This window comes from Manihot esculenta, chromosome 8 (assembly GCF_001659605.2).
Source record: "Manihot esculenta cultivar AM560-2 chromosome 8, M.esculenta_v8, whole genome shotgun sequence".
In the NCBI taxonomy this organism is placed as follows: domain Eukaryota; kingdom Viridiplantae; phylum Streptophyta; class Magnoliopsida; order Malpighiales; family Euphorbiaceae; genus Manihot; species Manihot esculenta.
The window spans coordinates 40798639-40869657 of NC_035168.2; the positions used below are offsets into that span (position 1 = coordinate 40798639).

The following is a 71019-nucleotide window of genomic DNA, read 5'->3' on the forward strand; positions in this document are numbered from 1 at the left end:
TATTCTTCTTACCCTTGGGTTTACCCCATCTCTTACTGCCTGAAGCTGCTGCACTCAAGGTAGAGGGATCTAACCTTCCCCCTCCCGGAGTTTTAGAACCAGAAGCTTGTGCCACTGTCTGCTTAACTGTCCCCTGAACGATGGCACTAGCCTCCATTCTCCTAGCCATGTCTACTATGGCGTGAAAACTCTCTCTATCTGCTGACTGTACCAAGGAGGAATACCTGGGATGGAGCTTCATGATATACCTCCTCGACTTCTTCTGGTCTGTGCTAAGGTCTTGCCCTGCAAATGGCAGCAACTCCATAAACCTGTCGGTATATTCGTCTACACTCATGTCATCAGTCTGCCTCAACTGCTCGAATTCTATCATCTTCAATTCCCTTGAACTATCAGGAAAAGCCCACCCTGCAAACTCGTTTGCAAACTCTTCCCAAGTCATGTTGTCCACTCTCGGGTTCACATAGTTCTTGAACCACTCCCGTGCCTTCTTGCACTTAAGCGTGAACCCGGCCATCTGAATGGCTCTACTGTCATCCGCCCCTATCTCATCTGTAATTGCCTTGACCCGCTCCAAGTACACGAACGAATCATCACCGGTTTCAAACTGGGGAGCACCCAGCTTCATATAGTCGGTCATCTTGACCTTGCTCCCACTGGCTGAGCTAGGTCTAGGAGGTTGAGCAACTGGGGCTGCAGGTTCTGCAGGTGGTGGAGGTGGTGCAACATTTTCTGAGGTAGGGTTTGCTAGATTTGGATAGTAGGGTGGAGGTGGATACATTGGATACTGAGAGTATGGTGGGTAGTATGGTGGGTATGGCATCTGTGTGGGATAAGGGGTGAAACTAGGGTAATCCGATGTACCTCCCATCGAATACCCGGGATGTTGTGAGAAATGTGGGTAGTGAGGTGGCTGTACAAATCCCGAGGCCTGAGTGCCTCCTTGGGACTCTCCCATCCCTTCTTCTGACATACTGACTCCCAAACTGCCATCCCTCCTCTGTTCTACGTCCATATCATCCCCCATATCCTCTGACGCTCCTCCCTGAACTGTTCCTCTGACTGACCTGCTTCTACCAAGATCCAAAGACCTTCTAGGGTCTCGTGCTACTCTGTCCCTGTTGGACCTGCTAGACATTGCCCTAGGCAATGCTGGAGGACGGGCGCTCATGCCCTCATCCTCAGGTGGTACTCCAGTCAATCTTGCTGATCGACGAGTTCCTCTCATCCTGTTTTCTGAAAACAGTGCACATCACAAGCAACATTAGCATCATATGGTTCATGTGGGCACACATGAACCCTCATCACATACATCACATATCATAGCATATCATTAATGCACATGCATAAAATCATGGCATTTCACATCATCATGCAAGACAGGACTCCACATCCTATCCTAGTGGACATGATCTTTTCCTATTGTGCTTGACCTTCTATAACCTCTATGAGCCCGACACTCTAGGTCCGACCATATGAACCTAGGGCTCTGATACCATTCTGTAACGACCCGAAAATCGGACCGCTACCGGCGCTAGGATCCGGGTCGACTTAAGGCCGCCGGGACCCGTAGCAAGCCTAACATAAAACCTGTAAACCTGTATAATCCCGTACATGATCAACAACATGCATAAAAATTAAAACTTTTCTTTCCATTGAACATCGACCAAACTCAACCTGTGCATAACATTAACATAACTTTGATCCCTCTGTGGGATCTCATCTGTGCCCTCAATGGGTAACATACATCTGTTGAGTTGGTTTACATAAACAACAACAAAATCTCTAAGATCATGTATAAAAGGGATACAACAATCTATGGTCAAGCACATACTAACATCCATAAAACTCATTACATAACAATACTGTACTTTTACATTACAATTTGATCATGTCCATTTCTATCTATTACATAAGCATAACTCCTTCACTCTATCCGAACTCCCGCACTATATCCTGTACCTGTAAGCCTGGAGGAAAAGGGAGAGGGGTGAGCTAAAAGCCCAGTGAGTAGAGCTAGTAAAAACACATTAACACTATGCTCACATGGAATGCATCATAACACAGACAATTCACATAAGGGTTGGGTGAACTTGTCACCAAATAGTCCAAGTTAACTCTGTGCCAGGCCGTAGCATGGGGTCCTGGTCTTCCTGTCATACATACACTACTTTACCATTTTCCAGGGCCTCCTCTGGGCTCCTGGTCTTCGAGTCCCATAACCGTGCCTTACTCTGTGCCAGGCCTGTAGACTGGGGCCTGGACTTGCTTACTCTGTGCCAGGCCGTAGCATGGGGTCCTGGTCTTCCTGTCTTGGACTAATTGGGTCATCCAACATTCACCCACAACAACAACAATTTATGCAATGCGGCATATTCGTGAAAACTAATGCAATCATCCTATTGCATAATCATGATGCATGAAACATGATAAAACATTTAATTTAAAAGATTAAGTTTAGTTCCACTCACCTCTGGCTGACTCTGACAACACCGAAGCAGCTGAACTCACTGCTGGGGTCCTCGGTTCCTCGGGTCCGAACCTACACAGGTGGACTCAAATGAGGGACCAAACATATATAAACATGACTCTAATATATCCCCCAAAAACCCCCTAAAACATCATGAAAACATCACAGAAAATATGCATGAAATGGCTGAACAGGGCACTTTCGGCGGCACCTTCGGCGGCCGAAAGTGCCAGACAGAGACGAAAGTCTCTTTTCGGGGGCAACTTCGGCAGCCGAAAGGCCTGCCTCCCCAGCCATGTTCGGCGGCCGAAAGTACCTTCGGCTGCCGAACCTGGTTTCTGCCAAAGGGCAGAAACTTGGCTCCCTTTGCCCATTTCGCCTCCAAACCTACCCATCATGCATATTTTTCAACCCAAAGCATGCATACAAGTTCCTAGGGGCCTCAAACATGCATATACCCCATCTACAACAATTCAAACATACTCAAACAACACACATTGTTCAAAACATCAATATATACCCATAACTCAACATATACCCTAGCATGCATTTCTACCCTTAGATCTTGCATAAAACTCATTTAGAACACATAAGGAGCTTAAGGTCGGCTCTTACCTCTTGAAGATCGAAAGGGAGACGACCTAAACTTGGAGATCCACGAAAATGAGCTCCTGAGTTCCCAAAGCTCCAAAACTTGTTTCAAAAGCTTAAATCTTCCAAACCAAGTGAAAACAAGTGAAAATCTCGAAAGATTTAGAGGAAGAACATCAGAAATGGGTGAGAGACGGCGGAGAGCTCACCTTGTCCGAAAATGGGGAAAAGCTCGCCCGTTTTCGGCTAAGGGACCCTTTTATAGTGGCTGGCCAGACCACGTTCGGGGGCCGAATGTGCCTCCGCATCCATGCAAATGTTCGGCGGCCGAACTTCACTTTCGGCGGCCGAACCTGAACTTCCCTCACTCATGCTTTCGGGGGCCTAACGTGCCTCCAAAACGCATGCATGTTCGGCGGCCGAACTTGACTTTCGGCTGCCGAACCTGGGTTTTCCTCCAAGGACTTTTCATGTAAAAACTCATTTAATTTCATACTTAAAATCATAAAACACCTTAAAACATTTTTATAAAACATGATTCTACCCTTCTAGAGGTCTCCGACATCCGAGATTCCACCGGACGGTAGGAATTCCGATACCGGAGTCTAGCCGGGTATTACATCGACAATCCTCGGACAGTTAATGCATTGAAAGATTTGGTTACTAGTTACAAGCCGGACATTTTATTTTTTATGAAAACAAAAACTCTTAGTTCTCATATGGAATTTTTTAATAATTTTTTACATTTTGATAGTTGCTTCTCCGTCAAGAGACAAGAATTGGGAGGAGACCTTTCGTTAATATGAAAGAGTCGTGTGTCTGTTTTTATGGTTGGCTTTTCTTTAAATTTTATTAATTCGGTTGTTTCGGAAGATATTGTTCAATGGAGGTTTACTAGTTATTATGGGTTTTCGGAATCGCAATGACAACGTCTATAATACCCGGCTAGACTCCGGTATCAGAATTCCTACCGTCCGGTGGAATCTCGGATGTCGGAAACCTCTAGAAGGGTAAAATCATGTTTTCATAAATGTTTTAATGTATTTTACGGTTTTAAGCAAAAAGGAAATTGAGTTTTAAATGAAAAAGACCAAGGAGACATTTCCAGCTTCGGCCGCCGAACATTGGATGGTTTAGGGGGGCAAGTTAGGCTTCCGAAAATCTCAAAGGTTCGGCCGCCGAACCTCATGTTCGGCCGCCGAACTTGCATGAGATGTGGGGGCACGTTCGGCTGCCGAAAGGTGGTCTGCCAGCCCTATATAAGAGCTCCATGGCCGAAACGGGCGAGTTTTCTCCCCATTTTCGGCCACGGTGAGTTCATGCTCTCCTATGGTTTGTTTTTGATGTTTTTCCTCCGATCTTTCATGTTTTAACAAGCTTTATGTTGATTTGAAGAGATTTGAGCAAAAAGAGCAAGTTTTGGAAACTTGGAGACCAAAGAGCGAATCTCTCCCATCTCCGAGTTGGATCGTCTCTCCTCTCGTTCTACAAGAGGTAAGAGTAGATCCATAGTTCCTTACATGTTTTAAGTAAGTTTTATGAGGTTTTATGGGGTAGAAATGCATGTGTAGGTTTATGTGAAGTTTATGGGTTTACTGTACGTTTATGAACAATGTATATTGGTTATGCATGTTTGATGTGTTGTAGATGAGGTTTAGGATAGTTTGAAGCCCCTAGGAGCTTGTATGCTTGAGTATGCATGTGGTAGAATAGGAAAATGCATGATTGTATGAGTTGGGAACGTTTGTGCATGTTGGAACCGAGTTTCTGCCCTTTGGGAGAAACCAGGTTCGGCAGCCGAAGGCTCTTTCGGCCGCCGAACCTGCCTTTGGTAGCATGTATCGGCTGCCGAACCCTGCCCCCAAAAGTGGACTTTCGGCTCTAGAAGGGAGTTTCGGCCGCCAAAGGTGCTGCCGAACATGCATGAGTTTCGTCTCTGGAGGGAACCTTCGGCCGCCGAAGGTGCATGAGTTTCGGCTCTGGAGGGCTTTTCGGCCGCCGAACCTGCCGCCAAAAGTGCCCTGTTCAGCCCTCCTTTGCATGATTTCCATGATTGTTTTAAGGTGTTTTAGGGGGTTTTTTGGGGGGTATTTCAGAGTCATGTTTATGTATGTTAGGTCCCTCATTTGAGTCCACCTGTGTAGGTTCGGACCCGAGGAACCGAGGACCTCAGCAGTGAGATAGCTGCTTCAGAGTCATTAGAGCTTCAACCAGAGGTGAGTGGAATAACTTCTTATGTTTTAAAATAAAAAAATAAATCAGTTTTAGCATGATTCACGCATCATGAATGCCATGAGATATAATAGGATGTTTGCATTAGAATTCACGAATATGTTGCATTGCATATTATGTTGATGATGTGGATGAATGTTGAATGATCCTTTAGTCCTCGTATGGTATGACTTGATGTGATATGGTATGGTATGGAAGTCCAGGTCGAGGCCCATTCTACGCCCCTGGCACTATAGTAAGAGAAAGACCAGGTCGAGGCCCATTCTACGCCCCTGGCATTATTGGAATGTTATGTATGTTATGATAAGAGAAAGACCAGGTCGAGGCCCATTCTACGCCCCTGGCACTATTGGAATGTGTTGAGGACTATTGGTGATAAATTCATCCTTGATGTGATTAGTTGTGATGTGATGCATTCCATATTATCATGTGGTTTAATTATAATGTTTTATTATTCTGTTCACTGGGCTCTAGTAGCTCACCCCTCTCCCTTAACCCCCAGGTTTGCAGGTACAGGGTAGACCAGGAGGTCAGCAGGAGTAGAGTCATGTGTTATGTAATAGCTAGATGTGGACATGGATATGAAGTAATGTAAAAGTATGATGTAGAAATGTTATGTAATGATGTTTATGGATGTCAGAGTTGTGCTTGACCATAGTATGCTGTAAATCCCTTTTTAGTACATGATCTTAGATGTGTAATGATGCTTATGTGAACCAAACTCAATACATGTTATGTCACCCCATTGGAGCATTGATGAGACTCCAAGGAGAGGTTAATGTTTATGATTATATTTATGCATAATGCATGCACAGGTTGAGTTTGGCGAACGAATGAATGAATGAATGAAAAGAAAAGTTCAAATTTTTTATGTATGTTGTTGATCATGTATGGGATTAAACAGGTTCACAGGTTGTATGTTAGGCTTGCTACGGGTCCCGGCGGCCTTAAGCTGATCTGGATCCTAGCGCCAGAAGCGGTCCAGTTTCTGGGTCGTTACAATGTCAGTCTTGGAACCTTATTCGAGTTTTATCTCGTAGAAACTCTCTTCCGTGGCTTCGTTATCTTTGTCAAATTATCTTTGTCAAATTATCTTATGCAGGGGTTTAAACAGACAGACACTTGAAAAATATTTTTACCAAATTATCTTATTGCAGGGGTTTGGTTTTGAATGATTGTAAATCTTTGTTAAACTCTAGAACTTATATTTCTGTTAGATGAATTCGTCGTAATGCTACTCTAACGACTCATACTTTGACTAGAGAATTTATTAGGTATAATCGTCTTTCTATTTTGGATATTATATTTTTTATTCGATAAAATTTTATTAATAAAATTAGTAGTTTTATTTAAAAAAAATAGATATTTCATTTTCACAATCAAATATCCATAAGCATATTCTCAAAAGAAAATAAAAAAAAATCCTCAAGCATAATTTAATAATTATTATTAATTTAATTTTGTAAAATCTTATCATTTTCCCCGGTTGCTTCCATTTGCTTGTTTGTTTTATTAATTTTTATTTATCTCATTCTATTACCTTGATAATTTATAAATAATAAAACCTACTAGAGTTAATTACTATCGGATAGCTGAATTTTAAGAAAATTTGTTGTTTTAAAATCATTTAATTAAAATATTTATATATTTTATAAAATTAAATTATTTTAATTTAGTTATAAAAAAATTATTTTAACAATTATAAAAAATTAAATAATATAAATATTTAAATTTATAAAAATTAAGAACTCACAAATTTAGATCGATAATAAATACATTTAAATAAATATAAAATTTTAGATTTTACTTTTCCAATCTCCAATCTCTATTTTAAAAATTAAATAATTTTTATAATTAAAATTATCAATATTAAATAATATAAAAAAATAAAAATAATTAATATTTTTTTAATTAAAGAATTAAATTTTATAAAATATAAAAATATTTTAATTAAATAATTTTAAAATAATAATGATTAATTAATTTAAAAAAATTCAAAAATTTAATGGTAATTTAAACGTGTATGTTAAAATAATAATATTATACAATCTCATAATAATCTTAATTATTAATACTCTTAATTATTAAACAATCGTATTAATGTGTATATATATATATATATATATATATATATATTACTGTTCAGAATTTGATTATTAAAAGAGAATACGGCGAGGAGAAGGGAGAAAACAAGTTTAAAAAAAACAAAGGGAAAAGGCAGATTTCGCTGCAACAAAAACTAAAATCCGAGAACCCACTGAATTCATACCACTTCGGATCTTTGCTTCCTTCAAAGTTACCTGTTTCCTAAAATCTCCTCTTTGCTTTCATTTTTCACCCGTCGTTTTTCCAATTTTTTCCCCGTTTCACACTTACCAAACCCTGATCGTCCAAATATTAATTTTCACGTCCGAAACGAAACGTCTCGATTCCCAGTCCGATTCGCCAAAACTCCGCCCAAAATTGACCGTCGATGTTTATATCGTCAATTTTTTCTCGCGGCGGATGAGGAAGCTTTCGTCTTCGAGGCGTCCGCTTTGTAATATATTTTGATTTTTTATATTTTGGTACTTGAATGGGCGACCTTCGAGCTTGGTCACCTGAGTTAAACGGCGCGGTTTTAGAGGAAAGGCCGTCGTCGTCGTCATTGTCTTTGGCAAACCAAGCGGGTATTAGTGCCGAGTCCTGGCAAAGAGCCGAGGCCGTGACGCAGGGGATCATAGGCCAGGTGCAGCCCACCCTTGTCTCCGAGGAGAGGAGGAAAGCGGTTATTGATTATGTGCAGAGGCTAATTAGGAATTCTCTTGGTTGTGAGGTGATATAAACATTTGCATTTATCTTTTCATATACTTATACATCCATGGAGTGAAATAGACCATAGTTGGCATTGAATATGTATGTTATAGAACTTAGTAGATATGGGAACTATATATATATATATCTATATATTTTCAGTGATTTTTGCTGGAATGAGAGTGTGACCATGGCATGTAATTTTATGGTACTACTGTTTTTGGAGGGTAAAGTTTGTCAATTTGCAAACGTGGTAGAGGAATTGGGGTAACTGCTATTATTGTTTTATATACCGATGCTGCCCATATAATTGATTATTCTAGTAATCTATATAGCCTGTGGCTGTTGTCCTTGTCTCAGTATGTAGATTGCAAATTTGCAATTGATGATGCTCTAAATTTTTTGGAGAGGAAATGTGCTGGTCAACTTATCTTGCTTTTCAGCTAGTTCTATCATGGTTATGGTTCGGCATTTGATTGATTATGGTTCTAAGTTGAGACCATTAGAAAGTTCAATCAAGTAGAAGTACTTTATTGTTGATGCCACTCCATGGTATATCATATGCTCTGCTCCTTCCCGTTGGTAAATATTTTGAATGGTTGATATCTATTATGCATCATACAGGAGTCTTCAGCTGAGCGAAGATCAAGTGCAAATGCAGTCAAGCTTCTGGCTGCTGTATTTTTATCTAATGGTTGACCTATTAAACCCAACTGAAAGTTGGTGGTTGGATTTGAAATTCAATGCCCATAAGCGTGCATAAATTTGACATTGTCAGGGAGTCGAGTGAATTAACTAGAAATGTGCATCTGAGCTCATCAAAGACCACATGGTGTACAAAGATCATATCAGAAAACCATAATACACAAGGAGTTGAGAGTTTTAAGGTTATCAAAAGAAAATATAATACGTTGTCTTATTTCCTGAGGTGCATGTTTGAAGTAAAACCAAAATTTGAACTTAGTTTGATTCATTCAAATGCTTATTCTCATACATTTTTTATTGCTTTAATTTGCAACCTACATCTATGTTTGGAATTAAATGGAAATGGGTTCAGAGCATTGGAGAAGAGCTTAAAATGTGATGTAGAGAATCATAGGTTCAGCTTCAGCCAGTCTTGGTTCTCAGGGTGTTGGGAAAATAATCACTGATCAGGTGCAGAACTAACTAGGAATTCTATTGGTTGGGAGGTGATTGTGCATAGTAAAACTATGACACCACCTTGGTGGTTTGAGAATATTTTCATGGAATTATATGGGGCTTAGTTATTTAGTGACTTGAGGCAATTTATGTCTTTTAAGAGATTTTTGCTAGAGATTAGGATAAATAAATTTACCATGCCTTTGTTTGAGTTTGTTCATTTCCACATAGTTCACTGCATTTAGACTGATTCTGCTAGGTTTTTTTTAAAATCATACACAATGTTGTTTTATTTGTCGTATCATCCAGCAATTTAATTGGAGTTCTCTTAGTGAATTTGACTTTAAGGTCTATAGGACCTAAAATTGTTGTGTTGATGCAGTCCTGTTGATTGCAAATTGATATTGCTTCATATTACAAGTTCTATAAGAGAGCAGTGTTGCCAGGTCGAATTTTGGTGTGACTATTGTATGCTAGCTGGCTTTATCTTAATTTATTACAACTCTGGTCAATGCCCTTTTCAGAGCATATGGTGGAAAACTAGATTGGTGAGCCATACTGTTGGTTCCGTCAATGCTATAGTCACACAGTCCACTCTCTACCATGGGCTAATGACTGTGAATGTTAATTGTATATGGCGGTTCAGTTATGAGCGGCTAGTCTACATGTGTGGCTAGTCTACATGTGTGAGCTTTTGATAACTACATCCTTTGATCTAATTATTTACCTTTTAGACAGTGACCTCATCAAAACCAACTAAGGAGTTGGCTGGTGGATTTGAAATTCAATGACTATAAGCCTCATGACATATGCTCTGTAGCTCTTAAAATAGTCATGTAATAAACCTCATACTGATAGAGAGTTGAGTGAACTATTTAGGTTATGAAAAGAATTTTGTTATCTGGTATGTTGCTTTATTATTATGATTTCATTTTTTTAAAAACTTGCTCATTCATGAAATAAACCAAAAGTCAAACTTAGTTTGAGTCAACCAAACCCTGATTTTCTGTTTCTTATATTTCCTATGAGTAGAATTGCAAACTGCCTCTATTTATAAAGTACTTTGTATTTTCTCAGTTATTTTATTGTTTTTTCTGGGGTTACTCTTAGACACTAATTTTTTTAATATGTGTTGTAAGTATAGAGATTGAAGTCTATAGTTCATGATTGGAATCTTGATTTGAGTTAAAACTGGAGTAGCTTTTAAGTCATGTTCGTTACAGGTATTCCCATTTGGGTCAGTTCCTCTGAGAACCTATCTACCTGATGGAGATATTGATTTGACAGCATTTGGTGGTATGCATATTGAGGAAGCACTGGCCAATGATGTCTGCTCTGTCCTTGAAAGGGAAGATCAGAACAGAATTGCTGAATTTGTAGTGAAGGATGTTCAGTTGATCAGGGCTGAGGTTTTTATCTTGAACCAAATTTACTTATGATCCTTGTTTAGCTCAAACTGAGATCATATATGCACAAATATTTGTATATGCTTGCACATGCTCACACAAACACCATAAACAGATGGAAATGTACTTACATGTGAGAGGAAAATGCAGTGAACATAAGTGATGCAGTATTGGGAAATAAAATTTAGGAATTATATTCTATGCAAACTTAGGGCTTTCTATTATTTTAGGAATATCTATAGAGTTAGGTCTATTATTTTCTTTTTCAGGAACTTTCTGCTAATTGGGATTCCTAATTATTATTTTATTAGGGTTTTTCTTGTCATTTACAGGTTTGTTTGCTGTTTGTGCATTTTTTTTTCCAATTCTTCACTGACAAGACAACTGCATAACACGTTTAGAGATGGCTTGCTATTTATCTGGTTTTATATCTGTCTCTGTGTTAAATTTTATCAGCCTACAACTGCATATAGCTCTATCATCCCAGACTCTAATAGTTAGCTTGTTTGAACGAGTGTGGTTCTTTATATTTTCTTTTCGAAGAAAAGCATGTTATAGTATTTGCTTTTTTTTTTTTTGGGATTTTGTAATTGTTTTCAATGTGGGATTTTCAAGATAAACTTTTTGACCTTTTTCCCCCTGGTACAAATTTCTGCAAATGCCCTTCATTTGACTCTGTCTGTTGGCATTTTAAAAGATTCTCTTCATGATACAGGTTAAGCTTGTAAAGTGTCTGGTACAGAACATTGTAGTGGATATATCCTTCAATCAGTTAGGAGGGCTTTGTACATTATGCTTTCTTGAGCAGGTAGGTTTCCTTGTCATATTCCTTATTTAAATGATGCCTCAAGCTCCAAATCTGATGATCCTTTCTTATTGAATCTTCTTCTTTCTTCTTCTTCTCTCTCTCCTTTTCTTTTCCCCTGCTTTTGAATTTAAACTATTAGCTACCATATTCTTTGATGCTCAGTTACAAACTTGTGAGATACTTGTTTGCTATATAAATTTTGGTCATTAAAATCTCCAAGCAATAAAAGTTGAATGACTACTAGTGTCCACAGTTTTTATCTCCATCTATTTCTAACCTTCTCCCTCTCAAGGGTACTACTGTTTGTTCCATCTTTCAGTAATGTAAGAAGTTAAAATTTGTATTGCAATTGCTGGCTGGCACATCTCATATTTTCTTTAATTTTTATTCTGATCTTTTTGGGACATGTGCTAGAGTTATTGTTGCAGCACACATCATGTGCACTCACATATCAATGAACTTTGTTTTGGATGTGGCTTGGCAGGGTTCATCTTGGTATTGAATTGAGTCAGAAGTCAAAATATCTGTGTAGAATGAACTAGATCTCCTATGTTATCCATCTGCGAAAGATGATGCCCCTTGTTATTTGCAGGTCGATCGTCTGATTGGCAGAGATCATCTTTTCAAACGCAGTATTATACTGATTAAGGCTTGGTGCTACTATGAGAGCCGTATTCTTGGTGCTCATCATGGCTTGATATCTACCTACGCTTTGGAGACCTTGGTTCTATATATCTTCCATCTATTCCATTCATCATTAGCTGGTCCTTTGGCTGTGAGTCCTTAAACAATTTGTCACTTGCTCCACTGTTTTTGGGAATGAAATTAACTCATTTGTCTTGAATACTTTATAGGTTCTATATAAGTTTTTGGACTATTTCAGCAAATTTGATTGGGACAACTACTGCATCAGTTTGAATGGTCCAGTCCGAATATCCTCGCTGCCAGAAGTTGTGGGTGAGCAACTGTCTTTTCAATACATTGGTGTTCATCCTTCATGATTGAGACTCTTGATCTTCTTTGCCCCTTCTGCAGTTGAGACACCTGAAAATGGCGGGTTTGATCTATTGCTTAGTAATGATTTTCTGAAGGAATGTGTGGAAATGTTCTCAGTTCCTGCAAGAGCATATGAGACAAACTCACGAACATTTCCCCCCAAGCATCTCAATATAGTTGATCCATTGAAAGAAAATAACAACCTCGGTCGGAGTGTAAGCAAAGGTATAACTGCTTCTCTACTCAGGTGGAGGCCTCTTTCCCCTTCCCCCCTCTCTTTCCTAAACTAAAGAAAGATTGAGAATTTAGTTAGTATTGAGCTATTGATACAAAATTTGGTGGTTGGCTTTTAAAATCTTGACACAGTTTTGTGGAAACATGCAAGTCATCAAAGTATTTCTTTACAATCTTTTTTACATAGTGATGCAATTTGTTTCTTATCTGAAATTGAGGAATGAATACACCTAGTAAGTTTTGAAAACATATATAGTGCTTGGTAAGAGAATGTCACTGCAAAGTTCATAATTTTTCTTTTTAATCCAAAATTAAAGAAATCTAGGACTGCTTTCTTGTAAACTAGCAAATGCAGATGATATTTCTGCGTTTTCAGAACCCATCTGCATATCTCTTTATGTTTTAAAGTGCATTATGGAATTCCTGCAACCATAAGCTTCTTTAAATTCCCTAGATATGCTTAATTAATTTTGGCATATACTAATAAATGAATGCTTCTTGCCTACTTGCAGCATAGAAGCCAATGATTTACTGATTCCTCATGCTTTTGAAAGCAGAATATCTATCAAGTGTTTTCTTTTGTTATTCATGTTTTGTTAACATTCTTTGTCAACAAGCTAACCCATGCAACATACATTTTTTCTTTATACAATTTTGACCACCACAAGTAGCTATCTATCTTGACACCCATCAAATTTATTCACTTTCTGCCTCATGTATAAAGGACTCACTTAGTTTGAGAGTGCCCCTATCAATCTTGAATTTCTTTCTTTTCTTTTTTTTTCTTGTAAAGTTTGTTTCCAATAACTTGACCACCTTGTGGTTAAAATAATTGATAGACCAAATCCTTCTCACTTGAAACTGCTGTGGGAAAAATTCTGGAATCAGTATGTTGGAGGGGAGTTTTTTCCAGTTCTCCACCAATAATTTATTAGAAAACTAAATACTCATCACACAACCGAATAAAGATACACCATGCTCATTTATTTTTTACATTTTGACACCAAAAAAAGGGGAAGCATTTGAGTTTCCACCTGTGCCCCAAAATCTGAGAAGAAATTGAATATTCAATCCCTCCCTTATGGAAACTTTTTCTGAAGCTTATTTTTAATCCTGGTATCTCTTTCAAACCAAGAGAAATACATTAAGAATTTGGTTAGCATCAATACTGTGAGAAATTATGGAATTATTAGAAAAGTAAGGGGATTGAAAAGCTTGAACAAACTCTCTACACAACCTAGCCACCTGAAACTCTCTTTGCACATCTTGCCCAAGTGACATTTTCCAACATCCTATTACAAACTTACTAATTAAGATAAAAGGGAGTAAGGTGGCTTAGCCCTCTGCTGGTCAGGAAAAAGCTGGACAAAATCCGTTGCTAGAACAGAAATCTAGCAAAGTGCAATTTTCACCCATGTTCTTTACTTACCAAAATCTCTTAGTCTCAAAAATATTAATATGAGACTTCGGTCATAAGCTTTTTGGATGTCTAAATGCAAACCATTCTTGGAATTCCCTCCTGTGACCATTTGAATCCACTAATTTGTTACTTGTTAGTGATGAAAACATCTGCAAAACCTGCAAAAATAGAATGCTGATTATTGCCAAACTTCCTAACCATTTCAGGCTTTCCCATAAGCACCAATAAACAAACAAGATATCAGGGTTGTAGTCCACTGGTCAAGTGCCTATCCCCCTTCTCCTTTTCATCAACTTAAGAGAAGGCAATACAACTTATAAACATTGCTTATGTTTTTATGTCTCAGATGGCATTGACCAATAGAGTTGGCATTAAATTAAATATAATCCATCCTGTCTCGAAGAAATTCTTGTAATAGAGACAAAATATCCTTTGTTGGAAAATCCCATTATTTTGAAACAGGCTATAATTGTACAGTCTAGAGCTAGAGTTTTATCACCATTTTTCTTTAAGACTTTGTGCTGTCTAGCCATAGCAGCCTCATCCACAAAGATAAGTTGCAATTACAGCCAATTGTGGCCAGCTCACTTAAATGATTTTAACATGTAAGCTCACCTTCTATTCAACTCTTTACTATTTGTTTCTTTTCTACTAGAGATCACATAAATCAAAAGCATTCAGATCCCTAATGTTGCTTGAATTTAAAACTGTTGAATTATATTCTATTTTTCAAGCCTGATAAAACATAGTTCTAGACTTTGATCCCTACCTCATGCTTGACCTCTTGAACTAAAGCCCAAGAACAAAATGGAAGGACTCTGTTCTTGCAATGAATAATATCAAACATTGTTGTTCCAAGTTTTGTGGAATCAGCTCAGCTGGCATGTAGAAGACTAGAAATAGTACATACATAGATAACATGTTTGCAATGTTGGAAATTCTTCTTAATTTGGAATGGGAAGAAAAGAAAATTTTTTAACGGCATCCTGCCTTCTCTTATATAGGAAACTTTTACAGAATAAAGAGTGCTTTCACATATGGGGCTCGAAAGCTTGGTCGCATCCTTTCTCAGCCAGAAGAAAGCATAAGCAGTGAACTGCACAAATTTTTTTCAAACACTTTAGAAAGGCATGGAAGTGGACGGAGGCCTGATGTTCAAGATCCTGCACCTTCAGATGGACAGCATGGGTTTGCTGCCACACTGTCATATATGCGTCCAGATTTACATGAAGAAGATCATACAATTTGTGAATCAGAATCTTCTCATTCAAGTAGCATAACCAGGGAATATAGATTGGATCATGAGCAACCTTTGCATGGAGACAGCATTGAGGTATCAGAGAGGAAAATGAATTTTAATGGAACAATTAATGAGCTGCAAAATTCTACAAATGAGCCTGGTGTTTCAGAAAATCGTCTTTCTGGTGATGCAAAAGATCTTGCAACTTCTAGACTGCAAGGTCTCTTGATTGCAAATGATGCAATTAAATCTTCTGACCCGAGTGCTGAAGTGATTGAATCCCCTGTGGGCAAAGCACATCATGCACCTCATCTCTATTTCTCTTCCTCAGTCATGGGAAATGGAGCAATGAGAAATGGGAATCTGGAAAGTAAACATCAAGAAAGTTCTGGGTTTAAGGAGAAAAGAGTGTCTTCTGGGATTATGCCAGCTTCTGTTGAGGATACGATCCATGCTGTCTGTAATGACACAGATGACAAGCAGTTGGTCACTAACCATGAGGTTCTGTCTCCTGTGGGATATAAAAATCATCCATTGCTCTTCAGTTCAGTGGCTTGGTCCTCTGAAGATCTTTATCAGAGCCATTCCAGCAATTTGGCCTATGCTAGTACCACTGGAAGTCCTGAAGCCCTGAAGTCCTTGTCAGATCTTACCGGGGATTATGAGAGTCACCTAAACAGCTTGCATCATGGTCGATGGTGGTATGAGTATGCATTTAGTACATCTATTCATTCTATGTCTCCACAGCTGCTTACTCAGTTCCAAGGCAAGAATTCATGGGATGTAATAAGACAGTCAGTGCAGTTTAGGCGAAATGTGATCTCTCAGATGAATGTCAATGGTGTTATTCCAAGCCCTGTTTTCTACCCCATGAACCCACCCGTGCTCCCTGGTGGAGCCTTCAGTTTGGAAGAAATGCCAAAGCCACGAGGAACAGGGACATACTTTCCCAACACGGTATACTTATCCTTAGCCTTAGGATATTTAGTCATTTGAAATTCATGTTGAACTTGATTCTAACTGAGGCGTTCTTTGTTGATCTTGATGTCATACTGTCATTTGCCAGCTTCAGTTGTTTTTTTATTATATTTTTCAGGTGGTGGGCCTTGTCTTCCTAAAGTGGTTTCATGGTTAAATTTTTTGCAGAACCATTACAGGGATAGGAGTTTGACAGCCAGGGGAAGGAATCAGGCACCAGTAAGGTCTCCTCGTTCCAATGGCCGGATTGTGATTTCCCAGGAGAAGAGTCTGCCCGAAAGAAAAAGCCGAGACCATGAGCTGTCACAAGCACAATTTCATATCAACCAAAGTGCTGGAAAGTTTGGATATTCAGATCTTCACCACACTGGTTCTCCTGAAAGTAAACTTTGTTCCAATGTAAACAGTTCAACCCATCTGTCAGAGAGGATGGTAGAATTTGGTTCTGTTGGGCATCCAGCATATTGTGTCTCCTCAACAGAAGGTGGTAGACAGCCAAACCCAGATTCTGCACCAGCTCACAACTTTAGCGTGAGCCAAGCAACACCAGGGATGCAAGGACCAAAATCTGTTTCGGCCATCAATCAGGATAGGTAAGTAAATTTTATAGTTCTTTTTATTGGGGTGGACTCGTGGAGAACTCTAGCTAATATATATATATATATATATATGTGCATATATTTCTTTTTTCTGTTTGTTTTCAACGTGTAGGATTACCATACAGTCATACCAGTTGAAAGATGAAGGTGATTTCCCCCCTCTATCCGACTCCAGTGGGAAGGGGTTGTCTATCAGTACGATTAAGAAGCTTGAAAGATGAGAACAGTAAATTCTAACATACCAGCTGGTGCCAGGTTTTTTCAGCCCCTATGGCTGCTCAACAACCACCTGGATGATCTGTGCATGGAGTTCTTGTTTTGTGTTTGGTTTGAGTGCCTTTTGTACATTCCACTAATGAGTTCTTAAATGTCTTGTTTTCATGTATAGGATGGTTGAGTTATGATTTTGGCTCTCGATTTCTTGTTACTGACATCCCTTGTAGGTATAGGTATAGAAACAAAAATCGTTGTTTCTCATCTCTGGTGTAACTTAAATTGGGAAATAATGTTCTTTGCAGCTGTAACTTAGAAGATAGAAAAACCATTGATATCTGGGATTTTTATTGGGTTCAACTTCTGAAATTGGTTTGGTGCAGGTATAGAAATCTAATGTCCAAAAATCTTTGATACTCCAAATTCAGTCTAGCGTTGCTCTGCAGTGCAAAAATGATAGGGTGTTTTAGCTGTGGGTTCCTTGATTCTGTGCAACAACTGCTGGATCTTAGCATTTTAAAGATTTGTTTTGACATTTTGAGTAAGATGGTGTTCACAGAATAAAGCTGTGGGCAGTACTTGTATTTGCCCTTAATGGAGGAAACTGTATGAGAGAGTTGGGAGTGAGAATAGTGATTCCACCGGATAGAGGTTATCCTAGTGAAGGTGGCCTAAAATAAGACACGAAAATCGATCATTTATTAATTACTTTTAAAATAAAAATATGGCACGGAAAGGAAGAATTTTGTAATTAATATCCAAGATACTAAATATGAAATTTATTTATTAACAAATAAAATAATGTGTATCATTCATTCTGTGGAAATAGATAATGTTAATGGAATTTATACATAAAAAATTTAATGATATTAATGAAATTTTCTAGAGTTGAAAAAAAGTGAGAAATATATTTTCTTAAAAGATTATTCTCCATGAAATGAATGGACGAACAAATAAAAAAGCAAGATCCATTTGGTGAATGCATTTGAGCATTCTCAACTCTCAATTATTGCTTATGGGTCAACTGAATATATTCATAGTTAATTTGTAGTGAGTGAAAGCAGCCTACGATTTCTTTAGTATGTTATATTAAGATGGCAGTTGCCATTGTATAATTGTATTCACTGGAAGTAAAAGGAAGTTTGTTATACAGAAGGGCTACTCATCTAACAGCATTTACTATATTAAAATTAAATCTGAACTTTTATTATTAAAATCATCTTATAATGAAATATTACAAAATTATGTTTTCTCTGTGCTAAATTGAAAATCAACACGTAATCTAACAAGACATAATCAAAAGATGCATAGGGAAAAAACTAAATGAAAGGAGGGGTTGGGAGAAGAAGGTTTTCCTGCATGACTTCATGCGATGTAGAGATAAGAATAAAATTTAGCAACACCTACCAACTTCTGGGAGAGGTGAATGGGTAGCCACATATCTTAAATCTTACTGATTTTTTATTTATCAAAAGCCAAATGCCCAATTGATTTATTTTATTTTATTTTTAACTAAAAAAATTAATGGGTATTGTAGAAATGGAAGCTGAGCTGATGATGCGTCTCTTGAACATGTTCACCAGCTACCAGAAGAAGACATTATAAGCTTTGTGCATGCAAATTATTATAATGGTTTGTAAACCAGTCATTGAAGGCCACATTGATTGGATAATTAATGAAATCAAAGTGGTAGCTTATGATGTTTTCCAATTCTTTTTGTACTTCTCAAAACAACTTAGGATGATATAATGCTTTTTTTAAAAAAAATAAAAAATAAAAAATAGACCAATGTGAAATTAACCTGTAAACATCAACATATATGGGTTAATTAATTTTAATTTAATAAAAAAGTTTGATGTTAAATTATTTAAGTTTTAATCGAAATGAAATTTGAAACAAAAAAAAGCGGGATTGACAATCCTATATATTTACTTTGTGATGCTAATTAAATTATCTATAAAAAATAAAAATTAAGAAAGAAAAAAAGAATTCTAACCACAACCCAAACAAAACCATCATTGATCAGTTATCTAATAAAACAAGCCAAAATACCAAAAAAATCTAAAAAACATAATATTGAGTGGATGTAGATCCTATTGGACTTGTGATTAAGTTTTAACTAGTTACAAAATTTTGTAAATAATATACTAAATGGGCAGAAAATAGAATTTAGTGAGTCATAATGATTTTTAAATTTACTTGTTTTTGATAGGTAACGCATGTACTTCCACAACTATAATTTGATAAATACTTAATTATTTTGATTTAAATAATAAATTATATATAGGTAATAATGAATGAATGTAATATGATCTCATGGTGAGAGGAGACAGCAGCCAATAAAGCTTCTCCAAATGTGTTGCCATTGACAACAAAATTTATTTTTATATTTGTAAATAATATAATAAAAATAAAAACAATAATTAATAAATGGGATTAGCAGGATTTAAAACTCTGCATCACACTCCTCTCTTTACAAATCATATGTATAGTCAAATTGCAAATAAATTTCTTATTCATTGGACTCGGTCCAATTCCGTCACCTCCTTTTGTTTATCTACCGGAGAACTTGCATGCAGAGGAGCATTTCTCTGCTGTCACCTGGCGCTGGCGCCCACCACCTTCTATATCATTCTTCTATTGCTTCTCTTGTTTTGCTTATCCATCAAAATTCATATTTCCAACTTCTCCACTCTCCTGGATTTTTAAAGCCTTTTCTCTGCTACCCTTTTCAGATTTCCCTTTTCGTGAGCTCTCACGTCCACAAATGGTGCTATCAAAACGTCGTGGCCATAGGTTTTTCAAGTTTAGAAGCAGCCCACTTTATAATTCTTCTTCTTTTGGGTTATTTCTTTACAATTTTCTTTATGTATAATCATAAACAATCCTCTCTACAAGCATATTCCGATTACCCTTCTTATGTCTCTCTCTCCCCCATTTTCTCTATTGGATGCAAAGAAAGTAAAGTATTCTCTTCTCTGCCACCTGCATATCAAGTACTGTTCTTGAATAGGTTTCTCAGATTCTCCCACTCCAAAAATATCTGCACAGCTTTTTTAAATATTAATCTTTCCTGGGTTTAATTCAGAGACAGATGATTGCCAAGGACTACGAGTTTGCACGTGGAGTACTTGTTGAAATGGCTTGGATTATGCTGTGTGTCGATTACTCGAGGCTCTTTTGGTTACTGTTTGGTGTTTTTTCCTACGAAAATCACGAGGGAAAGCCTCGGATCATCTAGCCCAAGAATCTCCAACTTCTTCAATATTTTTCAGTAGACAATAGTGTTTGAATTCATATATTAGATTTGGCTGATCATATACGTAATTGAGAGGGCTGCAACTGAGAAATTCTCTGCTGGTGTGGGTTTTCAGAGAGAGTGTTTCTTGATTAATTGGTTCCTTATTAGCCATGTACAAGACTCGATTAGGAGGTAGCGTTGGTGGAGCCAAGGAACAACTAGGATATGTTGAAACCGATCCTTCTGGCCGCTATGGACGAGTAAGTTTAATCCTTTGTGATTCTCTGCTTTTAATTATCAGTTACTTTTCTAGCTTCGTTTAATTGGCATGCAATTGTAAGAAAATTCATCTCTAACATGCATCAAGTTGAATGATCAATTCATATGGTAAAATCTTTCTACTAGCTCTGACTCTTATATTGGGAACTTTCGCTAATTCAACAGTCTCAATTTGATTTTCTTCAATAAGCAAATTTGAAGTCTACTCATATGTCATATGAAAAGGCAAATTTATTTTGTTAATTGCCACCAATCTTTGTTTATCTATGTAAAATTATCATATTTATTGTTTGTAGTAAATTCATATAACTAAAACAATGCCAAGTTGATTACATCAAATAATAAATATGATAATTGTACTTAGATTAACATAGAAGTTGGATTATTATATTTCTTTCACTTTATTTTTTTTTTATTTTCTTTCTAATTTTTGAAATCCACCCAACCTAAATTGAGTTAATTACAGGACTCCCCATTATATTAGGCAAATGACTATATTCTAATGTTTTTACCTTAGCTAGTTTTGGTCAACATTTTTTTATTCATGGATGAGTGACCAAAATTCTAAGTCCCAAAACATGTCTCTCCAGTGTGCTGAGGAGACGCTTTTCCTTGCAAACTTGAACAGTATTCCAAGGGAAAATTGCACAACTCCCTCTTTTTATTATTCCATACTTGAGTTGTATTCAAATGGAAAGAAAGAAAGTCAACTAAGAACTCTTGTGCCTAGAAATTGAACAGTATTTATGAGGAATGGAGATTTTAAACCAAAACAAATGAAATTGAAGGATGTTTTGATGAATAATTAAACTTGTGTGCTTTTCTGTTTTCTCTGGAATCAACAGGAAACATCAAAATGCGACCAAATAACTTCATGAATCCCTGCAAATATATTGGCATTTTTTGCCTTGAGAAAAGTCAAGCCTTAGCTTTTCTTGATCACTGATGGTTCAGAATGCTATGGGCATTTTTCCATATTTTTTATGCAGTTCAGAGATGTTCTTGGCAAAGGAGCCATGAAGACGGTGTACAAGGCTTTTGATGAGGTTCTTGGAATGGAGGTAGCGTGGAATCAAGTGGCGCTTAATGTTGTTGTACGTTCACCAGAGGAGTTGCAGCGGCTATACTCTGAGGTTCACCTCCTTAAGAACCTCAAACACGACTGCATCATAAAATTCTACACATCTTGGATTGACATTGATCGAAGAACCTTCAACTTCATCACTGAAATGTTTGCCTCAGGCACCCTAAGAGAGTAATGAAAACCATGAAAGACCTAATCATTCCACACTTGTTCTTATCCTGAAATTGGTTTGTTTAAGTGAAGCATTTGGAATTTTATTTCTGTTTCAGGTACAGAAAGAAGTACCAGCGAGTGGATATTCGAGCAGTCAAGAATTGGGCACGCCAAATCCTCCATGGACTTTCTTATCTTCATGGCCATGATCCTCCTGTGATACATAGAGATCTCAAGTGCGACAACATTTTTGTGAATGGCCATCTTGGGCAAGTCAAGATTGGTGATCTAGGCCTAGCAGCTATTCTTCGTGGGTCACAACATGCTCACAGTGTCATAGGCAATTGCTATTTTCCTCCCCTGTAATATATATAATACAAATAATTTCGATAGCATGATCACCTTTCTGATGTATTTTGGCTTCTGATTAAAATTTATTAGGTACCCCTGAATTTATGGCTCCAGAACTGTATGAAGAGGAATATAATGAACTGGTAGACATTTATTCCTTTGGCATGTGTGTGTTGGAGATGCTCACTTCTGAGTACCCATATAGCGAGTGCTCCAATCCTGCCCAAATATACAAGAAAGTGACTTCGGTGAGTTTTTCACACATAATTTCTGTGTAATATGTTTATGTTGACAAATGAAATAGAACCAAAGTCCAATATGTGATGTGTTGTTTTCTCTTTTTTTTTGTGTACTTGCCAGGGAAAGTTGCCAGAAGCATTCTACAGGATTAAAGATGTTGAAGCCCAGAAATTTGTGGGGAAATGTTTAGAGACTGCTTCAAAGAGGTTGCCTGCACGGGAGCTCTTGTTGGACCCATTTCTGGCATCTGATGAATCCAAATTGCTGCCTGTCCCAAAAATCCCATTTCAAATGTCTTCTCTTAATGGAACAGAGGAGATCATTCCATCTTTGTTGGCTGACCCTACCAAGGCCACGGAAATGACTATTACTGGAACCCTGAATCTTGAAGATGACACGATTTTCCTAAAAGTACAAATTTCTGATAAGGATGGTATGCCACATGCTCATTCGTATTACAGGATGGAATCAAATTTGTGTGACTGTTTATTTGATTGACTCGATTTTTCTTTAATTGGTCTCACTTTGCTAAATTCAGGTAGCACCAGGAATGTATACTTCCCCTTTGATACCATGAACGACACTGCAATTGATGTCGCCATAGAGATGGTGAAAGAATTGGAGATCATTGACTGGGAACCAATGGAGATTGCTGAAATGATAGAGGAGCAGATAACATCCTTGATTCCAGGCTGGAACTTGTCCCAAGTCTACCACCGGCAAAACAGCTTTAACTATGATGACGAAGAAGAGGACAGAAACCACCATCCTTTCTACTCTATCTCCTCCCGTTCTTCTTCCCAGGCTTCTCTTTTGGCTTTAAACTCTTCCTTTGGTAAGCAGCAGCATCAGCTTGGAAGTAACCACGAGTGGCTTCATGGTAGATACATTGTATGCTCTTGCTTACCATTGAGAGAATTTTAAGTTAAAATGCTAATTAACATGTCACTAATGAACAGGAGAGATGTTTATGAATGATGATACAAGTTCTCAAAGCTCGTTCGACTGCTCTAATTTAAATTACTGCTCAGGCAATGAAGATGACGGCGAGATCAGTGGAGGAGAGCGCCTCTGCTTCACAAAGGCCCATAAATCTACAAGATTCTGTCCTGCGGACAGCTTGAGTGCGAAACAATCAAGACAAAGCAATTGGCAGTTGGATTCTTGGGAGGGCAGTAGCTCAAAACCCCAGCGAAAGCTAAGCAGGATTAGATCATTTGTTGATGTTCGGAGCCAGTTGTTGCACAGATCACTGCTGGAGGAGATACACAAGAGAAGAATGTTCAACACTGTTGGAGCCGTTGAGAATATTGGATTTCAAGAGCCTGGTTTTCCAGATGATGATGACAAACAGAGATTTAAATGGTGAAAGAAAATCCCATTTATTAGTTAATTGTATAGCTTTTGCACTGCCTTTATGAACCCCTTAAAAAGCTTTTGGGTTTTGTTGAATAAAATAAACCACTGTCCTCATCCTGGGCAGAGCATCTCTGTTTTACAATTAATCAAGATTAATGTCTCTGGCAAACATAGCCCAATGTCCATATGGGCCCATTTATGTTTCAATCGAAAGCTTGCCTTACAAAGCCCACCAACTTCTCCTTCTTCTCCTGCTTCTCTTCCTTCTTCCTCCATCTCACCGTACGTACGTAACGCAGCCATGTCCCTTCTACGCAATTGTAGTGAATTACACCTCTCTGCGCCAGCTCCATCTCCGATTCCCACCGGAACAGGATCACGCTCCGCTTGCAATGAGATATTGAGCGACTACCTAGCCAAGTCCTTAAAAGTCCCTGACCTTTCTCTCCCACATCTTCACCCTCCGCTCAATGAGGCTGATCACATTCCCGCAGAAATCGAAAACCCATCCTTAGAATTGAGGGATTATGAGACTATTGATAGGCTGTTGAGGTCCGCCAGGGAATTCGGAGCTTTCAGGATCACTTGCCATGGGATTTTTGGGGACGAGTTACGCTCATTCGTCCATGAAGCCGATAGGATTTTCCAAGATGTAGAGCAGGCAGATATAGGATTGCGAGGGAAGTCTAGTGGGCGTAATCAGACTAAGGAGCAGATTGCGTGGGTTCGTTCCAGGAAGGAAAGAACGAAATGCATTTCAAACTACTTCCTGCCGGAAAAATATCAGGATTTTAGGTATTCTTTGTTTTCTGCTTCTATGATCATGATCCTATTGATCCGATATATCGGCGTCGTCGTTTCATGAATTATTATTATCTTGATTAGTAATATTCAGATGCTAATCTGGCCTACTGAGCTGCCTATTCATACCTGTGCTTTGAAATTCTAGATGAGTATTGATAATTAATCAATGAGGTAGCCTTCTCCCTTCCTGCCTAGCTTTTTCTTTTTCTTTTTCTTTTTTTTTTTTCAAATTATTATTTTGAATCGAATAGAGTCATGATTATATTGTAGCAAGGTTATTTAGATTCTGGTTAAATACAAATCATACTAAAAGCATTCAATAGTTTCCTTTTGATATCATCCCAAAGGTACTAGAAATAAACACCATCATTTACCAATGAGATAACTGACTTAGAAACTAAATTTGAGCATAGTGAACAAAAGGTTGAGTTGGCATTGAACTTTAACTTAAATGGTATGAGAGTTATTCTAATACTACAGTACTGAGTTTTAATTACTTGAGCATATTGGAGGCTGTCATGAATTTTATTTATTTTTTACTCAAAATCTCTCACTCTTTGTTAAACAGTTTGATACTTCGTAGTCTGGGCAAGTAGTTCTTAATTTTTTAAAACACTGTAAGTTTGCAACCTAAGAAAGCTAAGAGAGAAGAACGTTGTCTTCTTATCTTTTTTAATTGAATTTTAACAGCATTGCTATTTCTATTGCTATTATACGATGTCTATACTTGGATCAATTTTTGGCAAGTCTAGACAAATAAGCATTAGCATCATTCTGTTGGGTAAGGGACAACTTAATTTAGCCAGCAGCATATTGATTATGGAATGAGGATTATGTGGCCTACCAGTATTTGATTTGTATTTTTCTGAATTTTCAGTGAAAAGATGGACAATATTGCTATCAAACTTGATGCGATTGCTGAGCTGTTAGGTAATATTTTTGTCGAAAACATAGCTAGAATGCAATTTGGAAAGAGAATCCAAGGGAACGAGTCTGTCCTCAGTTTATATAGATACAACCACAGTGATAATATGCTACAACATCTGTCTACCCTGAATGAGAGAAATAGCAAACCTTGTGATTTTACTTTCTGCCTTCACCTTCCTGCAACACCATCTCGATTTTTTCTCCGGTCAGCACATGGTCCTTTGTCTTTTGATGCAGGGCCAGACACCATCGTTGTCATTGTAGGACACCGTATTGAGGTATAACTCAGTTTTCAATGTTCCTCTTTTCTGGATTGCATGTGCATTTTACATGATCACTAGTTTTGGAGGGATCAACGATAATGCTGGAGAAATGAAATGCCTGCAAAAGTGAACAGTTTTTTTGCACTCAATGATACAGGAATGGAGCATGGGGGACTTCATATGTGTCTGTAAGGAAGTAATCTGCGTGCCTCACCTCCAAGAAAGCCAAGCTCGTCTCTCTATAGAGCTCAAGTGCTTGTCTTTAAATTTTGATCCTAATTCCAAGAAAATTTGTAATGCAATCTCCATTAGAGATCAAATCCTGTTTGTGCTAGTTATTGGTTACTTATACAAAATTTATGTTTTTCTATTTTCATGACTTGCAAACATAGAAGCACATTCAAAACGTCAGTGTGCTTTTTCTCGGCTGACAAATAGGTGAAATTGTTTCAATATATTTTATTAATATAATTATTAGAACTGGAGACCTCAGCTAAAGCTCATTAGTTTTTACACAATTTGGTGTTTGACAGCAGGAAGCTTCATTTGTCAAAACTACATTTTTACTGTGGGTGTGAGGAAGTTTCAGTTCAGTTAGTTGAGATATCACTTTATGAGGCGACCCATGAAATCCAATGAAATAACAACTAAGAATACTGGGTTTAAAATGGCTTATATAGATGAAGTGGAATTAGGTGAAGTACCTTGTAGCAAGGGGAAAAGAAAGAATCCTACCATATAGATAATCCTTGTAAAGATATTGAGCCGTCACATCTTTATCTTGCTTCCAAGTTTGCACCAAAAGTCTTACCGTCTTTATGGGATTGTCGGTTCTTTGTATTTGACGTTTGCTTCAAGTTAACCTACTGTAGAAGGGTTTTGTAATCCCTTGAATTCCTCAGTTATTGAAACCCAAAAGTTGCTTCTTCTGATGCAAGTCTATTATCACTCCAATTTTTGCATTATAAAAAAGAAAAGTGACAGGTTTTGGCTAATAAACTCCTCTTTATAGGATTTAGCTATGACCTTAATTCATTCTTCAAGGAGTTTGAGAGTGAAAGTTTTTGAACTTTTTCAAAAACCCACTCATATCTGTAGCTCAATCATTAAGAATTGTTCAATACTTTTTTGAAGTCCTATATGTAATATAATATTAAAAAGCATTAAAATTTTCAGAAAATATATTTAGAAATAGTCTTCTATTTATGAGTTGAAATTTTAAAATTTTCAAAAAATTTTATTTTAAAAGCCATAAATTCTCCCGGCTAAAATATGAAATTGTAGTTATAAGTTTCATATGTTCTAATATTTTTACATGCACTCTTATCATTTGTTTCACATTATTTATTTTATAAAATAAAATTATAGAAAATTTTGAATTCTAATATTATGAGATACAGTAAAAGATAGGTCAAAGTGTATTTTGATAAATTTAGTCTGATTTGTCCTTTACTTTTTTTAATTTTTTTATCTTTTATCCTCTAATCATTTATAACCGTTGTCCTGTATTTATACTTTTCCGTCACAGTTACACTCTGTGTTGTTAGACAATCATTTAATTTCATCTATTATCATGTGAACATAATATCGGGTGTTATGGAATTTGCTATCTCACAGAGTCAGAGTAATAAATATGGTCAGGTCTCTCATGCACAGGTTCGAATCCAGTATGAAGTTTGATATTGCATGTGAAACAAACCTATATATTAAATTTTAGGAGAGTTGAAATCCGACATTTCTAGTAAAACTCAATTAGGGCTCTATCATCAAATTCTATTAAATAAAATTTTTTAAAATAAAAAATATTAAACTATTACATTTCAAATAAAAGTTTTATTTAAAAATAAATATATTTAATTAAATTTTTATATAATTATTAATTTTAAATAAAATTTAAAATTTTTATATATAACCTTAGTAGTATTTTATTATCCATTTTAAGGCGAACTGTCTCGTGATTAATAATATCACACTTGATTTCAAATATTTTGAATTCGAGTTCGTGCCTCCCTTTTCCTCAATATAATGTAATCTAGGTTATATGAAATTTAAATTCTATCAGACAAAATAAAAAAAGTTATCATTTCCAGAGAGTAATTGCATTTTTTTTATCATGAGGAGAAAACAAAAAAAGGTAAAAAGAAATAATGAGGTTAATTCCAAAAAGCAAATCTATTTTTAGGATTGAATTGATGTTTAGTATTGAGAAGAAATGAGAATAGCGACAATCACACACGAGACTCTTCTCCCTTGTAATCAAAACTCTATTCAGATTTCTCTAGATTATTGTCTCCCTCACGTGCACATTTCTCTTTCTCTTTCTCTTTTTCTTTTGGCACAACAGAAATTGTAATATTTCTAAAACTCTAGCATTAACTCATGGAAGGCTTCATTAATTTTATATCTGTATGGATGTTCCTCTTCTCCATTAGGGTTAGGGTTTATCTATCTTCATTAATTTGATGCTTCAAGCATCTTTATGATTGGCGTAAAATGATGGACGATGAGGAAGAATCCCTTCTTCCATTCAACAACTCTTCAAAACTCACCATTTATAGTTTTTTGTCTCTTACATTTTAATAATTGGTAATTGGCAGTTGGAAGATGACGACAATCTATTAATTTGCGGAAAATTGTATGAATTTTAAATAGTTGAGGGGTTTAATTGCTAATTTGACTATTGACCTAAAATTATTAAATATATTTGGAGTATTTTAGTATAACTTAATTTGGCAATTGCCACATAATGAGGGATAAACTGAATTTAATTCTCAGTAGTCTAATTTAATGTATTATTTTTAAAAACTAATTTATTGTATGGAATTAAATCGTAAATGAAATAAGGAATCCGAGTATTAGATTTTTAAAATTATAAAATTGAAAAAATATAAAACTAAGAAATTATAATTTAAAGAAAGTAATGGGGCGATGCAAGTGGATGTTGACTAATGGAATGTGAAAGGACACATTAAAGAAAGAAAGAAAGAAAGAAAGAAAGAAGAAATGGGTAAAACACTGCTCACACACGTGCAATAGATGTTTGTGCAATAATTTCACACTTAATCCGCTATATATAAAAATATATTAAATTTTTAATCAAATATATTATGTTTAATTTATAAAAAGGAAAGCAACTCAAAATGCAGAAACCACACCAGAATCTGCGGAAATATGTTGGGAAAGATAAATTTATTTATAAGTAAACAAGAGAGGAGAGTTTTGAATGGGTATATGCCCTTTCGGCTCGCCGACACAACTTATTTTTACTATTTAATCAATTATTAATTAAATAATATATATGGTAATGTGGTTCAAAATTAACTATAACAAATTAAACAGCGAAAAAACTATTAGCAATCGCAAAATTAGGATAATATTGATATAAGTTACTAATTGTTTGGTAATGTCAATCAAGCATGAAACTTTTTGTCCCACAAAGAGACAACACCATTGCAAATAACACATGCATCCCTTGTTTTCTTATCCACACCCTCCATTACATCCTTCTTGCTCTCTTAAGGCTATGACAGTCAAGTAATCAGCTTCTGAAATCTTCTATGAAAATTTTAACTCCTCCTTTTAGCCCTTTGAAAGCTATTTATATATGGTGTTCAAACAGAAAAAGCTTTTTCTCTTTTCATTTTGAATTTTACCTTTTCTTTCTTTGTTAACTGTTGTTCAACACCAACACCTTTACTCTGTAAAGATTTTTGAATTAGCAACTCTCTTGTGTCTCCAAGTTTGAGAGAGCACAGAGGGCCCAGAGAGAGAGGCTTCTAGATATTCAAGAAGAAACTTCAGAAACTTAAAATTGTCCTTAAAGGGTATCTTCTTTTTTGAAGTAAAAGCTGGAGTTTTTGTTTCTAGATCCTTTTTTATGACTATTTTCAAGTTCGGTTCTTGCTGATTCCATACCAAGCCGATTGTTGTCTATTTTTCTGACTTATTATGTCAATGACTTCCTGCTTTTGCCTTAGAGGATATTTAATAATATAATAATTAAGAAAAATAATCATTATAGGGGGTTGGTAGTTCAGAGCCTCTTGAACATAAAAATGATTTCAAGTGAAGTTGGCTCATAAAAATAAAAAAAACACTCGACTGTGGTGGTTGCTGGCCAAGGCAGACATTGAAAAAGCTTAGAAAAAAAGGAATAAGAAAATTGCCGTACCAAATAGCATTGAACCTTCGCACAGTGTCTCCAGGCTTTTTGAGCAGTCCGAGTCCCTACACTCTACACATGACCTTCAATCTTTATTGCACAGACCGTATCATAAAAGATAATTGATCCTTCAGAAGTCATTAATATAAGCTAAATTTAACAAGGAAATGCTCTGCTCTCGCTTCCTTAATTGAATTCCATCCATAGCTATGTTAAATATTCAATCCAATTAATTAAAATTTCAAATGATCAACAGGCCATAGTTCTTTGTGTAGCAAAAAAACATTATGAGGGGGGAAAAAAGAGAGGAGGAGCTGATGTACGAGAGAAGGAATTACTTGGACCTGGTTTTTGTCAAATCGAACCAGATTTGCTTGAAAACTTTGATAATGAGATCATGATACTCATCGGAATTTAAAGAAAGATAACAGGCAAGAAGGTCTTCTAAGTCCTTTGATGCCCTGATATTGTTTTCCACAATCATCTCTACCATTGACTCCCTGAAATCCTTTTGAGGATCAAATGAAGATTTCACCACTGCCAGGCTATTTGAAAGGCTCCTCCGGTTGCTTGAACTCGATGTTGACGAGATACTCTTTCGAGCGTGTGCCTGAATTCTCCTGTTCGCAATTCTTGGAGAATTCACTCGAAGCCTTAGTCCTGGGGAATTCACAGAATGTCTCCTCATGGAACTGCTTTTATGCTCTTTCATGGTGACGACTCTCTCTTCTTTCACCACCTTCACTGACAAGGAGCCATGAACATTTGTTTCCTCGTATTTAGCTGAGCTCTTATTGTACTTGGTTGTCACTTTTGTCTCCTTCTTTTTGATGTCCTCAACCTTATCATTGAATTTAGCAGGCTTGGTTATGATAGGTGGAAGATCAAAATCAGATAAATCCAGCTTATCAAATTTTCTACCAAGGGATTTCTTATCCACATCGATTATAATATCATCAGCATTAGAATCGACATTACAACCAGAAGAGCTTGACCATGCAACGATGCTGTCAAATGACTGAGTTTGAAGAACAAGGTCAGCCCTGAATTCTGGTGGGATCGAGTCGCAGTGGCCTAACTCTGGAGAGGTATCAGAAGTAGAAGCAGAGTAATCGGGCGGAGAATCTGATGATTTAGTCCAGATGGTGGCGCGGCTACAATCGGCGGAGACAAGCTTGGGAGAGGAAGAGTTGAGAATAGTTCTTCTCTTGAGTTGTCGTTGTTTAGAGGATGTTGTTGTTGGTGGGTCTGTGGAATTTGGGATAAGTTCTCTGGTGAAGTAATAAGATTTTCGTGGATAAGAGTAATGGTGGTGGTGGGGTTGCTTTGGTTTGGAAGGCTGTGGCCGAGCAGCGGAAGCGGCAGTTACTGAGGTAGCAGTAGTTGGTGGTGTGTTCTTCATGGAATGAGAGGTGTCATGGTTTCTGGTTCTGCCCATGACCTTGAGCTTGTAAAACCAAGCATTGGGCATCATATCAGACAACCTGAACCTGTAGTTACCCATGAAACCACCTTAATTTATTCTCTCTCTCAGTTTTCTGTGTGTGCATGCGGCTGTCTCTCTCTGTGTCTCTGTGTATCTATGAAACGAAATTTTTGTCTGTTCGGATGCGTGAATTGAAGAGAGAAAAAGACGGAGGATGGGTTACCAACAGGGGTGGGGACAACAAAGGGAAGAAAAAGGTTTTTTTTTTTTTAAAGGCCAAATTGGTAATTAAGTTGTAATTACCGATACGTCGGTCTAATTACATGATGGACGGATGAATTATATTAGTATAGATAAAGAAAAGATTTTAATTTGAGATTTTTGCCTTCTTTAAAAATGTTAAAAATAGAGAAATACCAATCAAATTTACCTAAAAAATTATAGCAGAAGGAAGTTCCGTTGCTTGGAATGCAAAGCCAATTTATTAATTGAACAGTTGTAAATTGGTTCTTATTTAAATAAAAGCATTTGGAATGATTAGAAAGATGAGAAAAAAATCCATTTAATGCTGCGGATTAATTCACTTTATTGCATATCTGCAGGCTGCAGGCACTACGTTGATAACTTGCTTTATCTGTCAAAAGAAAAAAGAATTGGGAAGTCCATCTGCGCAATACCAAAACCTGCTTGTTTGCCCAGCCCATAACTTCCCAAAGAAGGCCTTTTGTTGAGAACAAAATTAATAAATGTTTAAGTTAATATTCGTAGGTGTTGATGCAAGTGTTAGTGAGCTGAGCCAGAATTGAACCACAGCCTAAAAGACTGAAGTCCGCACTTTCACATTATGAGACTGCCAAAAAAACCATTAAATTCACCATTGATGAGTAGCTTTCAATATTACCTAACACAGTAAGTATGCATTTAAATGCCAAATGTCCTTTTCCAATTTCTGATGCTAACTCTCTTGTGTTTTGTCCCTCTATCTTTTTTATATCCCATGTTGTTTCCTCTCTAGCAAGGATGAAAAGAAGAATTTTCATTCAAGTTTCACCTCAGTCTAATTAAGTTTCTATTATGAATAATTTGATTAAAAAGATAGAAGAAAATAATTTATTTTTAATTGAACCTAATTTGTTTAAATAATGTCAAGCTTATAATTAATTCCTTAAGGTTTTTCTATCCATCAAATTGAATAAAATTTAATATCCATTGTACTTGGTTATACTTATACCTATAAAGCCATAACCAAAAACAAGCAAGTTATACTATAGCATTAACTGGATTTAATTATTTTATTTGTAGTCGGTTCCACCTCTATTTATTCCTTGAAAAGAGTGGAACAGAAATGTTCAATTCAATTCATGTCTGAATTTGGGCCATAACTATTCGAGATGTGGGTTATCATTGCTTTGGCCCACCTGGGAAGTAGGAATGAATATGTATTCTAATAAAGAATAGACTATCCAATCCATATCCCTGTCATCTACATTCTTGGTTTAGAATTCGAATCTGACATTGGAGTGGTTTCACACTGTACAAGGCATTGTCCCATTTAATTTTAATAAATAATAGCAACAAAAGAATTCAACTTTCTTTGATAATAAATTAAAATATAAATTCATAGTCTAGAAATAACGTAAAAAATAAAAGAAAAATTAACAAAATAAATCAATTAACAGAATCGTTGGTGCGTTTGCTGGGGGCAGACGGGGGTACAGGCCCCTTGGGAAGGAGATTTAGCAACAACGGCCGGTACTTGTCCATTACTTGTGTATCTGCTAAGCTAACTTTCTCCATTAAGAGCCTGGCATAACAAGGTGGAGACGTGATAATGAGAAGCAGCACCATTACTATGACCACACCTTGAACTTTATAAGAAGCTGCCATAACTTGCAGGAGGAGGAGAAGAAGGTGATATTGGAGACCAACTACAGAATAAGAGAAGAGGAGAATGATGTGAAAATGATAGAGAAATTGTTTTATAATTTATAAATGACATATGAAGAAGTGAAGGTTTCTTGGTGGGAACTCTTGCGCGTATCGGGTTTTGACTTTCTGTTGCTACGTATTAATATTAGTTGTGTAGAAAATTCTGTAATACAATAATATTGGGTTATTGACCAAAGAAAAACTCGCAACTCTTAACTAGATAACACGTTTTGGGCGTCGGTGCACCGTTGCTTCCTCTGCGGATTGTTCATACGGAAGACACACGCATACATATACATTGCATTTTTCATTAGTTTATCAATTTCTTTTTTTAAATTTATGCAATATTTAAAGGAAAGCTTAAACATAAAATATGAATTTAAATTTTTATTTTTAGAGCAATTGAAAGTTTATTTATAAGTTTTAAAGATAAAACTTTCTCAATTACCTAGTATAATGGGCTAAAAATGAAGGTATTTGCTTTTAAAAAACCTCCCCTAATTGAAGGATTAAAAGTCAATATAAAATTTCCATGAGGTCATGGGTTATTTCAGATTTTGACAATATAATGTCAACTATATATCAATAAATTACCTTATTTTATTCTAAAAAAATCTCTATGCAATCCATCAAAATATGATATCCGCTGGAAAAATAAAATTAATTAACAAGTAAAAAAGAATGAAGAGATTACACAATTCATTGCCTCATCAGAGAAGAAAAATTCCAACGAAATACACAGCAATATCTCTACAAATTGAAGAACATATGCACACAAATTAAATGTTATCTTGCAAATGCAGGCCTTGATGAACTAGTTATTATTGCAGTAGCAGTAGTATTCATATCTACAAATTCACCATCCAAACTAGCCGCCCATCTCCTGATAATCCTCAACAGAGTAGCCGCTTTTCTTCTTGATCTAATTGTCCCTGATCCCATCAATTCCCATATAATTCTCTCAATTTCACATATTGATGCCAGTTCTGCCACCATTTCCGATCCTCCTTTTCGACAGATCGTAACAAGAGTCGCCATTGCACTCTCTCTTGCCGCATCCGATCCTTCTCTTAATAACATCCCTAATTTCTTAATTGCATTATAAGCCGCCGCGGTAGCTAATATTCCACCTTTCTTCACCACCATTTCAAGAATGGTCACCGCCTCCTCCGGTAGCACATTCACTACTTCCATCACCGTCTCTACCACTCCAGCCTCCACCAACCTCCCAATAGTTTCTCTATCCCACGCCAAACTCAAAATTGCCATCAAAGCATCCTTTTTCGAACACATGTTCCCGCTTTTAGCTAAGTCCATCAATCCCTTTATGACACGTGTTTTCCTTCCCAATTGCTTCCGATATGAGTGCACACCCGATACGCTGAATATGGTAGCTGCTGCATTTGCTTTTGCTTCCCACGTGGCACCCGATCGCAGCACCTCTATGACGCCGTTTAAAACTCCATCAATTTCCATTATCCTGGTTTTGTTTGCTTCAAGAATGGAGAGATTGAGAATAGCCGTTACGGCGTTGACTTGTAAGTTCGGAAGCTCCGAACCTACATCCGAGCCTAGGTAACGTACGAGCAAAGGAATGACTCCGACTTCGGCCATGTAGGCTCGGCCATCCGAGTTTGTTTTTGCCAGCGTGCGAAGTTCATAAACGACGCCGTTAGCTGCTTCCAATGACTGTGAAATTGAGAGCTCGTTGACGAAAAAAGACACCATCATCTTGGTAGCCGCAATCGCCGCCTTGTTTCGCATAACGCCGTCAAGTTTTTGGTTATTTTCCATAGACTCGAAAGGAATTTTCTGCTCCCGACACCACATGCCAATCAGGTTCTTCAAAGCAAGGTTAGAGATAAGGTTGGTGTGGGACAATGTCTGACCTGTCTTTGGACACGTGTTATGTCCAGATTCAATCCAAAGAGTGATCGACTCCCGATTGTAAGTCTGGCCGGTGGCCAATACGACTGGGTCCCGCATCAATTCCAGGCTAATCGGACAGCGGAAGTCCGGTGGAACAATGGCTTCTGACACCACCTTTTCTCTCCCGTGATCGGATGTGGGCGTTGATGCTCCATAGAGGACACATTTCGCATAGCGGACGAGTCCGATCAAAGCAACCACTTCGGATTTGGATTTGTGGTCGATCTGATTTTGCATTTCGTCTTCGAGACTCTCCATCTCCTCTTTGCAACTGGAAGAATTTTGTAGGCCTAGTTTATCAAATATCTCAGCGAGTTTGGAATGATCAGGCACGATCTCTTTCTTGATTCGATCCAGCATCGTTAGCACCTTGTGCCTTAGATTATAATCACTCGGATCCAGGGAACATTTTGCTTGGAAGCATTGTTTTCTGATCAAAGTGAAGAGTTCTTGAATATCGTCGCTCAAATCAACGTGTTCTAGTGGGAAAATATCTAAAAGAGTAGATAATTGAAGGGTTAGCTCGTGAAAACTGCTAACCACAGATTCGGCTTGGATTAGAAGCCACATCCTGCTTCCATTTGCGCAGTCCTCCATTAGATTCTTGACTCTTTGTAAGAGTATGTACATTTCTTCAAAGCAAAGGAAAGTGGAAGAAGGAAAAGGAATTTGGTTACGAAGAAGCTCATCGAAGAAGATTGCGAGGAGGCTTGTTTTTCGTATAACGGAAAGAGAATTGGGTTTTAGGAGGAATGAAATGGGGTTGAGAGATGAGATTTCTTGGGATAGGATGAGGAGAGAATGGAGAAGTTTATGATGAGAGAAGCTAGGAGCAAGAAAGGCCCCTGCCGATGGCCAGCGTTTTCTTGGCGGGAAAATTTGTGGAGAAACTGTCATGAATCAGTAACAAGCCAAACTCTATCAGAAGCGAAACAAGGATAATGGGGCTTTTTTTTTTTGGAGAGGTTGGAGATGGCAGTTTTGATTGAAGGGAGAATTGAAGAAGCTGTATCTTAAGAAATGGTTTCTTCAATTATTTATTTAATGTTTATAATAAGAAAAAAAAAGCAGAGCAGGGGCAGCTATTCATTAAAATAGTTGATTGTTTACTGTTTCAATCTGGCAGGTTTACTTGGTAATAAGATGAAGAAGAAAAATAAGGAAGAAGGCGGAAGGCGAGTTCTCTTTTGATATTGATTTGGTATAAACCGAAGAGAAGCATTCATTCAAAAGGCTGAAATGTTAGCCCTTAGATCAAATCCACCGAACAAAGGTGGCTCTGGTTTGACAGCCGCCGGCAGATTCAACTAAATAAACGTTTAAAATTAATTAAAGAATTATATAATATTTATTGAAAGGGTACGCACTAGCCGAATATTTTGTTATAAGAAGTTATTATATTGCAAATAGAAAAACTGCTGGTAGATAGAGGCGGAGGAAAGGTACGGCATGGGGCACGTGCCGTACTGGCGATCGGAAAATATTTTGAAAAATATTTTAAAAAATGCTTTAAAGGGGATGAAGGTGTCGCAGCGGCGTAGTTGGTGTCCTGGTGCCCTACCAAAGAGAAGCTCCTGACTCCGCCACTGCTAGTAGAGATTGTTGTGGACTTGATCTCCTTACATTCTAATAAACTATTCATGCATTATTTGTGTTCTTAATTTCTTTTTAATTTTATGGCACTTAGAATATATATATATATATTTTTTTCTTCCTTTCTTTTTTCAAAGATATATGAACCAAACCCCACGATAAGGTTCTTTTAATTTCCATGAATAAAGCCATCAATCTCTTGAATTTATATTACTATTTAATTAGTTGATAGGTGTGGCCTTGTTATTATTATTATAGGAAGCAAGGCGTGGCCCTGCCAAAATAACAGCTTTATTCAATTAATAAGAAGCAACTGGAAAAATAGAATTTTGCATGGCAAGAAAACTCATACAAGCCCAGTCATTATAATGCTAGGTGGAAATAACATATATATATATATTTCCAAATATAATTCATTAGAAAAGAATTGGTATATGACCCATAAACAATTTAGATCCAAACTGGCTATATCAATATTTAAGTCGAACAAGAAATAGCCAGCAGTGAATAAGACAATCCAAACTCATTCATCAGATCCGGTTGTAAGTGACCACAGTGCCACCTCCTTTTCTCCAGCAACCAACAGACAAAGTATAGATTGACTCAATCAGCAGCACCGCGCCCAATTTCAACAAAGGTTGTCCATTTGGTTTGCCTACATGTCTAAAGAACCAGATTGAAGAGAAAGATAAGGAGACTACAACAACGGTAGAACTTTCAACAAGCTGGTGAAAAGGATACATCATAAAAAACAACGGCAAAGTATAAGAAACCAAAAACATTGGGTCAAAAGCTGCAACTCTCTTCATTTCAGCGAAAAGGAAGCAACATCAGCATGTCATTCAAATATATAATAATCCCAGAATATGTATATTTAGAGCCCATTCCAATAGGGGAATGAGTCCCCCAGGCGCTTAGAGGAAAAAGAAAAAGGAAGAGAGTTAGTTTCTTCCTGTAACAATTAGAGATAGGAACAGCTGATTTTTGGTAGACCTTTATAGTTTTTTTTTTTAAATGGATTAAATAAAAAATATTAAAATGAATAATATTTACGAACTCTGTTCTTTAGTAGAAATAACATTAATATCTTGTATGAATTATTTTTAAATCTAGGTCACTTCGTGAAAAGCTTGTTTGTTTTACACGTTCACGTTGTGTATTGGAAAAGAATTATAATATTAAGAATAGAGATGACAACGGATAGGGTATTTTTGGGTATCCAATCCGACCGAATCCTAATAGAACGGATTTGGGTACTATAATCGGGTTTGGGACGGATTCGGATTTTAAAAATAATAGCCGTTGCGGGTTCGGATCAGATTCGAGTTTTATGTACAGGCTACCCATCACTCGAACCCGATTATATAAATAATTAATTTAATATAAAAAATATATTTTATAATAATATTTATAAATTTTTTTATATATTTTTATTTAAAAATTTAAATTTAAATATTTTTTAAAAATATTAAATTTTTTAATGAAAATTATTAATGAGAAATATTTTTTATATAAATTATTAATTAAAATATATAAGATTAAACGGATTCGGATTTTATTCGGATAATAATAATCGGATTTGATACGGATTCAGATAGTTTAAATTAATTTTTAATCGGGTTCGGAACGAATTCGTATATTACTAATATAAATCGGATTCGGATTCGGATTCGGATAGTTTAATTTTCGCGGATATCCTACCCGTTTACATCCCTAGTTAAGAAGATAGACAAAAAAGAACAATTATTGCAAGATCAAGTTTTTATAAGCTAGTCAACTCACTTGGGCCTCCCCCATTTCATGAGAGGTTTGATGCAGGCCAGGCGGTTTGCTCTTGGCTGGGCTTGGGTCCGGATTACACTTTTAATTCAGTTGTTTAAGTCCTTGATTTACAATTCTGGTACCATTTTCCAATTACGATTGCGTCTCAATTTTCAAATTTTATTTAAAAGAATAATTAAATATAATAAAACTACACAGAAAAAATAAAAGTCAAGTCCGTTAAAAGAATTACATATCAAAAGAAAAAACTGTGTGCTTCTCAATTTCTAAACATCAAAAGAATATAAATTTGACATGTTCATAAATTTAATTTCTCCTTTTGAGACATTAATATTTTAAAATGTCAAACAAGAGTAATCACGTGCTTATATTGAATAGTATATAAAATTAAAATACACTGAATTAGATATCCGAGCATTTGAATTGATTTTAATTAAAATAATTGTAATTTAAGGCGATTTTGATACAATCTCAGTATTGTTGCATTTTTATAACTACATTGAAAAGGTGTGAAAAGTTGAAAATATTCCCCATCGCTAAACTGTCAAGAATTTTCCCTTTTCCAATTAACAAGGGGTAAAGTGGTAGGTGGATGACTCCATCAATTAGCCACGTGGGAGAAGAGTCTTTTAACTTTAACTCCACAAAAGTGCAATTCGTCCTAAATATGTATGGCTGAGAAAGATTCATACTTCACCACAACAACATTGTAAAGCGAAATCTCAAATTCACTCAACCATCAACAACTTGATTTACCTTTTATTTCGACCAATTAATTTGGAATATTTAAATAAATTAAAACATTTTTCTTTTTAAAAAGCTTTATTTTATTTGACCTCTTCTTAAACATAATTAGGGAGACTCCCACAGCCACAACGGAGAATTCCCATTCCCAAAGAATTTGCTATAAAATCCGTAGTACCAAAAATAAAAGCTGTTGATGAAAGCAGTTCATGCATCTGAGGTACTGTATTAGACTGCAGATCTTTGTACTGCCGCGTGTGGTCCTCTTTTAGTTTTTCTATGGGAAATTTTATCAAAACTTGGCGTTGCTGATGAATGAAATGAAATGCAAGTTTACTGTGAATTCTTGAAAAGAGGACACACCTTTTATACCAGACCCCCCTCTTATAAAAGGAAATAGAACTTGATTAATAAATTTTATAAATTTACTGTGAAAAATTTTATAAATTTATGTGATAGATAATTAATTATACTGTAAATTTTATTTTAATAAATTTTATAAATTTACTGTGAAAAATTTTATAAATTTATGTGATAGATAATTAATTATACTGTAAATTTTATTTTAAAAAATAAAACTAATCATAAAAAAAAAAAAGAAATCCACACTTACGATGTTAAATGATTTAAACACTATAATAAATCTACTATGACAATAATAATAATAAAAAAAAGTCATATAAAATTGAATCAAAATGCATGAGTATTTACATAAGTACAATGAAAATGCAGTGCAGCAATAAAATCAATTAATAAATTTGATATTTTTTTTAAAAAATTGTAATGAAAATCAATAAACTCTAATAAATTTAATATTTATTTATGGCAGTAAAAATATGCACTATAATATATGTAATTTGGTGAATAGAGTTTGAAGATTGCATCGGAGCTGATGGGTTTTTATTTTTTATGAACCGCGTAATATTTGGCTGGTAGAAGACAATGAATTTTGTCCACATGATGAAATCTCTTTTTAAATTATTAAGTGACAATGGAACCCACTCTCTTCTGGCAGTATTCCTGCTTTTTTAAGTTTTGATAGGGATGATTGCTTTTTGTTAGGTAACTATTACTGGCTACCTGATTTCTTGTTTATTAAAATTAAATAAATTAAAATTTACATCACACTAATCTTAAATTCAAAATCACATCATGGGTGATTAGTAAGCTACTTAATTAGATATAAAAAAAACTTTGCCTTGCAAAATGGGAGAGTGTGTGTAGGGGTGTAAGAGTTTATAAGGATGAAGCAAAACTAAATTTTATAAATTAAGTAAGATCTTGTAAATTTATGTTAAAAGTAAGGTGAAATTACAAAGAAATGAGATGCATTCATTGGTTATAGTGCCGTTGATGATCTTCACATTTCGAAAAATAGAAGAGTTTATACAAAGCCTGCAGATTATTATTTCGAATGTTAAATTTTATAAATTATATTATAATTTATAACGTTAATGCATATGAAACATGCATGCAATTAAACTAGTTAGGTACAACTATGCTTCATTCACATGCATCCCACACACTAATTACGCACAATTCACCTAAAATTACAAAAATTAGAGAAACCAGAAAAGGATCATAGGAAGCACCGACTTAGAATATGAATCCATAAACTCACGTCACAAACTAATTATAAAAAGGGAAAAAAACCCATACCTAAATTCGTCCTCATTGTTTAAGCTGAGTATAATAATAATAATAATAATAATTTATTTTTTATTTTTCAAAAAAAATAATAATTTATTTTTGTACACATGTACATGATGGATTCTACTCCATCTCAAGATTCTCAATTATACTCCGAATATATCGGTTCTGTTTTCAAATGAGTAATGAGTTGGAATATTCCTAATTTCATTAATTATTGTTTATTATAAAAGTGTATTTGCACTCAATAGCATACTCAAAATTTCAAATTATATAAAAAGACTTGTTTTGCTGACGGTGATTTTGTTTGTACTAAAGGAATCAAGAATCATATTTACGATAATTAAGATTAAAATAATGCTTTTAGTTGCCCTTTTTACAAAAAGGGAAAAAGGGAAAAGCAAGATAATGCTTTTAGTTTTGGGTAATCAACCTGTTAAATCATCAGACAAATGACGCGTGTACCTTTTTTATTGCAATAAATAAAACTCAATTATTGAAATGGATGAGAATGAGATACCAAAAACAGGTGGAGGAGTTTCGTACGCTCAAACGCACCGGATCCAGGCGAAAACCATTGGTTCCACGCCAAGGACACACGGACACGTGGGTGGTTGGCACAAAATTCAAGTTAATTTAAACGTTCCAGTTAAGTCAGTAACCTATCCATAAACACAGTTCGAAAAATGAAAGGGAACCTCATTTCTCCAACTTCAGCATCCATGGCGGATCAGGAACCAACCAACCCTTTACCGGATGTCAATTTATTTGAAAAATACGATTTGGGCAAGCTGCTGGGCTCTGGAGCCTTCGCCAAGGTATACCACGCCAGAAATGTTAGAACCGGTCAGAGCGTTGCCATTAAAGCCATCAGCAAGCAGAAGGTCGTGAAGGGAGGCTTCATGGGACAAGTTAAGAGGGAGATTTCTATCATGCGCCGTTTGCACCATCCTAACGTCGTCAAGCTGTTGGAGGTTTTGGCTACTAAAACCAAGATTTACTTCGTCCTGGAATTCGCCAAAGGTGGTGAGCTCTTCACCAGGGTCGCAAAGGGTCGCTTCAGCGAAGGTCTCAGTCGTCGCTACTTTCAACAGCTTATCACAGCCGTAGAATATTGTCACTCCAGAGGTGTGTTTCATCGCGACTTGAAACTCGAGAATCTCCTCCTCGATGACAATTGGGACCTCAAAGTTACCGATTTCGGTCTCAGCGCCGTCAAGGACCAGATCGAACCCGACGGCTTGCTCCATACCTTATGCGGGACTCCAGCTTACGTTGCACCCGAGATTCTCGGTAAGAAAGGCTATGATGGTGCTAAGGTCGACGTTTGGTCATGTGGCATCATCTTATATGTTCTCATAGCTGGTTATTTACCGTTCAATGATACTAACATCATGTCTATGTATCGGAAGATTTACAGAGGCCAGTTCAGATTCCCGAAGTGGACGTCTCCTGATCTACGCCGTTTTCTGTCTCGGCTCCTGGATACAAATCCCAAGACTAGGATAACAGTTGACGAGATTATCCAGGACTCATGGTTCAAAAAGGATTACAAAGGGATGAAGTTTCAGTTGGAGGGCTTTGATATGAAGGTGCAAGAAAACGTCCAAAACCAGAAAAGCTTGAACGCTTTTGACATAATCTCCTTTTCATCTGGATTTGATTTGTCTTGTTTATTCAATGAGTGTGATGTTTCAGCCTCCAGTGAACGTTTCGTGTCCTGTGAGTCGCCAGCAAAGATAATAAAGAGAGTAGAAGAGATTGCCAGGACTGAGAACATTAAGTTGATGAAGAACAAAGGTTGGGGAGCGAAATTGGAAGGATGTGATGGTAGTTTTGCAATGGCCATAGAGATTTACAAGTTAACGGACCAATTGGTTGTTGTAGAGGTGAAGGGAAAGGAGATGAATGCTATACCAAACCAAGAAATTTGGAAACACAAACTAAGACCCCAGCTTGATAGCTTGGTTCACAAACCAGCAACTCCAGCACCCTCCGTCACTGATTATCCGATCAGCAGTTAAAAATTAGTTTTGAATGCGTTTACAGTCATATACCGGGTTCTCTTCTCTGTATATATATATGTATATATATATATTTTTTCAGTTAAATTATATATATGAAATAGTACAGTAATATTATAAGCTCTAAGTTCATATATACGAATGTGGGAACTAAAATGAAAAATACATATATATATGTGGCTGGGCGATTAAGTGAAGTTGCAGCAAGCAAAAAAAACCCTTTAAGCGAGTTCTTTTCATTTTTATTTATAAATTGAACAGTGAGTTAATATACACTCATTTGTAATTTCATAATTAATTAAATTGATGGTGTAATGAGGTCAATAAGTTGAAAGGAGACTTGTATTTACAACTTACATATACAGCTGATTAACCTTTAACATATGGTCAAAGTCAGCGTTACGCTCAATTTAAAACAATTTACCGTACCACGAGATGGCGTGTACTTTTAAATATTTTCAAATAACTTTATTTTAAAAATAAATTATTAATCAAATGTTTGGAAGGAATTAATTTAAGATTAATTTTTAATTCAGTTTCAAAGGAATTTCCTTTAAATACTAGATATATAAGTAAAATCTTAATTTACATATAATGATTTTTACGAATACGAAGATAAAAAAAATGAGATTGATAATAGAATAGTTAAAGTAGAGGCAGATCTAGTTATGCTATTAAGTTGACTAAAATGAGAATTTTATATTGCTTTAATTATATTAAGTGGGGACACCTATGACACATAAAAATGACAAAAACAAGAATTCTATTTTGCTTTTAATTTTATGGCTCACAAATGTTTGTATTTTTGTTGGGCATGAACATGAGCCATTGCCTGCCCTTTATGTGAAATATGCTGTTCAATTATGCACCATGTCTATTTCATATACATGTTTTTTTTTAAATAATTGTAAATTAAGATAATAATATTTATTTAAATAAAAAAATAATAATAAAACACTTGGAATCTAGCTATAAACTGTTAAAGGTAGTGGTGGTTTGGGCTTTCCCAGACAGTGCACTAGGGCCCGATTGGACCTGGTAAGGCAACACGTCAAAGCACGGACAAAAGTCTTACAGCCCAATGGCTTTTTTTTTGGCAGTTTAGCATGTAACCCCACTGCATACATCAACTAGGGCTGCATGGTTTTTAAGTATTGGACCTTGGCTTTATCTCAGCGACTTAGACCTTGTGCGCTCATCCATATATATATATATATTATAATTATTTAAATATTTATTTAGATCTTTAAAAATATTTTTATCCATGGAAATTCAGATATTTTTTTTAAAAAAGAGTACACTACTCTCTCATTAAGTATTTGATATGAAAAAAAAAAAAAATTCTAAAATTATAGCAAGGATTTTTGTTTTTAAGTGATTGATGCTATCTCTTTGGATTGTTTTCCTTGGTTTATACTGGATGATGCTAATTAGGAGGGATATGTATTCATTTTCAACATATTTCCACTTGTTTATAAGAATGTAAATGAGGTACGGTGGAAATTAAACTACTTGAACAGTTATTCTTAAACTTGATTATTATTGTTCCAATAAAATTTAAATTCGTTTAGTTTTATATATTTTAATTAAGAATTTATATAAAAAATATTTTTTATTAATAATTTTTATTTAAAAAATCTAATACTTTTAAAAAATATTTAAATTTTAATTTTAAAATAAAAAAATATATAAAAATTTATAAATATTATTGTAAAATATATTTTTTATATTAAATTAATTATTTATATAAGCGGGTTCGGACGGTAGATAATCGATTGTATAAAACTCGAATTTATAATGGATATTATTTTTTAAATTCGAATTTATTTCAAATCCGATTATAATTATCTAAATCCGTAATATTATAATTCGATCGAATCGAATACCCAAAAATACTCTATTGATGCGATCCTGCTTATTAAGGTATTAAAAGTTCTTTATTGCTGTGATCAAGTATACATAACTATACATTTTTTTTTAAATTTCCCAGTACGAGGATGTGGAAGTTAAAGCTCCTGCTGCTCCTCTTGTTTTAGTAGTTGTTGTTGCTGTTCTCCTTGCCATGTCCAAATAACATCTTTCAGTGCAGGTCTAATCTCTTGTTTCAGTAACGCCTGATACTCTATCGTATCTCCACTGGACTTTTTCATCTCAACCAAATGAAAATATGGAGTGATCTCAAATATTTGTGCATCAATGCCCAGAGCTCCTTTCCTGCCTTCATTTGAACCTTCAAATTTCAACAAGCCCGCATCCTTCTTCTTTATTTTCAGCCTCAGACGCTTAGCAGTGTCTTCTAGCTTTGAGATGATGATTGAGGCAGTCTTTTTTGCAGTGAATCTCATCTCTTTCTTTTTCTCTTTTTCCTCAAACAAACCAGACAAGTCAAAGCCTGCTGAATAGGAGATGATGTCGAACGCATTCAAGTAGCAAAGTTCTTGCTTGGACTCTGTGACAGCACAGCTACTCTCATTCACAGCGTCACAATCCAGATATGCTGGTCCTTTTGTGTCTGTTTCAACCATTGGGGATTGGCTTTCTAAATCCCTATGGTACCAGTACCAAGGACTTTCGATTATTTCAGCTATGGATATCCTCGTGCGAGGGTTTGGATCCAGGATCTTTGATAGAAGCCTGCATGCTTCAGGTGCAAACCAATCGGGGGATTTAAAATCTGCCTTGGCAATCCTCCTATACATCTCCATCAGATTTGAGTCATAGAATGGCAGATATCCGGCCAATAGAACATACAAGATAACCCCACATGACCAAATGTCAGCTTTGGGTCCATCATAACCTTTTCTTTTTATGACTTCTGGAGCAACATAAGCAGGGCTCCCACAAGTTGTATGAAGTAACCCATCCTGTCTCGTACATTCAGCCAGGGCACTTAAACCAAAATCTGAAACCTTTAGATTCCCATCCTCGTCCAACAGTAGGTTTTCTGGTTTCAGATCACGATGATAGACTCCTCTACTATGGCAAAAATCAACTGCACTAATCAACTGTTGAAAATATTTTCTTGCAACATCCTCCTTCAGCTTGGACTTGGCTACTTTGTTGAAGAGCTCACCACCTTTAACGTATTCCAGGACATAGTAAATCTTGGTTTTGGTGGCAATCACCTCATAAAGTTGTATGATATTTGGATGCCTCACCAATTTCATAACAGAAATTTCTCGCTTAATCTGATCCATCAATCCAACCTTCATTATCTTCTCTTTGTCAATTATTTTGATGGCTACACTCGTTCCTGTTCTAATATCTCTAGCATAGTGGACCTTGGCAAAGGTTCCTTGGCCCAACAGTCTGCCCATCTCATACTTGTGCATCAACACGTTCCCTTTGTTTTCCATTTTAAGCTACAATATTTGAACACAAAAAGAAGCTAATTTGCCTTCTAATGCAATATACACTGACTCAGGAACCTAAAAGCTGGCTTATCGTCACTCGCACACACACCAGGCATTTTAGCACAATGAAGTGGGCAGCCTCATACAAGGGTAGTCCAGATGGAGCTAGCTTTGACCCGGTCTGCCTCAGAGGAAGAAATTCTGAATCTCAGCATCTTTCAGCATTCCCATTGTTTGTGATTGACTAGAGAATACTGATCATGTAGATGGGAAAGAATGGATTCTGAAGCCTTTGGCAGATGTAGTGAAAAAAGTGCAGAAGATGGCTAAGGTTTCAATCCCACCGGAAGATATAAGACTTGTTCACCTGAAGTTGAACAGCATGGGGAGAAATAGATCAGACGAAGTGACTGAGAAGGTGAAATTAGTTGCAGAATCTATGAGAATATGGAGCTTTCAAACATATTAGGAAGCGATTGAAAACTTAGAGACCAAAAATCATCAACAAACACTTCTACTTGCTACTAAATATTAAAAGTTTTACAACCCACTATAATTAAAGGGGAAATAATTGGTCTAGAATTTTCCCTTTCTTTCATTCCAGTAATCAACCGAGACATGTATCACAGTTACATTCACATAAAATTTATCTGATTCCACAAACAATGGAAGAAGAGCACGAGTGAAAATGAAAAAGATGAAACAACGTCCAGAAAGAGAAATCTGAAATGGAAATTACAGATATTTGTTATATGTTGATTGCAAGAAGAAATAGAAGAATTATAAACTCAAAAGCAAGAGGATTGCTGATAAACCGAATCCATTGAAATCTAAAAAATAATGCCAAGAGAAAAAGTTGGATTACCTGTCAAGTGTTGTTGCATTGCAGGAAGGTTTCTGGAAAAAGAAGACAATAAAAGGAAATGTGCTACTTGAGCCTTACATCCTTGATATTTATTCTTATATCCGGATCCAAGGCTCCAAGTGATTTAAAATGACGTAATTAAGAACAAATATATTATATTTAGTTTTATGTTTGTATTCAAGTGTTCATACAGCTACAGGGATTATCTCTCCAAAACGTTTTAAACTTTACAAATTATTTTATATAAACACGCTTTTCCAGCTAAAAGATAAAAAAGGACGGTCCACACAGGTGGGGCTGTTGACAATTAATGTAGATTTTTTTTTGAACCGGAAAAGGGGTACATTACACTACTTACAGATACAGAGCAGCAAAAAATATATAAAAACTTAAAAAAGAAATATGATTTCTTAAATACGAACTTGAAAAAGAAATATAATTTCTTAAATACAATGGTGCTGTGTCAATTCGTAAATAATAAATCTATTAGAATCGTCTTAAATAACAAAATAGAGTAGAATATCGTATCCGATATTAAAATATTTATAAATTTAATTATTATTTAAACTATTAATTATAAAAAATATTATAAACTTTAAATAAAATAACAAAATTAAATTAAATTAAAATAATTAATATTAAATATTAGCTACTTTAATTTTATTTGAATCTATTAACTTAATTTATTTGATTAACGATTCAATTTTAATTATTACATTTAGAGCAAACCATTCTAAAGTATAGATTAAAACTAAATTAATTAATTAAATATTATTTTTTATCTCTCAATAATATAAAAATTGTCCAATTAATTTCATGTGATTATTTTATTTAAGACTTCACAAATCAAATTTTTTATTTTCAATTCAATTAAAATTTCGATAACACATTTCCTTCTAATATTATGTTAAGATAAAATCATTCAAGTATCTCGTAAATATTTAAAAATATTAATCTCTAAAATTAAATAATAATATATTAATAAAAAAATCAACTCAAATAAATTAAAGATAATAAATAATTCAACTATGTAAGTCCCGTAGTGAAAGAATTTAATTGCACATATTTAAAAATTTAACAATAATTTTTATTGAAAAATTATTTAAAATCATTTTAAAATAATTAAATAATAAATAAAAAAATAAGAAAAGAAAGAAAAAAAATTTAAATGTATTAATTTCTCTTCTAAATCTCTTTTCTTAAATCTCTTTTTTATGATTTTGGATTTAAATTTCTGGCAAAGAGAGAAATACAAAGTAGAGAATGAAAATAAATCCGTGTTTTAAACTAAATAATTTCATCTCAAAATTTATTATATAATAAAAAATATGAGATAGAGATAAAAATACAGAGCTGGATCATAATTTAGTCTGTTTTTTCAAAATTTTTTCAATTTTTTTTGAATTTTTCTCTAAAATGTTTTTTTTTTTAAATTTATTTTGATATGTAAAAATATTATAAATAAAATAAAAATATCAAATAATAAATTAAAATTAATTATAAAAATTTAATAAACGTGAAAGTAGATAGATGTAATTTTAAAACTACATGAGTAGTCAAATTGAGGTGGCAGAGATGATATGATAATTATATGCGCATAGAGATATGCTAAGCTAATGAGGCAAAATGGCCGCTTCCGTTCACGAGAGATGGTCACAGCCAATAGAAAAAATGCCATGTGTGCTCTCTGTTTCTATGACAAAATGAGATATACGAAAGTCAACGGCCTTCTATAACCATACGCGTTCCCATTGGTCGACGATGTTCAATTTTTCTCTGTGGGGACCACACTGTGCGCCTCTCCAACTCTTTGTTTAATGATCTTTTCCCACTCCCACTTGCCCCTGCCTCAACCACTTTGACTATTATTACTATTAACATTTGCCCTTTCAACTTTGCTTTATTTTATTTTATTTTATTTTATTTTTTAAAAACTATATATTTTTATTAAAATTACATAACTCTGGAGCTCTTTTCAACCTTTTCACGATCTGTCTAAACTCTATTACTAAGACTTCACAATTTTTAATTATATTACAGTCTCTTTTTTTTTTTTTTAATTATACAACACTAGTGTAGCTGTATTTAAATTATTACACAAAAAAAAATTAAAAAATACGTAAAGGATAATAAATGGAATATATTTTCTATATTTAGATTATAATGAATTTCAATAATAAACATGTGAATCACAGGTAGATATAATATCCTGCTTTTTCTTTCTTTTTTTTTTTTCCCTATATTCTTCTTACTTTGATATTCTCCCTAAATAAGTTATTAGTGTGTAAGAATTTAAGGTTTTTTTTTTCAACAATAGCGGCAGTAAGTGATTAATTGTTAGTAAATCAATAATATTTTCTTTTTCATTTTTTTTTTATTTCCAGCTCTCAATATGAACATAGAAAAATACTAGTTTTCTAGAAAGCATATCCACACTATGAGGCCATTATTTTGTTTTTTTCACATAAAAATTTTTTGGAAAAAAAAAAAGGAAGAAAAGAAAAGCAGTATGGAGGAGATGATTTTGTTTATTGGGAATTAAAGACAAATGTGAATAGGCCCAGCAGTAGAATTGGCATTATCATAAACCAACATTTTCTGATGCCCATACCCATCAAAGGGAAGACCAATAATTTTCACACTACTCCACTATATTTTGTTGGGTACTTTCTATTTTTTTATTTTTTTATTTTTCAAGTCAGTTTCTTTATATGCTAAAATTAAAATTTTGAAGTAATTTTAATATGTTTAGAAAAAAAAAATTAAAAGTATGGAATGAATTAACTTGGTGGAATCTAGAAAGAAATTAAAGAAAAGATTTGATGTGGCAATGTCAGCATAGCTGTAGTGGGTGATGTTGAAAGCCTCGCAATTGGTAAGGTAACAGCCTAGCAGGTTGATGCGACTGGGCCTTCTTCCCTCCATAATTCCACCACCAAGGTCTATGCCTTGTCTTTAAAGTGATGTAATATTCTACGATAGATTTACCTGAACTTGTCCAATTTTTTCTTTTTTTACCCTCGCTGCTGTTGTTGATTAAGATCAGTCTCATTGTAAATGATATGATTTTTAATTGGCATAAAGAGTTAGACTTGTACCATGCTTGGGTAATTTTTTAAGAGAGAAAATGAAAATAATTGGATCCGAATTTAAAATAAAAACTAATGGAACGAAAATGACAATAATATTGGATATATATGCAATTTTACTAATCACTTTTCTTTTTATGATTTTTTAATTTTCTATTTAAATCAGAAAAAAAATAATTAAGGAAAAAATATAATTTATTTTTCTTTCTTTCATTATTTTATATCAGACTTAAAATTTTTTTTTTCAATTTTCTACGATCCTCTTAATTGTAATATTATCATCAATTAGAATGAATGAATATATATATATTTACTCCAAGCTATTAATTAGAAATTGAATTCTAAAACTTGTTGATATCATCTTATCATGAAAATAATAATTAAAAAGATAATGCCAACGTAATTTTTTTTTTCATCCGTTCAGTATGTTGAATATGAATTCAAGAATTTCATTTTATTAGCCCCACAATTATTTTGTATATTAAATATTGATGACCGCCGGATCTCGTTTATCTTGGGCGAGACTGATACCAAAGAAACAACGATGACTTAAAGCTTATAAAGCCTCTTTCGGTTGACTGATCTAAAATCTCAAGTTTTGATCTAGACACGCGGGGCGGTTGGATCGACCGCGAGCCCAAATTCAGCAAGAAATAATCTAGCTCAGTGATGTGACGTGAGGAAGAATAGTAGACCCAATCTCTTCACAGTCCTGTCCGCATACACGCCGGGAGAATTAAATGGTTGACTGACGTGGAGAGGGGATCTGACACATTCACACATACATACCTGAATAACAGAGACATGTGACACTGTAGCAAGAAGGCCATTAGATATTGTAATACCCGGCTAGACGCCGGCGTCAGAATTCTGACTTTCCGGCGGAATCTCCGTTGGAATATGGCGTTTGAGGATGTCGGAGGATTCTTTTTTCAAAATGTGTTTAAGTGTGCTATGGTTTTGAATCAATTGAATGCAAAGGATTTGAGTTTTGAAGAGAAAAGACCAAGGGGACAAAGTGCAGGTTCGGCCGCCGAAGGATAAGTTCGGCCACCGAACATTGCATGGTTTCGCCCGCCGAAGGAGAAGTTCGGCTGCCGAACATTGTATGGTTTTGCATGCAGGTTAGGCCGCCGAAGGAGAGGCGGTCAGCCGCCTATAAAGGACCCTCAGTCGGTGAAAAGGATAAGATTTGCTTCCTTTTCACTAACAGAGATGAGTTCTTGTTCTCCTTGGATTGTTTTCATGGTTTTCTTCAAATCTTTCAAAGTTAAGCAAGTTTTAAGTAAGTTTTATGTTGGTTTTGAAGAGTTTAGAGCTTGGAGACTTTTGGAGCTTGAATCTCCATAACTTCAAGTTTGGGGTCACACCAGCCTTTGATCTGCAAAAGGTAAGTGTAGATCCTTATGTTTTATAGTGTTTTATATGAGTTTATGAAGGGAAAGGGTTAAGGTTGCATGAGTTTGCAAGGTTGTGCCTATTAGGGTTTATGTACCCTTTGTGCATATGTGATGTGTTTGAGGTTGTTTGTTAGAGTTTAAGCTTGGTTTAAGCTCCTTTGTGCTTGGTTAGGGGTTTATGCATGTTTTGGAGAGGTTGGATGCATGTTTTGAGAGTTTGGAGGTTTGGGAGGCTTGGTTGTGCACGAGGCTGAGTTCTGGATGAACTCAGGTTCGGCAGCCGAAGGTATGTTTGGCTGCCGAACCCCTTGTGGAGGTGGTTTCGGCTGCCTAAGCTTGCCCCCGAAAGTTTGGACTTTCGGCTCTGGAAAGGGGTTTCGGCCGCCGAAAGTGCCGCCAAACATGCATGAGTTTCGGCTCTGGAGGGAACATTCGGCCACCGAACCTACCGCCGAAGGTGCCCTGTTCAGCCTTCCTTTGCATGATTCCTATGATTGTTCTAGGATGTTATAGCGGATTTTTGGGGAGTTGTTTCTGAGTTGTTAGAGTATGTTTGGTACCTCATCTGAGTCCACCTGTGTAGGATTGGACCCGAGGGACCGAGGAAGACATCAGGGTTAGCTATTGCAGGAGTCAGTCCAGCGTCTGCCAGAGGTAAGTGGAACTAAACTTAATCTTTTATATGAAGAAATCAACTGCTTTTAGCATATTTCATGCATCATGGATATCATGATATGTACTCGGGTGATTGCATTAGAATCACGACTATGATGCATTGCATTATGTACTGTTGGTGTGGATTGGACCCAGACGACGTCAATAGCCCACGATCTGTTATGTCTAGATAAGACCTGTGTGAGCTCTATAGGAGGGGCCGGGCACTAGGACATGTAGTGACCTGTGAGAGCTCCTTTAGGGGCCGGGCACCGACAGAGGGAGTTTTGGGGTCATGTCCAATCCGAGATGTGAAATGTTTGTGCTGTGGCGCATTTCATGAAAGCATGTAATTAATGAACTGTTTTCATTGTTTCTACTCACTGGGCTATAGTAGCTCATCCCATTCCCTTAACCCCAGTTTTGCAGGTTCAGAGTGAGCTATGGGAAGTCAGAGTCAGCAAGAGTAAAGAGTAAAGTTATGGCTGGATGTATGTATGTACTAGAGTAGTGGACATGATGTAAATGAAAGGAATGTATGTAAAGTGATATATAGATATGTTATGTCACATAATGGATAGAGTTGTGCTTTGCCCTAGTGTATGATTAATCCCTTTGAGCATGGATCCTGTTTTACATTTCTTGATGAGAAATGTGTTGACCAGGCTTAATGTATGGCATGTTTGATGAGATGCCAGTGGGTAGTGTTTTGGGAAGAAAGGGTAACCAATCCCTTGACCTGGAAACACAACCGAGAGGGAAGAAAGGGTTCCAATCCCTTGACCCAACCGTGAGGGAAGAAAGGGTTTCAATCCCTTGACCCACAACGGATAGTAGTCACTGGTGTAGACCCTGAGGGCTGTTTCAGATTTGTATATCTGAATGATAGTAGTTAAGCCTGGTAGTTTTACAGGATTGTTGTTTATGTTTGATGATGTATGGGATTTTTTTTAGGTACACAGAGTTCAGGTTAGGCTTGCTACGGGTCCTGGCGGCCTTATGCCGACCTGGATCCTAGCGCCGATAGCAGTTCGGGCCGTTACAGAGGGGTATCGATTTCCGGGTCGTTACAGATTGGTATTAGAGCATAGGGCCTCATCAGTACGGTGTGTTGAGCAAAGATGCTCAAGGATTAGAGATATCCCACATCGGAACGAGGTTAGTTTAGAGGTTATAGAAGGGCAAGCACAATAGGTAAAATCATGTCCACTAGGATAGGATGTTGAGTCCTGTTTTGTATGATGATGTGACATGCCATGATTTTATGCATATGCACTAATGTTATGCTATGTATGTGCTGTAGGTTCATGTGTTTCCATATGAACCGTATGAGTTCTAATGCGTGTACTCTTGTGTGTTGTTCTTCAGAGGAGTTAGGATGCGAGGTGCTCGTCGATCTGTGGAATCGACTGGAGTTCCGTCTGAGAGGGAAGGTATGGCTACCTTTCCCCCACAGTCGTGTGGAGTCGGTAGAGGGGGAACATCAAGGGACCTTGGAAGATCTTTTGATGAAAGCAGAGAAGGAATGGATCTAAGGAGAATGTCTGTAGACAGGAGAGAAGTAGAAATGGATGTACAGAGGATGAGAGATAGGGATGGGAACATGCTGAAAGAAGGCATGGGAGAGGTTCAAGAAGGTGCTCAGAGTACAGCTACCATAAAAGAAGTGAAGTGGGGTAGAACCCTCAGGGGGAAAAAGAGTAAATTCTGGAAGAATTTGAAATCTAGGCTGGGATTAGGTGGTGGTTCAAGTGCTGGCTTAGGCAAACCAAGATGTATGAGGTGTGGAAGGCCACACAGAAGAGTCTGTCTGGTTGGGACAACAGCATGTTTCAGGTGCGGACAGGAAGGGCACATAGCATGTGAGTGTCCTACTGTGCCATGGATGGCTCAGTCCCAGTGGATAGCTTTAGGTAGAGCGGCTCAGCCAGCAGCTCCAGCCATGTTGCAGGTCAGTGGTCGAGGCAGAGGAAGAGGGTTAGTCCCTCATTCCTCAGGTTCCAGTGGAGAAGGTCCTTCTGTAACGACCCGAAAATCGGACCGCTACCGGCGCTAGGATCCAGATCGGCTTAAGGCTGCCGGAACCCGTAGCAAGCCTGACATATAACCTGAAAACCTATTTAATCCCATACATGATCAACAACATACATAAGAATTAAAATTTTTTCTTTTATACATTCTCTCATATACCAAACTCAACCTGTGCATGCACTGAACATAAACATAACTATAAACATTGACCCCTCTGTGGGATCTCATCAGCACCCCAATGGGTGATATAACATGCGTTGAGTTGGTCTACATATACCTCATAAAACATCCGAGATCATGTATTAAAAGGGATAACAACAATCTATGGTCAAGCACACTTCTAACATCCATAAACATCATTACATTACATATCTATACTGTACTTTTACATTACATCATTCTACAATTCGTCATGTCCACATTCTATCTATTACACACACAAGACTTCATTACTCTTGCTGATCTCCTGGTCTACCCTGTACCTGCAAGCCTGGGGTTGAAGGGAGAGGGGTGAGCTACAAGAGCCCAGTGAGCAGAATAATAAAACATTTAAAACATATGATAACATGAGATGCATCACATCACAGCTAATCACATCAAGGATGAATTTGTCACCAATAGTCCCCTACATGGTCCAACTGTGCCAGGGGCGTAGAATGGGCCTCGTTGGTCTTTCTCTTACATAACATAACATAACATGGTCCAACTGTGCCAGGGGCGTAGAATGGGCCTCACTGGTCTTCCGTACCGTATCATCATCATCATAACATATGAGGACTAAAGGATCATTCAACATTCATCCACATCATCAACAAATTATGCAATGCAACATATTCGTGAGTCTAATGCAAACACCCTATTATATCTTATGGCATTCATGATGCGTGAATCATGCTAAAACTGATTTATTTATTTATAAGCATAAGAGTTATTCCACTCACCTCTGGCTGAAGCTCTACTGACTCAGAAGCAGCTGAACTCACTGCTGGGGTCCTCGGTTCCTCGGGTCCGAACCTACACAGGTGGACTCAAATGAGGGACCAAACATACATGAACATAACTCTAAACTACTCCCCAAAAACCCCCTAGAACATCATGAAACAATCATAGAAAAACATGCAAAAGAGGGCTGGACAGGGCGCTTTCGGCGGCAGGTTCTGCGGCCGAAAGTCCCTCCAGAGCCGAAAGTCAGGCAGGTTCGGCGGCACCTTCGGTGGCCGAAACTCCCAGACAGAGGCGAAACTCATGCATGTTCGGCGGCACTTTCGGCGGCCGAAACTCCCAAACAGAGACGAAAGTCTCCTTTTGGGGGCAAGCTTCGGCAGCCGAAGGCTGCCTCCACAAGCATGTTCGGCGGCCGAAAGTTCCTTCGGCTGCCGAACCTGGTTTCTCCCATAGTGGCAGAAACTCAGCTCTTCTATGCACATACACCTCCCATTCCAAAACAAACATGCATAAACCTATTCTACAACACACATACACAAGCATACAAGCTCCTAGGGGCTTCAAACCATCCTAAGCCCCATCTACAACACATCAAACATGCATTTGCAAGCCACATTGTTCAAAAACACAACATTAACTCAAAAACTCATATAAACCTATACATGCCATTCTACCCCATAAACTAGCATAAAACTTACTTAAAACATGAAATGAGTTCAAGATCGGCCCTTACCTCTTGAAGATCGAGAGAGGGATGACCTAAACTTGGAGATGGGAGATTTTCAACTTCCTTGGGTCTCCAAGCTCAAAACTTGCTCAAAACTTGAAAATCTTCAAAACAAGATGAAAACTTGTGAAAATCGTGAAAGATTTGAAGGAAGAACTCAAAGATTGGTGAGGAACGGCGGAGAGCTCTCCTTGGCCGACAATGGGGAGAAAAGCTCGCCCATTTTCGGCTAAGGGACCCTTTTATAGTGGCTGGCCAGGCCACGTTCGGGGGCCGAATGTGCCTCCGCATGCATGCCATGTTCGGCGGCCGAACTTGAGGTTCGGCGGCCGAACCTGGACTTCCCTCACTTATGCCTTCGGGGGCCTAAGGCACACCCGAAATGCCTGCATGTTCGGCGGCCGAACTTGAGGTTCGGCGGCCGAACCTGGATTTTCTTCCAAGGTTGTTTTCATGCAAAAACTCATTTCCATCTTGCTTAAAACCATAAAACACATTAAAACATTTTATGAAAATATGGTTTTACCCTTCTAGAGGTCTCTGACACCCGAGATTCCACCGGACGGTAGGAATTTTGATACCGGAGTCTAGCCGGGTATTACACGTCAGCCCCGGCTCGGATCTTCACTCAGGCTCAGCAAGAGGCAAACACATCAAACACAGTGGTGCCAGGTATGCTCACTGTTAGGTGTTCTGATGTGTATGTTTTTGTGAACCCTAGTGTTTCTCTTTCCTTGTTGCTTCATGAGCCGTAGTGAGGGTGGGTTTGATAGCTTCTGGGCTTAGTGTGTTCCCTTTGGGATAGTAGACCCAGATGTGATCCATCAGTGGCAGAGTCAGTCTGCCGGTTCAGTTCAGTGTTAGTTGTGAGTAGATGCCTTCCAGCTGACCTTTTGATTCTAGATTGGACTGTTTTGATGTCATTCTAGTGGTGGATTGGCTAGCTACTCATGGTTCTATCTGAGTCTGTAGAGACAAGGTAGGAGAGTTCAGAGGTTAAGATGGATCAGAGTTTGTCCTTGGAGGGGACAGAATAGGGGTGCCTAGAGGTTTGATGTCAGCCCTACAGGCTCGTAGCTTGCTCAGGAGAGGCTGTCAGAGGGTTTCTAGCTCTTGTTGAGAGTTTAGTAGTCAGGTCAGGGAACCATCCTCAGTGTCTGTTGGTTGAAAGAGAATTCTTAGAAGTGTTTCCAGGCGAGCTGTCAGGTTTATCATCTATCAGGAAGATAGAGTTTGGACTAGGAGTGGTGTCTGGGTTCAGAACCATTTCTATTCTTCCCTACAGGATGGCACCTGCAGATTGAGATAGTAGAAGCCGAAAGAGTAGTTGCTAGAGTTGGTAGACAAGGGTTTTATCCGACCTAGTACCTCACCCTGGAGTGGTCCAGCGTGTTGTGGGAACAGTAGGATGGATCTGTGAGGCCTTGTAGTGACTGTAAGCAGTGGAACAAGGTCACTACCAAGGACAGGTATTCCCATGTAGGATCAATAATCGATTGGAACAACTAGTAGGAGCTGGTTGTTTTCCAAGATAGATCCGAGCTCTGGGTCCTACCTGTTGAGAATTAGAGTTAGGTTTGTTTAGTCGCAGTGGAAGTTTGTTGCGAGTTAGAGAAGAAGCCAGTTTAGTAAAAAATGAAGAGAGAAGAGTAAGGATCAGAGTGCGCAGCGGAAGCTTGAGAGGGTCAGGCGAAGGTTGGGGTATTGTTTGTGGCGTCTTCTGTTATAAAGTGGTGATCTGTTGTGAGTTGAAGGGTAACGAAGCTCCAAGGTACATCGAACCCTTTGACGTCCTGTAAAGGATTGGGGATGTATCTAAGCTAGCTTTACCTATTCCGATGAATAAATTCCATCTGGTTTTCCATGTTCCTGTGTTGTGGTAGTTCGTGTCATATCCAAGTGAGGTTCATAAGGAACCAGCGGTGGAGATTTTAGGGGATCTCACATATGTTAAACAGCCAGTGTGGCTCATGGACACCCAAGTTAGGAGGTTAAGGAACAAGGAATCCCGGTGGTGATAGTCCTTTAGAATCACCACAGTATGGACGTGTGCTTAGAAGACCCGGGAGTGTTTACTCCAGCGGTACCTGCGTCTCTCTTTGGAGAGAGGTAGTAGGCTTTGCTTGCTTGCTTGCATGTTTGTTGTTTGAACATTCGGGGACGAATGTTTTTGTAAGAAGGATAGATTGTAATACCCGGCTAGACGCCGGCGTCGAAATTCTGACTTTTCGACGGAATCTCCGTTGGAATATGGTGTTTGAGGATGTCGGAGGATTCTTTTTTCAAAATGTGTTTAAGTGTGCTATGGTTTTGAATGCATTGAATGCAAAGGATTTGAGTTTTGAAGAGAAAAGACCAAGGGGACAAAGTGCAGGTTCGGCCGCCGAACATTGCATGGTTTCACCCGCCGAAGGAGAAGTTCGGCTGCCGAACGTTGCATGGTTTTGCATGCAGGTTAGGCCGCCGAAGGAGAGGCGGTCAGCCGCCTATAAAGGACCCTCAGTCGGTGAAAAGGATAAGATTTGCTTCCTTTTCACTAACAGAGGTGAGTTCTTGTTCTCCTTGGATTGTTTTCATGATTTTCTTCAAATCTTTCAAAGTTAAGCAAGTTTTAAGTAAGTTTTATGTTGGTTTTGAAGAGTTTAGAGCTTGGAGACTTTTGGAGCTTGAATCTCTATAACTTCAAGTTTGGGGTCACACCAGCCTTTGATCTGCAAGAGGTAAGTGTAGATCTTTATGTTTTATAGTGTTTTATATGAGTTTATGAAGGGAAAGGGTTAAGGTTGCATGAGTTTGCATGGTTGTGCCTATTAGGGTTTATGTACCCTTTGTGCATATGTGATGTGTTTGAGGTTGTTTGTTCGGCCGCCGAACCCCTTGTGGAGGTGGATTCGACTGCCTAAGTTTGCCCTCGAAAGTTTGGACTTTCGGCTTTGGAAAGGGGTTTCGGCCGCCGAAAGTGCCACCGAACATGCATGAGTTTCGGCTCTGGAGGGAACATTCGGCCGCCGAACCTGCCGCCGAAGGTGCCCTGTTCAGCCTTCCTTTGCATGATTCCTATGATTGTTCTAGGATGTTATAGGGGGTTTTTGGGGAGTTGTTTCTGAGTTGTTAGAGTATGTTTGGTACCTCATCTGAGTCCACCTATGTAGGATTGGACCCGAGGGATCGAGGAAGACATCAGGGTTAGCTGTTGCAGGAGGCAGTCCAGCGTCTGCCAGAGGTGAGTGGAACTAAACTTAATCTTTTATATGAAGAAATCAACTGCTTTTAGCATATTTCATGCATCATGGATATCATGATATGTACTCGGGTGATTGCATTAGAATCACGACTATGATGCATTGCACTATGTACTGTTGGTGTGGATTAGACCCAAGCGACTTCAATAGCCCACGATCTGTTATGTCTAGATAAGACCTGTGCGAGCTCCATAGGAGGGGCCGGGCACTAGGACATATAGTGACCTGTGAGAGCTCCTTTAGGGGCCGGGCACCGACAGAGGGAGTTTTGGGGTCATGTCCAATCCGAGATGTGAAATATTTGTGCTGTGGCGCATTTCATGAAAGCATGTAATTAATGAACTATTTTCATTGTTTCTACTCACTGGGCTATAGTAGCTCATCCCATTCCCTTAACCCCAGTTTTGCAGGTTCAGAGTGAGCTATGGGAAGTCAGAGTCAACAAGAGTAAAGAGTAAAGTTATGGCTGGATGTATGTATGTATTAGAGTAGTGGACATGATGTAAATGAAAGGAATGTATGTAAAGTGATATATAGATATGTTATGTCACATAATGGATAGAGTTGTGCTTTGCCCTAGTGTATGATTAATCCCTTTGAGCATGGATTCTGTTTTACGTTTCTTGATGAGAAATGTGTTGACCAGGCTTAATGTATGGCATGTTTGATGAGACGCCAGTGGGTAGTGTTTTGGGAAGAAAGGGTAACCAATCCCTTGACCTGGAAACACAACCGAGAGGGAAGAAAGGGTTCCAATCCCTTGACCCAACCGTGAGGGAAGAAAGGGTTTCAATCCCTTGACCCACAACGGACAGTAGTCACTGGTGTAGACCCTGAGGGCTGTTTCAGATTTGTATATCTGAATGATAGTAGTTAAGCCTGGTAGTTTTACAGGATTGTTATTTATGTTTGATGATGTATGGGATTTTTTTTAGGTACACAGAGTTCAAGTTAGGCTTGCTACGGGTCCTGGCGGCCTTATGTCGACCTGGATCCTAGCGCGGATAGCGGTTCGGGCCGTTACCTAGGGTGTAACGACCCGAAAACCGGACCGCTACCGGCGCTAGGATCCAGATCGGCATAAGGCCGCCAGGACCCGTAGCAAGCCTACTATGCATCCTGTACAGCTGGTATAATCCCAAACATGATCCAACATAAGCATAAACTTTAATACATAAAACTGTAAACTTTTTCTTTAACCCGTTTGACCTGTGTACGCACTATGACTGAACTCATAGAACCCCTAGGGTCAGCATACTCTATGTCAAACTCGGTCCATCACATGAAATAACATAAAATAAAACTCATGTACAAAGGGATTATCCAACTCGGGCCAAGCACAATACTATAACTCTGAACATATAACATAAGGTCATATTACAATACAACTCTTTTTACATCAATGCATAAACTTAGATTACATCATGTCCACAACTACTCTATTACATAAGCATGACCATGGACGTATCCAGCTGATCTCCTGACTATCTCTGACCCTGCAAACCTGGGGATAGGGGAGAGGGGTGAGCTAAAAAGCCCAGTGAGCAGAAACTAAAAACATTCGCTTTAATTCCACACTTTTTAGGTATATTATTCATTTTATTTTATCAAATCAAATATTCTTCTTATTCATGCATTCATGAAATGCGTCATATCACAAACATATCACATCAAGGATGAATTTGTCACCACTAGCCCTCTACTGTACATATAGTCATATGTCCAACTTGCCAGGGGCGATTAGGCCTCACCTGGACTTCTCTTACCTGGCTCTATCACAAGGCCAACTGTGCCAGGGGCGATTAGGCCTCACCTGGACTTCTCTATCTGAGTCAGGTCAAACTGTCTATCTCATAGTACCAGGAGCGACCTGGACTATCCAGGGGCGACCTGGTATGGCTATCTCATGCCATAACTCTGTATCTGTGCTCTAGCAAGGGCTAAGGATCATCCAACATTCATCCACACCAACAACATATTATGCAATGCATCATATTCGTGGGTTCTAATGCAAAACAACCTAATACATATCATGGCATTTTATGATGCATGGATCATGCTCTAAAACATTTAATTTATTTACTTTAAAATAAGAGAGTTGTGTTCCACTCACCTGTGACTAGCTCAGGGCCGACTCTGAAACGGCTGACACTACTAAACACCTCGGTTCCTCGGGTCCGATCCTACACAGGTGGACTCCAGTGAGGTGCCAAACATACATAAACATAACTCTACTATACTCCCCCAAAACCCTCTAAAACATCCTGAAAACATTACATGAAAACATGCAAGAAAAGTCTGGACAGGGCACTTTCGGCGGCACCTTCGGCGGCCGAAAGTCCAGACAGACCCGAAAGACAGGCAGGTTCGGGGGCACCTTCGGCGGCCGAACCTTCTCTCCAGAGACGAAAGTCAGGCACTTTCGGCGGCCGAACATTACCTTCGGCGGCCGAAAGTCTGCTTTCAAGCCAAAACTCAACTTTCGGGGGCAAGGTTAGGCGGCCAAACCATGCATCCTCAGGCAGGTTCGGCGGCCGAAACCACCTTCGGCGGCCGAACCTGGGTTCATCCAGAACTCAGCCTTTGTGCATTTCAAGCCTCCCAAACCTTCCATACACCCCAAAACAAGCATCCGACTTCTCAAACACATGCATACTTCCTCAACCATGCACAAGGGAGCTCAAACAAGCTTAAACTCCCAAAAACAACATCTAAAGCATACATAGATAGTTTATGACCCACATAGGCCAAAACCATCAAAACAACCCAAACCTCACATACTCTCTCCCAATCATGCATACTCTCTCCCATATGCTCAAGGGGCTTGAAAACTAACTTAAACCCCAACACAAACATCACATGAACATACATTATCATTCATTGGGCATAAAACCCACATAAACCCTAACATGCATATCTACCCATCAAAACCATCTTAAAACTTCATGAAACGTAAAGAAAAGCATAGATCCACACTTACCTCTTGAAGATCGAGGGTTGGTGCGACCCAAAGCTTGAGATGTGGAGAACCCAAACTCTTAAAGTCTCCAAGCTCTCCAAACCTTGATCCAAGCTTTAAAACTCTTCAAAACAACCATATAGCTTATAAAACGTGAAGGATTTGAAGAAAAAGCAAGAAAACGACTAGAGGAGGACATGAACACACCTGAGCTCGAGAATGGGGAGAAATCTCGCCCATTTCCGGTCTGAGGGGCTTTTATAGGTGGCCAGCCAAACCTCCTTCGGCGGCCTAACGTGCATGCAAAACACCCCCATGTTCGGCGGCCGAACTTGAGGTTCGGCGGCCGAACCTGGTTTGTTCAATCAAGACTTTCGGAGGCCAAAGGCGCTCCCGAAACCAACTCATGTTCGGCGGCCGAACTTCACTTTCGGCGGCCGAACCTGGCAAAAACCTCCTTAGTCTTTTCTTTTCAAAATTCAAATCTTTTTCATTTAAAACCATGAAATCAGTAAAATCATTGTAGAAAATCACATTTTACCCCTCTAGAAGACTCTGGCATCATCAAAATTCCATATTCCAACGGAGATTTCGCCGGAAGGTAGGGATTCCGATGCCGGAATCTAGCCGGGTATTACATTCTTCCCCCCTTAAGAACATTCGTCCTCGAATGTTCAAACATCAAACATGCATCAAGCATACATCGACAAGCAAGCAACAAGCAAGCAAAACTTAAAAACCTCTCTTCAAAAAGAGAGACACGGTCATTGCTGGAGTATAAACTCTCGGTCTTCCTGGTGCACTTTTCATCTTAAGGTGATTCTAAGGGACTTTCACCATCGGGATTTCCCTGTTTCCACACTTTCTAACTTGTGTGTCTGCGGTCCGTACTAACTGTTCAACATGGGAGAGATCCTTTATGATCTCCACCTCTGGTTCTTTCCAGAACCTCACTCGGACCCGACACGAACTCATATATCGTGAAAACATGGAAAAACGAATGGACCTCTTCCATAGAAGTGGGTAAACCTAACTCGGGGAACACATTCCCAATCCTTTGCAGGATTTCAAGGGTCCAATGTATTTGAGAGCTAATTTACCCTTTTTGCCCATAATGAATCATCCTCTCTTTAGGAGACACCTCCAGCAAACCTCGACTTCCTCGAGAACCTCAACACGCTTCCGCTGCGCACTCTGACAAAACTCTTCTTCCCTTCTGAAACTCTACATGCCTCTTGCGGACAACTTCATAACTCTCCTGCTGACTCACAGCAGTTCTGATTTTTCACATCCTCTGACTATGCAGCTCTTACTCTTTTTCTCTGTCTCCGATTTTCCTCTCTTGACTCAAGATGTATTGCAAGCTCTTTCGATCTGTAAGGATCTGTTCACATACCTTATGCAGGTATCGCCTCCACATCTTGAGTGCAAGTATTACCATTGCCATCTCTGGATCATGTGTAGGATGATTCAACTCGTGCTTCCTCAGCTACCTAGAAGCATAAGCAATCATCCTACTACTTTACATAACACACAACCTAGTCCCACACGGGACACATCACAGGACACTGTGAAATCTTTATCACTGGCGGACAGAGCCACCACTGGTGCTGACATCAACATTTCCTTTGGCTTTTCAAAGCCCTCATCACTCTGAGTAGACCACACACCTTCTGGTTCTTCTTGATCCATCTGGCCATAGGAGCGGCAACTCTAGAAAAGTTCTAGATGAACCTCCATTAGGTAACCTGCCTAACCCAAAAGCTCTTAATCTTTGTCATTACCATGGGCCTGGGCTAGCTAGCTACAACTTCAACTTTCTCAGGTCTACTTCACTTTTCTTTTCTTCGACACACATGACCCAAGAAGGATATGCTCCTCGACCAGAACTCGCATTGGAGAACTAGGCATCCAAGCCATGTTCTCTCAGGGTCTGCAATCCTGATTTCAGATGATGGGCATACTCTTCTGCATTTCTGGAACTCGCCGAAATACCGTCAATGGAGACAATAACGGAGTGATCCAGAAACCGACTAAAACTCTGCTTATGAGGTCCATGAATGATGTAGGGGCGTTCATCAACCCGAACGACATTCCTAGGAACTCATAGTGCCCATATCTGGTTCTAAACACTGCTTTCAGTACATCTTCTTCCTTGATCTTAACTGATGGTACCTAGACTTCAGATCTATCTTGGAAAGGCAACCAGCTCCTGCTAGCTGGCTTAAAATAGATCGTCGATCCAAGGTAACAAATACTTATTCTGGGTAGTGACTTTGTTCAACGACTAGTAGTCGACACAAAGTCCTAGGGATCCATCCTTCATCCTCATAACAACGCTGGAACACCCCAAGGTGAAGTGCTCAGTCAGGTGGAAACCCTTAACTACCAACTCTTAAAACTGATCCTCATAACTCTTCTAACTCTGTTGATACCATCCTGTGGGGAGGGGTAGAGATTGATCCAATTTCATGCATTACTTCTATTTTAAACTCCATCTCCCTGACAGGTGGTAACCCTGGGAACTCATCTGGGGAAACATCTAAACTCTCTAACAACGGGCACTGAGGCGGGCTCCCTGACTTGACTGCTATACTCTTTCTCAAGAGCTAGAACCTCCGACAACTTTTCCTGAACAACCTACAAGCCTATAGGGTTGATACTGAACCTCTAGGTATCCCTATTCTGTCCCCTCTAAGGACTACCTCTGATCCATCCTGACCTCTGAACCTGACTACCTTGTCTCTGCAGACTAGGTAGTACCACTAGTAGAAGAACCAATCCAACCCTAGAATGACGTCAAACAGTCAAATCTAGAACCGCTAGGTCAGCTGGAAGGCATCTACTCACAACACATACTCTGACTATACCGGCAGACTGACTCTGCCGCAGATGGATCACACTTGGGTGTACTGATCCCAAGGGGATACTCTAACCCATAAGCTATCAACCCATCCTCACAAGGGCTCACAAGCAAACAAAGAAAAGAGAAACATCAGGGTTCATGAAACAGACACACCAGAACATACCAGAGTGAGATTACCTGATCCCATCGGGTTCGATGTGTTAGCCTCCTGCTGAGTCATGGCGAAGATCCGCGCTGGAGCTGATGGACCTTCCCCACGGGAACCTGCTGAAGAAGGGGCTGTCCCCCTGTCTCCGCCTCTACCACTGCCCTGACACATGGATGGAGCTACTGGGTGAGCTACACTGCCCGAAACTGTCTGCTGGGACCGTGCCACCAAGGTCGCGGTGGGACACTCACGTGCCATGTGCCCCTCCTGTCCGCACCTGAAGCATGCTGTTGTCCCAATCAAACAGACTCCCTTGTGCTGCCTACCGCACCGTGTACATCTGGAGTTACCTGAACCAGAGCTCGAACCATCACCTAAACCCAGACTAGACTTTATCTGTTCCCAAAACTTGCTCTTCTTCGATCTTCTGAGGCCTCTGCCTCCCTTCTTACTTTTTGTGACAGCCTCGCTTAGAGGGGAGAGATCAACATCACTTGTCCCCGGGATTTTGGAACCCGAAGACTGTGCCACGTACTGTTTAACTGTCCCCTGGACAATGGCACTAGCCTCCATTCTCCGTGCCATATCTACTATAGCATGGAAGCTCTCCCTTTCTGCTGATTGAACCAACGAGGAATACCTGGAGTGAAGCTTCATAACATATCTCCTAGACTTCTTCAGGTCTGTGTCAAGACCTTGTTCTGCAAACGGCAACAGCTCCAGGAACCTGTCCGTAAACTCCTCTACGCTCATCTCTTCCGTCTGCCTTAGCTGCTCAAACTCAATCATCTTCAGTTCTCTGGAACTATCCGGAAAAGTCCATCCTGTAAACTCATTGGCAAACTGTTCCCAGGATAAACTCTCCAACTTTGGGTCCACATAGTTTTTGAACCACTCCCTTGCCTTCTTGCATTTCAATGTGAACCCTGCCATCTGAATGGCTCTACTGTCACTTGCTCCTAGCTCATCTGTTATCATCTTTACCGTTCTGAGGTATTCAAAAGGGTCATCACCTGCTTCGAACTTGGGGGCATCCAACTTGAGGTAATCTGTCATCTTTACTTTACCCCCAACTGATGAACCAGGTTTGAGTATCCGGACATCAGGGACTATTGGTTCTGCTGGTGGAGGAGGAGGTGCAGCATTCCCTGGGTTAGGGTTAGCTGGACCTGAGAAAAAGGGTGAGGATGGAAACATGGGGTACTGTGGGTACGGTGGGTGAAAGGGAGGATAGGGCATAAAGGTGGGATATGGGTTATAGCTGAAGAAATCCGACGTACCTCCCATCGGATACCCTGGCCCTTGCGGGTAGGGTGGATACTGTGGTGGAACAAAACCCGAGGCCTGAGTGCCTCCTAGGGACTCCCCCATATCCTCTACTGACATACTCATGCCCAAACTACTATCTCTTCTCTGGTTATCCTCCTCTGTTTCCATCACATCCGCTGACATACCTTCATGGACTGATCTCCTCCGACCTGCATCAAAAGACCTTCTGGGGTCCCTTGATGTACTTTCCCTGATCGTCCTACAAGATCTTGCCCTCTGCAGAGCAGGGGAATGGGCACCCATGCCCTCATTCTCTGGCGGAGCTCCAGTCAATCTCGCAGATCGACGAGTTCCTCTCATCTTGACTTCTGAGAGCATAACATAGCACATAAACATTAGCATCTTATGGTTCATGTGGAAACACATGAACCTGCATCACATACATAACATACATATCATAGTATTAATGCACATGCTCATCATCATGGCATTTCACATCATCATACAAGACAGGACTCCATATCCTATCCTAGTGGACATGATCTCTTCTATTGTGCTTGCCCTACTATAACCTCTATGAGCCCGACACACTATAGGTCCGACCATGTGAACCTAGGGCTCTGATACCATTCTGTAACGACCCGAAAACCGGACCGCTACCGGCGCTAGGATCCAGATCGGCATAAGGCCGCCAGGACCCGTAGCAAGCCTACTATGCATCCTGTACAGCTGGTATAATCCCAAACATGATCCAACATAAGCATAAACTTTAATACATAAAACTGTAAACTTTTTCTTTAACCCGTTTGACCTGTGTACGCACTATGACTGAACTCATAGAACCCCTAGGGTCAGCATACTCTATGTCAAACTCGGTCCATCACATGAAATAACATAAAATAAAACTCATGTACAAAGGGATTATCCAACTCGGGCCAAGCACAATACTATAACTCTGAACATATAACATAAGGTCATATTACAATACAACTCTTTTTACATCAATGCATAAACTTAGATTACATCATGTCCACAACTACTCTATTACATAAGCATGACCATGGACGTATCCAGCTGATCTCCTGACTATCTCTGACCCTGCAAACCTGGGGATAGGGGAGAGGGGTGAGCTAAAAAGCCCAGTGAGCAGAAACTAAAAACATTCGCTTTAATTCCACACTTTTTAGGTATATTATTCATTTTATTTTATCAAATCAAATATTCTTCTTATTCATGCATTCATGAAATGCGTCATATCACAAACATATCACATCAAGGATGAATTTGTCACCACTAGCCCTCTACTGTACATATAGTCATATGTCCAACTTGCCAGGGGCGATTAGGCCTCACCTGGACTTCTCTTACCTGGCTCTATCACAAGGCCAACTGTGCCAGGGGCGATTAGGCCTCACCTGGACTTCTCTATCTGAGTCAGGTCAAACTGTCTATCTCATAGTACCAGGAGCGACCTGGACTATCCAGGGGCGACCTGGTATGGCTATCTCATGCCATAACTCTGTATCTGTGCTCTAGCAAGGGCTAAGGATCATCCAACATTCATCCACACCAACAACATATTATGCAATGCATCATATTCGTGGGTTCTAATGCAAAACAACCTAATACATATCATGGCATTTTATGATGCATGGATCATGCTCTAAAACATTTAATTTATTTACTTTAAAATAAGAGAGTTGTGTTCCACTCACCTGTGACTAGCTCAGGGCCGACTCTGAAACGGCTGACACTACTAAACACCTCGGTTCCTCGGGTCCGATCCTACACAGGTGGACTCCAGTGAGGTGCCAAACATACATAAACATAACTCTACTATACTCCCCAAAAACCCTCTAAAACATCCTGAAAACATTACATGAAAACATGCAAGAAAAGTCTGGACAGGGCACTTTCGGCGGCACCTTCGGCGGCCGAAAGTCCAGACAGACCCGAAAGACAGGCAGGTTCGGGGGCACCTTCGGCGGCCGAACCTTCTCTCCAGAGACGAAAGTCAGGCACTTTCGGCGGCCGAACATTACCTTCGGCGGCCGAAAGTCTGCTTTCAAGCCAAAACTCAACTTTCGGGGGCAAGGTTAGGCGGCCAAACCATGCATCCTCAGGCAGGTTCGGCGGCCGAAACCACCTTCGGCGGCCGAACCTGGGTTCATCCAGAACTCAGCCTTTGTGCATTTCAAGCCTCCCAAACCTTCCATACACCCCAAAACAAGCATCCGACTTCTCAAACACATGCATACTTCCTCAACCATGCACAAGGGAGCTCAAACAAGCTTAAACTCCCAAAAACAACATCTAAAGCATACATAGATAGTTTATGACCCACATAGGCCAAAACCATCAAAACAACCCAAACCTCACATACTCTCTCCCAATCATGCATACTCTCTCCCATATGCTCAAGGGGCTTGAAAACTAACTTAAACCCCAACACAAACATCACATGAACATACATTATCATTCATTGGGCATAAAACCCACATAAACCCTAACATGCATATCTACCCATCAAAACCATCTTAAAACTTCATGAAACGTAAAGAAAAGCATAGATCCACACTTACCTCTTGAAGATCGAGGGTTGGTGCGACCCAAAGCTTGAGATGTGGAGAACCCAAACTCTTAAAGTCTCCAAGCTCTCCAAACCTTGATCCAAGCTTTAAAACTCTTCAAAACAACCATATAGCTTATAAAACGTGAAGGATTTGAAGAAAAAGCAAGAAAACGACTAGAGGAGGACATGAACACACCTGAGCTCGAGAATGGGGAGAAATCTCGCCCATTTCCGGTCTGAGGGGCTTTTATAGGTGGCCAGCCAAACCTCCTTCGGCGGCCTAACGTGCATGCAAAACACCCCCATGTTCGGCGGCCGAACTTGAGGTTCGGCGGCCGAACCTGGTTTGTTCAATCAAGACTTTCGGAGGCCAAAGGCGCTCCCGAAACCAACTCATGTTCGGCGGCCGAACTTCACTTTCGGCGGCCGAACCTGGCAAAAACCTCCTTAGTCTTTTCTTTTCAAAATTCAAATCTTTTTCATTTAAAACCATGAAATCAGTAAAATCATTGTAGAAAATCACATTTTACCCCTCTAGAAGACTCTGGCATCATCAAAATTCCATATTCCAACGGAGATTTCGCCGGAAGGTAGGGATTCCGATGCCGGAATCTAGCCGGGTATTACATAGGGGTATCGGTTTCCGGGTTGTTACAGATTGGTATCAGAGCATAGGGCCTCATCAGTACGGTGTGTTGAGCAAAGATGCTCAAGGATTAGAGATATCCCACATCGGAACGAGGTTGGTTTAGAGGTTATAGAAGGGCAAGCACAATAGGTAAAATCATGTCCACTAGGATAGGATGTTGAGTCCTGTTTTGTATGATGATGTGACATGCCATGATTTTATGCATGTGCACTAATGTTATGCTATGTATGTGCTGTAGGTTCATGTGTTTCCATATGAACCGTATGAGTTCTAATGCGTGTACTCTTGTGTGTTGTTCTTCAGAGGAGTTAGGATGCGAGGTGCTCGTCGATCTGTGGAATCGACTGGAGTTTCGTCTGAGAGGGAAGGTATGGCTACCTTTCCCCCACAGTTGTGTGGAGTCGGTAGAGGGGGAACATCAAGGGACCCTAGAAGATCTTTTGATGAAAGCAGAGAAGGAATGGATCTAAGGAGAATGTCTGTAGACAGGAGAGAAGTAGAAATGGATTGTAATACCCGGCTGGAGTCCGGCATCGAAATTCTGCGTTCTGGTGGAATCCGGGATGTCGGAAGTCTCTAGAAGGGTTTGCTTTATGTTTTCTTAAGTATTATGGTTGTTTTAAGGTTTTCAAGTTGCCATGAGATGTGTGTTGAAGAGAAAGAAAGGCCTAAGGTAAGTTTGCCAAGTTCGGCCGCCGAAGGTAAGTTCGGCCGCCGAAAGTGCTCAATGTTCGGTTTCCGAAGTTCAGGTTCGGCCCCCGAATGTTGCATGGTTTGGCATGCGATTCGGCAGCCGAAGCAGCCAGCTCTTGTGCAAGCCTTAGTCAGCATGGTGGACAGGTGTTGGCTCCAAACCCTGTCCAGAAACTTGGCCACGTCTCCCATGCTTTATGTGCTCAGTTGAGCAGCTCATGCAAGAGTGAGCTAGTGTGCAAAAGATAGTGCAAGTTTTGATGAAAAAGCTAAGTTTGTGAGAGTTTGAGAGTTTGAGGAGAGTTGGTCCGTTTTCCGTAGTTCAGAGTGGTCATCTTCTTGTTACAGGAGGTAAGTAATGCTTTTGAACCTGTTTATGTGTTTGTTGAAGGTTTTATGGAAGCTAAGGGAGAGAGATGCATGTTTACGTGAGAAATAGTGGTTTTGATGCTTTATGCATGAATACATGTTTATGTGTTGTGTTTGATTTGTTGTTT

The 71019-nt window shown here is 38.3% G+C and overlaps 7 protein-coding genes across 10 annotated transcripts; 4 read left to right on the plus strand and 3 right to left on the minus strand.

Moving 5' to 3' along the window:
- The first annotated feature begins 7455 nt into the window (after positions 1-7455).
- Positions 7456-17480, plus strand: LOC110620779. 2 transcript variants are annotated; one of them, XM_021764640.2, is made up of 9 exons: positions 7457-8108; positions 10450-10635; positions 11348-11440; positions 12033-12215; positions 12295-12397; positions 12476-12661; positions 15095-16287; positions 16477-16901; positions 17020-17480. In XM_021764640.2, exons 1-9 carry the CDS (start codon positions 7869-7871, stop codon positions 17126-17128), a joined length of 2718 nt encoding a protein of 905 aa, XP_021620332.1. In that variant the 5' UTR covers positions 7457-7868; the 3' UTR covers positions 17129-17480. The 2 variants fall into 2 exon arrangements, with proteins under 2 accessions (XP_021620333.1, XP_021620332.1); XM_021764641.2 differs by lacking the exon at positions 17020-17480 and having other exon boundaries at positions 7456-8108; positions 16427-16566.
- Positions 17481-19686: 2206 nt separating this feature from the next.
- On the plus strand, positions 19687-23973 carry LOC110620983 (probable serine/threonine-protein kinase WNK5). Of its 2 annotated transcripts, none has more exons than XM_021764946.2 (7): positions 19687-20621; positions 21630-21895; positions 21994-22217; positions 22319-22476; positions 22589-22901; positions 23007-23303; positions 23428-23973. In XM_021764946.2, the coding sequence occupies exons 1-7, from the start codon at positions 20532-20534 to the stop codon at positions 23835-23837; spliced, it is 1758 nt and encodes a 585-aa protein (XP_021620638.1). In that variant the 5' UTR covers positions 19687-20531; the 3' UTR covers positions 23838-23973. The 2 variants fall into 2 exon arrangements, with proteins under 2 accessions (XP_021620638.1, XP_021620637.1); XM_021764945.2 differs by having other exon boundaries at positions 19694-20621; positions 23007-23348.
- LOC110620984 lies at positions 23886-26761 on the plus strand. Its single transcript, XM_021764947.2, has 3 exons — positions 23886-24622; positions 25509-25836; positions 25979-26761. Exons 1-3 carry the CDS (start codon positions 23886-23888, stop codon positions 26198-26200), a joined length of 1287 nt encoding a protein of 428 aa, XP_021620639.1. The 3' UTR covers positions 26201-26761.
- A 3433-nt stretch (positions 26762-30194) lies between these two features.
- On the minus strand, positions 30195-31601 carry LOC110620985 (transcription repressor OFP4). Its single transcript, XM_021764949.2, has one exon. The coding sequence runs from the start codon at positions 31485-31487 to the stop codon at positions 30318-30320; it is 1170 nt and encodes a 389-aa protein (XP_021620641.1). The 5' UTR covers positions 31488-31601; the 3' UTR covers positions 30195-30317.
- Positions 31602-34017: 2416 nt separating this feature from the next.
- On the minus strand, positions 34018-36534 carry LOC110620431 (U-box domain-containing protein 16). Its single transcript, XM_021764161.2, has one exon. It carries the CDS (start codon positions 36162-36164, stop codon positions 34125-34127), a length of 2040 nt encoding a protein of 679 aa, XP_021619853.1. The 5' UTR covers positions 36165-36534; the 3' UTR covers positions 34018-34124.
- Positions 36535-41685: 5151 nt separating this feature from the next.
- On the plus strand, positions 41686-43174 carry LOC110620906 (CBL-interacting serine/threonine-protein kinase 14). Its single transcript, XM_021764855.2, has one exon. The coding sequence runs from the start codon at positions 41723-41725 to the stop codon at positions 43058-43060; it is 1338 nt and encodes a 445-aa protein (XP_021620547.1). The 5' UTR covers positions 41686-41722; the 3' UTR covers positions 43061-43174.
- Positions 43175-44972: 1798 nt separating this feature from the next.
- LOC110620905 (CBL-interacting protein kinase 18) lies at positions 44973-47416 on the minus strand. Of its 2 annotated transcripts, none has more exons than XM_021764853.2 (2): positions 47279-47416; positions 44973-46780 (listed from the first exon to the last, which is right to left on the minus strand). In XM_021764853.2, exon 2 carries the CDS (start codon positions 46414-46416, stop codon positions 45067-45069), a length of 1350 nt encoding a protein of 449 aa, XP_021620545.1. In that variant the 5' UTR covers positions 46417-46780; positions 47279-47416; the 3' UTR covers positions 44973-45066. The 2 variants fall into 2 exon arrangements, with proteins under 2 accessions (XP_021620545.1, XP_021620546.1); XM_021764854.2 differs by having other exon boundaries at positions 44973-47136; positions 47279-47376.
- Positions 47417-71019: the final 23603 nt, after the last annotated feature.

Bases quoted from the DNA above. Each gene is read 5' to 3' on its own strand.
- LOC110620431 (XM_021764161.2), bottom strand. From the start codon at position 36,164: ATGACAGTTTCTCCACAAATTTTCCCGCCAAGAAAACGCTGGCCATCG.
- LOC110620779 (XM_021764640.2), top strand. From the start codon at position 7,869: ATGGGCGACCTTCGAGCTTGGTCACCTGAGTTAAACGGCGCGGTTTTA. The intron at 10,636-11,347 runs GTTTTTATCTTG...TTCATGATACAG, and splicing joins TTCAGTTGATCAGGGCTGAG to GTTAAGCTTGTAAAGTGTCT. The intron at 16,902-17,019 runs GTAAGTAAATTT...TTCAACGTGTAG, and splicing joins TCGGCCATCAATCAGGATAG to GATTACCATACAGTCATACC.
- LOC110620984 (XM_021764947.2), top strand. From the start codon at position 23,886: ATGAACCCCTTAAAAAGCTTTTGGGTTTTGTTGAATAAAATAAACCAC. The intron at 24,623-25,508 runs GTATTCTTTGTT...CTGAATTTTCAG, and splicing joins GAAAAATATCAGGATTTTAG to TGAAAAGATGGACAATATTG. The intron at 25,837-25,978 runs GTATAACTCAGT...TCAATGATACAG, and splicing joins TTGTAGGACACCGTATTGAG to GAATGGAGCATGGGGGACTT.
- LOC110620985 (XM_021764949.2), bottom strand. From the start codon at position 31,487: ATGGGTAACTACAGGTTCAGGTTGTCTGATATGATGCCCAATGCTTGG.
- LOC110620983 (XM_021764945.2), top strand. From the start codon at position 20,532: ATGTACAAGACTCGATTAGGAGGTAGCGTTGGTGGAGCCAAGGAACAA. The intron at 21,896-21,993 runs GTAATGAAAACC...TTTCTGTTTCAG, and splicing joins GCCTCAGGCACCCTAAGAGA to GTACAGAAAGAAGTACCAGC. The intron at 23,349-23,427 runs GTAGATACATTG...ACTAATGAACAG, and splicing joins TAACCACGAGTGGCTTCATG to GAGAGATGTTTATGAATGAT.
- LOC110620905 (XM_021764853.2), bottom strand. From the start codon at position 46,416: ATGGAAAACAAAGGGAACGTGTTGATGCACAAGTATGAGATGGGCAGA.
- LOC110620906 (XM_021764855.2), top strand. From the start codon at position 41,723: ATGAAAGGGAACCTCATTTCTCCAACTTCAGCATCCATGGCGGATCAG.